The sequence below is a fragment of the Phoxinus phoxinus genome, assembly GCF_949152265.1.
Source record: "Phoxinus phoxinus genome assembly, chromosome: 14".
Classification (NCBI taxonomy): Eukaryota; Metazoa; Chordata; class Actinopteri; order Cypriniformes; family Leuciscidae; genus Phoxinus; species Phoxinus phoxinus.
In genome coordinates, this window is record NC_136889.1 from 32,014,458 (window position 1) to 32,086,546 (window position 72,089).

Genomic DNA, 72,089 nt, shown 5'->3' on the forward strand with positions numbered 1-72,089 from the left:
CACACTTTGTTCTTTCAGTTATTAAGTGCATCATATATAATCTCCTTCAGTATTATCAACAGCTATCACATTTCTCAGGAGTGAGTTACCCTCCTCCCTCCCCAGCTCCTCCTGTTCCCCTTGAATCAGAATAAAATCTTGAATTAATGATATCTGCAATACATTCATGTTGGTTCTGTTCTATCCAAAGTTGGTTCAAAATCCAAAGTGTATGCTAACTGTCAATTGTATTCGACGATAGTGGTCCTGACAGAACTATACTACGACAACGTGCACTATTGGCGGATGTGATTGACCAACGGTTAAATGGAGAGGTTTAAAGGGGTTTGAGTGACTAATAAACAACATTTAACATGATAAAAAAAAATATTTATGTAATGTTATCCATGTTATATTTATATCTGCAACAACAATGTGAATTTTTATAAAGATCCGTTTGGCCATCAACTTAATGCGTCATTATTGGAACACACCTGCCGATTATTGGAACGCATCCATCATTTGAACGCATCCATTATTGGAACATATTTCCAATTATCCAAAATTTTGGGATAATTTTATCCATTATTGGAACGCATCCATTATTGTAACACACCTAAACGCTTTTTTTAAACACAATGGGAAAAATTAATGGTAATTTTTTTTAACGCATCCATTATTGGAACGCACAGTGTGGAACGTGTCCATTATTGGGACGCATCCATTATTGGAACATCAAAAATAGTTGGATAATTTTATCCATTATTGGAATTTTTTTATAATTTTATCCATTATTGGAACACATCCATTATTGGAACACACCTAAATGCTTTTTTTAAACACAATGGGAAAAATGAATGGGAAAAATTGTTTGAACGCATCCATTATTAAAACGCACGGTGTGGAACGAATCCATTATTGGGACGCATCCATTATTGAAACGCACGGTGTGGAACGTATCCATTATTGGAACGCACGGTGTGGAACGTATCCATTATTGGGACGCATGGTGTGGAACGTATCCATTATTGGGACGCATGGTATGGAACGTATCCATTATTGGAACGCACCTGAACACAATTTATTAATTTTTTTTACCTATGGGGAAAATGAATGGGAAAAATAGTTCCGGAACAAGGCCATTGAAAAAGTGGGCAGGCACTAATGCACTTTATTTGCCGTTGGCAAGACTAGAATGATCAACTGTCTGGTTATCCATAATTTTAATGGTTTTCTCGGCATTGTCCACGTTCCTGATGAGGGTCTCGAGACGCCTCTTGATCTTCTTCTGGTCCTCCAGAGCGCAGCTGATCACGACGCTCTGAAACTTCTGGTCCACAGGCACGGGTGGCGCGTCGGTCACACACGCGGCGTGGAGAGCCTGAAGTCTTCTTCGAGACGCCTCCATGTCCTCCAGCAGTTTCCCAGCGATCTCATCGATCATGGCTATGGCGTTCTTCAAGGCCTCCTCCTGCTGGCCACTTCTGATGGTGTCCACAGACACATGCACTGTTAAAGCCCTGCCCATGAGTCTGCTGGCGGTCAGAGAGAGCTCTTCCCGTTCCCCTGAAACACACGGTCAAATCCGCTTTAAAGGGGTCCTATAATGCCCTATTCACAAGATGTAAAATAAGTCTCTGATGTCCCCAGAGTGTGTGTGTGAAGTTTTAGCTCAAAATACCCCACAGATATTTTTATATAGCATGTTAAAATTGTACATTTTTGAGGGTGAACGCACCGCTTTTGAGTCTGTCCCTTTAAATGCAAATGAGCTGCTGCTTTCGGCACAGGGGGCGGAGCTTCGACAGCTTGCACACACATGCACTTTTATGTTTAAACCGGAGTCAGAAAGATGGAGAGACTCAAGAAGAATTTATGTACATTATGTGGAGTTATCTTCTAGATTAGCATATTCTGTCTTGATAATCTATAAATCGTGTTCCGGGGGCGGGGTTTATGTAAATTTTAGGGTTGGTGATGTCACTAACCCGGGAGGAATGTCGTGTAGTTCCTACCAGCCGTTTGTTGTAGTCCTTAAAAAACTATTTCTTTAAAAGCAAATATCTCCCTTTGCTTTGAACTTTGAGCGCTGTAACTTTGCAGATGTTGTTTATGATCAAACAGCAACATTACACACTAACTAAAGTTAGAAAAGTGAAATGATAATCATCCACCCCTTTAATGCGTGATCCATTAGAAGCTAAAGCACTTTACCATCACAAATGTTCCTCATTTCCTGGCTGTTCTGTATGGACTGGATCATCTCGACCAAGCTCTCTCTCTCCTGCTCCATCGCAGTGGCTTCCTCGCGAAAAGCCTCCACCCTGAGACACACACACACACACACATTATACCACACACAACTCTCTCAAACACACAGCAACCCAGCAGCAAAAGTGGAAACCATGCACATATAAACATCATCTGTGGGGGTCGGTGCCTTTATATCCCCAGTAAATCAAGATCTCACTGCCTTAAAATGTCAAACCATTTCAATGTTAAAGCTGTCTTTGTCATAAATAACACCATATGACCTCTTAAGCATATTGAAGTTGATTTAAACATTTTTTTTTTTTTTACTTTATTATTTGTTTTTTTATAACACAAAAGTTATATTTTTGGGAAAATGTAAAGACCCTTTCACACTAAAAGTGAAATAATAATCCTCAGGCTGAAGGACATGTGTACAGTAGAGGAAAGCAAACATGCAAACCTTACTATCTATCTATAGTCATTTCTGCTTATTAAACTGAATCATCGAAGGTCAGAAGCAAGTACATTGGTCAATAAAGTGAAATGCATAAAAATGTATGTTTTATTTAACATATTTAGTTATTTGAGGTTTGCATAGTATTCTGATTCTGCATTTCACTGATTTTATTCATTTTGAGGAATATTGAATATTTTTTTGTGCAAGTGAGATGAGTAAATGCTCACATTTAGTCTAGAACTACAATAAACATGTTCTCACACACTCACACACACACACACACGTCTCAACATTGGGACAGGAGAGCTGTCAGTCAATAAATGGGAAAACAAAGTAACTTGCGTTACTTATTTGAAAAAGTAACTCAGATATTTTGTTGTAAATTTTAAAAGTAATGCGTTACTTTACTAGTTACTTAAAGTAATCTGATTACGTAACTCAAGTTACTTGTAATGCATTTCCCCAACACTTAGTATCCCATTTTCATGATAAATACAACACTTACTTAACGTGATTTTTCCCCAAATGTTCACATTGTTGGGTTGGGTTTATCAGTCATGATTGCCCCTAATGTATAGAGTTTTTACTTTAACAATTATAATAAAGGTTTTAAGCGTGTCCGAGTTATTGTCCACTCTCTTATTTTTTACTTCTAATTAAAGTTGGAAAAGTGAGATTATTTTAACTATTTTGACAAACTTTATATCAAATTTCACTGAGGTTAACCTCACCGCTTCCACTCTGTTAAACCAATAAATATTTTTAAAATTACAATTTCAAAACCATGATATTTTTTATTTGATAAATCTTCAATGTTAGCTTAGTTTTGCTCAGACGGGCTGATTTTAGGTCAGAATGTCCAAATCAGTTTATGTTTAAAGTTGAAGAAGTAGTGTATTTGGTTTATTTAACATATTGTTTCATATCAAAATCCAATTCAAACAAAAGTAATATTGTAAATGGATGTGAGAAATAGGAAATCATCCATTTTTTTATACCACTTGTCCACCCTGTTACTATTTTGTCCAATCTATCACTTTATCCACCCTGTTAAGCAGTTTTTTAAACAATAATTTAATAAAAATATAAATAATTCAGTGACAGTGAAAATGTATCGAGTAGGCTATTAATAATGTACGTTAAAAAATGAACAAGAAAATCCTTTTAGGCATTTGTATCTGAAAAGGAAAAAGGTTTATATTCTGATCATTTATTATCTGATATGCTTTTAAAGGGACAAAATAACATGTGTTTTTAAAGAAAATGTACAAATGCATTAGCATCATTGTTCATGTGTCCCTAACAGTGGACATTTTTGATCTACCATTTCATTGATTTTGTTTAATAAATGGTTAGATTTATTTACCTGAGCTTGACCAAAAAATAAAATAAAAATGTTTTACATCCCATATCATGATTACACAAAAGTGTAAATATAGTTCGATTTTCTAAATTGTATGATCTCCAAAAAGCACCAAAAGTTCAAAACCACCTTCACTTTATAGCGAGGTTTTATAATGTGTTCTTACCATACAGTTCTGGAATTTAAGTTTGGAGGACAGAATTCATAAACATTTTTTAATTATGGTTTTTGAACTCAATACATCATCACTGCTAGAAAAGAAAAAATCTGTTTGTTAAAGTTTGACTAGATCTGCAGCCCTTGTGACAACAGTCCTCACAGAAAATATCTGGGTCACACTTTAGAGGGGTCACTTAACATGCACGTATTTTAAAATAACTAACATTACAATGTAAAAACACGAGTGCATTGTGTCAAATATGTATTTAAATGTTAACACATAAAGGCATAGTTTAAAGACGGACTCAATATTGTTTTGCATTCCACAAAAACTATATTTTTCATACAATTACACGTTTAGACACGTGTTGAAAACAGAAATGCTTGTACGATAAAAAAAAGTTGCATTTGCAATGTTTGAAAAAAAAATGTTAATGTACAGTTGCGGCAATACACAACTCTATTATTTGAGCAAATCCTCATGGATAATTTTAGATCTCGTCTAAAGAGTCAATATCCACTAATCTCACCTCATTTCAATTTGATCCAGATTTTCCAGCAAGCGTCCGGACCGGTCCGCCATTGACATGGTTCGGGTGAACTTGCCTTTATCGTTCATTTTAGCATTAATTTTAGCTTGTGCCATATCTGCTGCTGTTTAACGGGTGCAGTGACCTATAGGTTATATATATATGCCAGAGAAACACACCCGACCCGAGCATATAGCGATGTCCGGTCAGCAAGTGAATCGTTCACTTAGACGGATTCAGTAGAATCGATTCGCACAGCGTTTGCAAATCACTGGTCAGCTGTAAAGTTACATTTAAGTCTTTTTTTCAAACAGGTAAAACATTAATCGGAAACAAAACATGCAAGTTAGAGAGTAACAGCGCCAAAATGTAACGATTTTGCAGATGACAAAGTGGCGCTCATTGATTTCTATAAATTAAAAGTAATGTAACATCTTTAAATTACGCTTAAACAGTAGTAAAATACAAAATCAAAATGTTAAAACAACAACTCAAATGAAAAGACCCACGCGAAAAACTTTGTGTGATGATGACTCAAAAGAATCGCTTAATTAAATTCGAAACCGTTTGTTGGAATGAATCACCCAAAAGAATCGATTCTCTGAACTGAATCGACTCCTCAGCGCTATCGACCACCTTCTAGCGGTTTCCAGCGCTCTTGAGTAACATCTCCAAACATGGGCTGGAACTGCCCTGGGTAATTCACTCCTTCAGACACGAGTGTAGGAGTTCACCTCTGGGATTGCAGAGGAGGGTGGGATCCGCTTTAGGGTCAAGATGACATCAGAGAAAAGACAATAACCAGAACACAATGAGATATTGCTCAGGCAGGAACAGGCAAACGCCATTTGAATTACTTTCCTTTATTTAAACTTAAAAGAAAAAATACAGAAAGAACAGAAAAACATGTTTAATGGCTACAGTGCATGGACAACATGGGAAAACAGGTCAGTTTCTCTTTCCTTATCAAAACTCCTGTAAGCTTCTTTTCAATGCTTCTTCCATCTCTGCAAAATGAGAAAATAGAAAAAAAAAAGAAAAAAAATCAGTTATTGTTACAATGCATCGATCAAATTGTATGCAGATTTATAATTCATCCAGCCAGTGATTACTCATACTAACATGATGACGGATGCAGTGACACAATGTTAAACATCTGTGGTTACACCCAAACCCAGCACCATATATGTGCTCCTGAGACCCTCATAAAATCCCATCTATTACAATAAATCTCACACTGAGACGGAGTTCCGTAAAAATGAAACATACCCACAATGATAATACTCTTCATGCATGCAAAGCTGGCAAAATAAACATCTGATTAATGCATGAACAGTGCATCTCAACACTACAGAAGTACAGGCGAAACTCGGAAAATTAGCGTGCAAAAGTAGGGCTGTAAACGATTAATCGCGAATAATCGAATCCAAAATAAAAGTTTGTGTTTACATAATATATGTGTGTGTATTGTGTATAATTATTTTGTATAAATACACACACATGCATGTCTATATTTAAGAAAATTGTGTTATTTATATATAAAATAGTTCTATTTATATATAATATAAATCATATAAAAATACATATGCAGTATATAAATGTATAAATATATAATATAAAAATTTATCAAATATATACATGCATGTGTGTGTATTTATAAATACAAAATAATTATACACAATACACACACATATATTATGTAAACACAAACTTTTATTTTGGATTCGATTAATCATGATTAATCGTTTACAGCTCTATGCAAAAGTTCATTTCAGTAATTCAAACTAAAAGGTGAAACTAATATATTATATAGACTCATTACATGCCAAGTGAGATATTTCAAGCCTTTATTTGTCATAGTTTTGATGATTAGAGTTTACAGCTTATGAAAACCCCAAATTTAAAATTAGAAAGGTTTTTATAATAATCATCAAAATGATAACAAATAAAGGCTTGAAATATCTCACTTTGCATGTAATGAGTCTATATAATATATTAGTTTCACCTTTTAAGTTGAATTACTGAAATAAATGAACTTTTGCACCATATTCTCATTTTTGGAGTTTCATCTGTACAGCACCGCCTCCACACGGTACATATCTTTAATCATCATGATGACCCACCAATATCCAACTCTTTAGATTTCATGGCCTCATCCGTACTCAAGGCCAAAGCCAGCTTCATGTCATGATCAAATGTATCTAAGGAGAAATAAACATTGGTCATGTTTTCCATGCAACAGTACTAAGATCAAATGAACATTGCAAATCTAAAATGAAATATTATGGACGAACCGAAAAACCAGAGAAGAGAAAGGTGAAGACCTACAGTACCTTCATCTTCAAAATCTTGAGACACGCACACTTCTTTTTTAACACCAAGAGCACTTGAGGTAACGGCATTCTTCACATCTTGAAACTCTTTCACTGAAAAACAAACATTGTGTTACTGTGATTGCACATAACATCTATCTTTCAATCATGAATAACAGTCAAATTTGTCCAGACTGGTATAACTAATCTATAATTCAATACTGTGCTGCAGGGATGATGTATTTTTGCCTGAATAAGGTCTGTGGTGAACACAAGCTCAAGATATTATTATATTATAAAACGCATCAGTGTGATTTGATAAAAAGCTTTTACTTGTCTTGAAAAAGGTTGCTATCAAGTGTCTCAATGGGACTGCAGAGGATGAGATTAACTCATCTACTCACACAGCTTTGTGATTATAACCACACTTTTGCACACTATTCCAACTAAACTTTCCGGATTTTTTTCATTTTTATTAAAAAGAGTAAAAGAGCTTAGTAATGGTGATGTTGAAGTCATGTGACAGCAGTGTTGTTCGTTTACAGCCTACGTTTAGTTTTTTCTTCTACATTCAAAAGTTGTGTTTGTGAAGATTATCACGAAGAACAAAACGTGCAAGGATCATAAGCTTTTGTTGTATTTCCTGCAATAATCCATAAGCCAATGGAAAATCCAATTGGGTTTTTGTCGAGGGGATCGGGTGATGCAAACCTACGGGTTGGACTAAAATACATCATCACTACAGCGCTCTATTGGCTTAGTTCAATTCAGAAGTAAAATTTCCTGATAATTTACTCACCCCCACGTCATCCAAGATGTTCATGTCATTCTTTCTTCAAAAGAAATTAAGGTTTTTGACCAGGATGTTTCTCCATATAGTGACTTCAATGGGGTCCAGATGTGAGTTTCAGTGCAGCTTCAAAGTCTCGACACGCTCCCAGCCGAGGAATAAGAGTCTTATCTAGACAAACCAGCGGCCATTTTATAAAAAAAATATATATTTATATACTTTACAGCCACAAATGCTCATCTTGCACTGGCTGTGATGCACCACACTTTACGTAATCATGTTGAAAGTTTACGTGTGTTCCGGTTAAAAAATGTCGGGTAGGGTGAAAATCTCATTGTCCAACATCGTTGGTTTACTTTTTATAAAAAATTTTTTTGTAAATGGCGTTTGACTTAGGCTGTTTACACGGAAAAGATCTGAAGAGAAAACGCAAAAGTGGCGTTGCGTTATGACTTTTTATTCTGCGCTTAGACGAGCGGTATGGGGGGGGGGAATCTGCGTGCATATGGTGACGCAAAAGTGTGTGAAATTCGATGTAGTGTGCACTCCAGGCGGCTAGGTGGCGATGTGAAGCACTGACACACAACAACACCAAGTCCACGCGCCTGCGTACAACCTTCCTTCTACTTCTCTCCCTAGCAGACTTCTGCGTTTTTACCCTTTAGACGGGAACGCGACGGTGGAGCGTTTTTAAGATTTCCACTCTGGAGGGTGGTTTCACTTCTTTGCGTTTCTAAGCCCCAAAAACGCGGTCGCAGTGCAAAACGAAAGGCATTTTCACCCGCGAGCGTTCTCGTGTAAACAGGGCCTTAGTCCTTGCACGATGGCTTTATAAACACTAGGTCTGTTCTTCCTCCTACATCACGCTTGACCTTACAACATGATTACGTAAAGTGTGGCGCATCACAGCCAAGTCAGCAATATTTCTGATGATTTATTGGCGTGAAGTTTCGTGCACAATGGCAAACAGGAGTGTAACATTCAGGGATTGAAATTAACACCCGCCAATCCGCCAAATACGGGTAAAACTGAACTTTGGTGGGTAACGCTGTCAAATCACGAGCCAATTTGGCGTGTTTTCTGTTTACTCACTTTGCTGGGAAAGTTCGTGTAGCCAAATCTGCGCGGATTTAGCGCAAATATGCAACTCGTGAGTCATCATGATATATTAAATACAGCGTACTGCGCAGAATCTGCGCATTTCTGGCTTACTTGAACACACACGTCACTAAGCAACAAACAACGGTGCGCTTGCTCACTTGCATTGAAGTAATAGCGAATATTAAAAAGCATTTGGTTAACAGAAAATACATTGTTATTTTCCAACATCCTACATGTTCTGTGTATTGTATTGATCTGTCCACCTAAAACAACTTTTTTGGTTAAAAAAAAAAGGCCTTTAAAATCGATTCCCTATTTTCATTTTCGAATCTTGGGTTGGTTGGTCCGATCGATTGTGCAATCGATTTTCGAGCGTAAAGTGACAGCCCTAGTCACTATATGGAGAAACATCCTGGATTGTTTTTCTCAAAAACCTTAATTTCTTTTCGAGTGAAGAAAGAAAGACATGAACATCTTGCATGGCGTGGGGATGAGTAAATTATCAGGACATTTGTGAACTAATCTTTTAAGGTGGAAAGGAAAAACCAAGCCAGTGACTTGATCCTCCATGAACCTCACCATTCCTCTGAGGGAAGATCTCCTCAGCGTCGATAACACTGCCGGTGGAGGCTGGTTTACCGTCTGTGGCGCTGGGTCGGGAACAAGCGCAAGGCTCTGACTGGCAGTGATGCTTATGGTAGTGTGAATGGAAACTGGGCACATCTTTGTGGCTCTGTGAGCAAATGGTGCACAGAACATCAAACCGTTTCTCACTGCCCTGGGTCTTGTGTTGTAGGAGGATGTGCGTCTTCATCTCCGCGTAGGCCGGCGTGTTTTTGTCGCACTGGCGGCAGCAGTATCTGCATTTATTCTCGACGGCCAACTGTTTCATGCACTTAGTGAAAAATTCTTTCCTTTCCTCTCTGCTTTTCTCAGAGCCCATGCAAGGACAGAGTTGGGAAGTACTCTCCACAGCGCTCGCCTGGGGATTATTCCCAGCCGTTTCCAAGCGGTAGTAATCGTGGCTATGCAGACTGTCGTAGTGCTCCTGAAACTCGTTCTCGGTGTCATACAACATGCTTTCGCAGAGTCCACAGAAGTAGCGGAGGACGATGTCGCCACCGTGCTCGTTGGCGCAATGGCGTCGCAAAGTGGACTCTTTAAAAAACTTCTGCGGACAGTGGCCACAAGCAAACCTTTGGAAACTATGGCTGCTCAAATCCCCGCAGTGTGTGCGCACCGACGCCTCCGAGTCGAAGAGATCCTCACACATTCGACAGAGCCAAGACTGGACTTTCGGAGGCGAGACGCGAGAGGAACTTGATGGCCGGAGGATTTTGGTTTCCGCACTCGTTGACGGTTTAGGGGACATACTAGACGAGACACGGTCGTCTGAAGCGTCTTCTCTTTCTTGGTAATAGTTGTGTCCTCTATGGCTCACACCAATATGAGCCATGATGTCTTCCATCCTTGGCATTTCCACTTTGCACTTTCTGCAGTGGAAAAGAAAGTTGGATAAGTGAGCGCCACCGTGGAACCGGCTCATATGCAAGCGCGCTATAGACGACTCTCCCATTAACTTTCCACACACTGCGCATTTGTGGAAGATCTGATTTGCCGCTTGGATGTGTTTTCTGGCAGTTTCCTCCTCTGTGAAGCGCAGACCGCATTCACAGAACCAGGCGAGCTGTAACCGTTTTCCTGGTTTGGCTTGGGAATCTAAGCTAGCCGGTCTTTTTCGCTTGGCTAAAGGCCCGGTTGAATCGTTTTCGGTGCCCTTCTGAGCGTTTCTGCTTTCACAGTAGTTGCTGTAGTAAAGAAGGGCTCTGGTCATGCTGCCGACTCTCTCCACCTCGTGTTGCATGAGCTCTTTGTGCTCCTCCATCTGAGCCACGCTGAGGAACGGTTTGAGGCACGAGGAGCATTGACCCGTCACCGCCATCTTCCTCATGATGTCAGCCACGCTTTGATCGGCAGTGGCAATAGCGCAGCCATGTCTGCATTGCACACTGGGAAACAAAACAAGAAGGATAGAGTTGTTAGTGCACAACAAAACCTGGATCTCAACGATGCAAAGGTGAACTTAAAGGGATACTTCACCTCTGGAAAGATGAATGTGTATTTAAAATGGGTCATTTATGTAGTAGAAATGTGAAATTATTTTTGAATTTGGAGCCTTCTAGACTGAGAAAAGCCAGAAAATGTATTTGTGGCTCATGTGGATGAAAGATAACAACTCCCAGAATGCACTTGCTTCGCTGCCCTACAAGGCCACGCCTACCGGTAAGAGATCGCAGTAAACAACATACAACAAGGCTAGGCTACTAGTGAGTTTCCGTGACGAGTCTGCCCGGGATTTCGAGACCGCCCAAAATGTCCGGGATTCGGCTTTTGCGTTCTAGTCGCCATTCATCATGTTTACTGCGGCGAGCGGGACGAGACTGACGGCCGCGGGAGAACGACGAGCAGGACGAGACTGACGGCCGCGGGAGAACGACGAGCAGGACGAGACTGACGGCCGCGGGAGAACGACGAGCAGGACGAGACTGACGGCCGCGGGAGAACGACGCGAGGCCGGTGGCGTGATTACTGATGAGCGACTCCTGTGAGACGCATCAGTCTCGTATCTCTCACTCACGGAGCGGGAATTGTCTTAGCAATGTTAAAACGCACATCAACCGATCACTTGTTTAGCGTTCATGTAAACACTACATTCAGATTCACCAATCGGAATGAATTCAGTTAGATTGAAACAAAAGGTGTGCATGTAAACAATGAATGGCGACTGCAGAAAGCAAAAGCCGAAACCCGGACATGTCTGGGAAAAAGAGGATGGTAACCGCTACTACTCAGCTTTCTCCACAGAATGAGAGCCTGTTAGCTTAGCTTCCAATAAAAGATGGCTGACACTATTTATACATTCTGTGAGTGAGATCCCTCCCTCTATGGGCGGGTTGAAGACATGCGGATCTAGCGCCTCCTACTGGCAGTAGTTTTTAGCCTCTGGCCAAAAAATCCTCAGATGACGCAAAATGACGATTTTTGCCTCATCTGAGGATTTTTTATAGACAAAAAAATGCATAAATCTCTCGTCTCAGGGGGATATGAGGGAGGGAAGCACGGTAAATTCGAAAAATACTACAGGTTTTCTACTGATACAAAGCTTAATGCTAAATCCTGAAATTTAAGGATTTGTTTACTTTCAGAGCTCAAATTTCCTGATAATTTACTCACGTCATCCAAGATGTTCATATCTTTCTTTCTTCAGACGAAAAGAAATTAAGGTTTTTGAGGAAAACATTCCAGGATTGTTCTCCATATAGTGACTTCAACGGGGTCATGTTGGAAAGGTCACGCGTGTTCCGGTTCAGAAATGTAGGAAAACTCCTCTCATGTTCTGCTCCAACTTCAAAATCATCCAACATCATTGGTTTACCTTTTTTTTTATGTTTTTGTAAATGGTGTTTGACTTAGTCTTTGCACGTTGGCTTTGTAAAGACTAGGTCGCGTTACTTTCGCCTACGTCACGCGTGACTAGGGCTTTTTCGATTTTTAAAATGTGGTCGATTCAAAATCGATTCTCAAACGCCAAAAATCTATTTTTTCCATATTTATTTATACCTATCACCCAAAAGCCAGTATTAGTTTTCCTACAGTGTTCATAGGCTTGTAGCCTCCATGTTATAGCGAATGCTGTGAGATTTTATGTTAGTTTTATCTTAAACATAAAATAACCTGATCCTGATTGGTCAAGGAATGCGACTGTTCTGACTTGTCTAAGTTTCAGCATACATTTTTCATCTTGCATCAAAATCCTGTCTATTTATTGTATGCGTTTGAAGTTGGGTTTAATGTACCCAAGAGTACCTAAAATAAAAAGAGTTTAATATACAGGTTTGTGGCTCTACTTCTTTTTATTAATTAACCACTCGTAAACTTATGTTCACCGTTTAAAAATAAATAAATATAGGATTTGTATTAAATCTATATTCATTGAGTCGAATCGGGAATCGAAATCGAATTTAGAATCAAAATTGAATCGAGAATTGAAATCGAATTCAGAGCTTGCGAATCGAAATCGAATCGGAACATCTGATTCGATACCCAGCCCTACGCGTGACCTTTCAACGTGATCACATAATGTGTGTAGCATCACAGCTAGTGCAAGATGAGCATTTGTGGTTAAAAGTATATAAATGTTTATGTTTTAAAAAAAGTGAGCGATGGTTTGTCTAGATAAGACTCTTATTCCTCGGCTGGGATCGTGTCGAGACTTTGAAGCTGCACTGAAACTCACATTTGGACCTTCAACCATTGGACCATTGAAGTCACTATATGGAGAAAAATCCTTATGTTTCTTTTCCTCAAAAACCTTCATTTCTTTTCGACTGAAGAAAGAAAGACATGAATATCTTGCATGATGTGGGGATGAGTAAATTATCAGGACATTTTCATTCTAAAGTTACTAAATAGGAGCACTTTTAATCCAAGAAAACACCAATGTAAACTCACTTGAAGTGTGCTCTGGCCTCCATATGCGAGGCGAGCACCTTAGAGCAGACCGTGCACTTGACGTTGAAGCTGATATCCTTACATAGAGCGATTAAGCGGTTCTTGGCGTACCGGGGAACTGGCACGGGCACGGCAGACGGTTTTGCTTCTGGAAGACAAAACATGAAATGCAAGGTTAAATAAAATGTTCAAAATAAATTAATTAATTAATGATAAAACTTGATCAGAAAGCTGAATGCTGATATTTCTGAACAAACAGGAATTGATCAAAGATACAGGACAAACATGTCAAGATGTATTTTTTTAGCGGTCTGGTCCAGACCATTGTTTACAGTCCTGGAAAGATCATGATGCATGTGTAGTGTTGACTTGATTGTTGAAGAGCACACACCACAGAGAGCGATGGACTGGGTGAAGTGGTTTTTTGCAGACATGTGCAGAAGGCATTCGTCCCTGGTGTTGAAGAGGAGGTAACAGGCAGGACATGCAAAGCACACGATCAGCTGATAGGTCTGTGAACGGCTGTGGCCATTAGCGTCAGACGAGGACACCTACAGATGACATCAAGCACAAGAGACAAAGCAAGCTTAATGCCACTTCATATTTCCATTATAAAGACAATTAAGTAAAAATATTAAACTGGTAATATTGTACAACATATTTGTGACCCTGGACCACACACCAGTCACATGGGTCAATATTCTGAAATTGAGCTGTATACATCATATGAAAGCTGAATAACTAATCTTTCCATTGATGTGTGGTTTGTTAGGACAGGACAATATTTGGTCGAGATACAACTATTGTAAATCTGGAATCTGAGGATGCAAAAAAATGTAAACATTGAGAAAATCTCCTTTAAAGTTGTGCATTTATGTTCACGATTGTGCTGCATTCACTCACAAAAATACATGTTTTATATATTTACGGTAGGAAATTTACTAAATATCTTCATGGAACATGATCTTAATATCCTCATGATTTTTGGCATAAAAGAAAAATCTATAATTTTGACCCGTACAATGTGTAGTTGGCTATTGCCACAGATATACCCGTGCGACTCCAGACGGGGTTTGTGATCCAGGGTCACATGTGGATGTTTAAAGCCGCTGTTAGTGGTCAGTTAGGGGTCAGATGTTAGTGTGTGTGTGTGCGTATGTGTGTGTGTGTGTGCACATCAGAGGTTAGTTGTCACAACGAGAGAGAAAACATTAAGCTGCTAAATCTCCAACCTCCGGAGAATCCCCTGTTTATAACAAACGCTGAACAGAGGAGAGTCTGCTGGAGAAAAGAGAACGAGACAGAGCTCGTAATAAAACAAGAATCAACATCGGCTCGGCTTTTCAGAGATGGGAAGGACTGAGGGATCTGAGATGTTGTAAAAGCGATGTGGAGATGATTGCATTTTTATAACTCAACAGGAGAGTAAGGCCATATGAAGCTCTCTAACAGTTCATTATGAAGCATTATCTATTGTGAAGATCATTTCAATATGGTTGTTGATAATTCAAATATCCATACAGAATGTCAGTTTTCAGAAATCACACAGAACAAAATTAAACGGTTATGATGTTATCATTGAATAAATGGCGTTAACAATGTTTTAAAAAATGCACTAACATGTTAACTTTGGAAAAAAATGTACTAGGGCAAAAAACATTTAAATGACCACTTTAAAGGCACACCGCGGACTTTGTGACCTAAAGATTTGAAGCATACGAGTTATTTTAAATGATTCCTCAGGCCAATATACAGCGCTTGACACTAGCAATGCTCCGAGCGGGGCTGCCCTCTTGAAATACCGCCTATGTAAGTTTGGAGAAGACACACCGTCTTTGGACAGGTCATGTGACCTGGAGAACGAATCACTTTACGACCGTCACGTGACCACAAGCTCTGATATACTCAAGGAGCTAACGCTTTTGCTTTAGAGGCAAGGAAAAAGTTTAAAACTGCTTCTGAGGAGGCAAAAAAGAGAAAACGCGAGAGGGATCGTGGATCTCTTCTTGACTTTTGCGACAGTGCTGCGCCGCTTGTGGCCTCTAAGGGCGCTCGACGTGAAAGTTACAGGTCTAGCGCCCCTAGTGGCCATAAGTTCTGCGGTGTGCCTTTAACAACAATAAAATCATGAAAACTGAAAACATTAATAAAAAATTAAACCTTCGACTCCAGGTGTTCCATCCATGACTCTTTAGAGCTGAAGTGGCGTCCACAGGCCACACACGCGAAGACTGAAGACGGGCTGCCTTTCAGGGTGATCGTGGGGTCGCAGGGGGAATGATCAAAGCTGCCAACAAAAGAGAAAAAACAAAATAATAATTTACATTTATGCATTTGGCAGACGCTTGTTTTATCCAAAGCGACTTGCATTGCATTTCACCGTACACATTTACAATCTTATCAGTTCTTGCTTTCCCTGGGAATTGAACCCATGACCTTGGCGTTGCAAGCACCAACGCTCTACTGGTTGAGCTACAGGAAAGCTGAGTGGAAGTTGTAAATGTGTAATTTTTTTTCAAATTCAACTGTAAATAAGAAATCTGGGCAATCTTGCAACCGTTTCAGATGTCCCTCCAGCAAAGGCACGTTGTCGTAGACTCTGCCGCAGTTGATGACCGGGCAGGTTTGCGGAGAAACCCTCGCTGGACCAGGAGCCGATCTGCGTCTCCACAGTGAGCAGGAGTTAATGCTGCCAGGCTGTAGTCCTGTGCAAACCACACAACATGAGCACCAGAACACACACACACACTCATATTAGTTGAGCCCCTTTCACACAGTGTGTTGATCCTGGGAAATTGCCGTAAAAATTGCTAGAGTGCCTTCTGTGTGAACGCAAACACGTCCCGGGATTGATGCCGGGATGGGGACCTACCGTATTTTCCGGACTACAAGTGGCACGTTTTTTCATAGTTTGGCTGGTCCTGTGACTTATAGTCATGTGCGACTTATATATCAAAATGAATTCATACTGACTGAGATGAAGCAAGAGAAAACATTACCGTCTACAGCCGCAAGAGGGCGCTCTAGTTAGCGGAGTCGTTCAGAAGCGACACCGAGGAAGAACTCAATATATTCAGTGTTGAGGAGTGAGATCGGGAGCTTGGTGAACTTGCTGACCGGTAACTTGTTGGACTCGCTGGCGTATGTTAATTTAGCCTATTCAGCCTCCCAGGTATATGTTCTTTATGCTATTGTGCAGCTGAATAACTGTTAATGTGTTACGCTAACACACCGGACACTATTCAGCTGTTGTTCTGTGTGCTGTTGTGGAGCTGAATAACTTGCCTTTCCAGAATAAATGTCTGTTCTTGGTCTTGGATTTTGTGAAATAAATATCTAAATAAATGCAACTTATAGTGCAGTGCGACTTATATACGTTTTTATCCTCTTCATGACGCATTTTTTGACTGATGCGACTTATACTCCAGAGCGACTTAAAGTCCGGAAAATACGGGTAGTAACATTGGATAGGATCAGTCCCAGAACGCGCCCTGTGTGAACAAAAGCCAGGACCAATCCCGCAAGGAGTGTGTCGTAGTGATGACGCACGGGCCTTTCTACGACCTACGCTACAGCACACGGGGAACGAGCCACTCGGCAAACCCAGCGGCGCTACTGGGGAGCATGGACTCGTCTGCGTGTGGAAGTGACGAAGAGTTATCAGCAGATCTGACATCTGACAGGAGTTGTCTCATCCTGACGTCACGTTTCTCTACGGGATGTGTGTGAACGCACTCACAGATTCCGATCACTGGCAGTGTGAATGAACCAAAATCACAAACGATCACATCATCCGTGTATTCTCCGGGAGTCTCCGTGTGAAAGGGGCTTTGGGGTTACCGAACACTACAGACCTGGCATTTGTAGCCAAATGTCCACACAACGCTTGGCATTATCTCTGTCATTATTGCTCCGGCTGACCGCCAGCTCGTGCCGTCCATGTGCTTGCTGGGAAATAATCTTCTCCTACAGTACAAATCACAAAATCCTGCTGTAAGAATGTCATTCATCGTCTGGGTTTCAGAGGTGCTTTTCCCAATATACAATCTCCATTGGCATTACAAGCCATAAAACACATAGATGTATAATTTTACTTTGATACAAACATGCAATTTGGTTTTGGTAAACATTTCACCCTTTTCAACCTGGTTTTGATTTATAAATCTATCATTCATATAAGTCACTTTTTCGAAATCACTCAGAACAGAATTTAAAGGTTTTAATGGCATTACTGAATAAGTGCATTAAAAAGTAAAATAAAATGAACACCATTAAACATTTAAATCACATATGGCAACACGTTAACCTCGAACATTGAATATTCAGGGGGGAATTACACAATCCTCTTAAATTAAATATTTTTCACAATTCACTGTCTTCACAGGAATTATAATAAAAATATAATATAAATATAATTATTCAAAGCTTGTTTTCCAAGTAACAAACCAAACCAAACCTGCTCTGAGAAGAATCACATTATAAACTTTGAAAAAAAAATTCAAGGTGAAAAATGTTCCCATGAAACATTGCAAATTAAATAATCATATTTTTTTTTATAGTAAAATATAAAATTATATTTACATATACATAAATATACATATATGCACACACATGTATATATATACACACATATATATAACCACACATATATATACACACATATATGCACACATATACACATATATATATATATAATTGTACATTCAAATCTTTCAATTTCACTGCATTCTTTTCTAAAGAGTTTTATAATTTAACACATTTAATAAATTAAAACGTATACCTGTTGATAAATACAAACAATATCCCTACATATTATTATAAAATATTCATTTATATATGAATATGCAAATAAGTACTTTGAGATAGTAGAAAGCTGTGGCTTCTACAGAAGCATATGCTCACTCAATCTCAAGTGATAGTATATACAACTGCATTTTTTGTAATCCCTGAGGAAAGAGAAGAGGCAAACCTTGAACGCTTTGCACTTGTCAGCCCTCTCCTGTTTCTCCACCGCGACCTGTCGTGCCAGCCGGTCCAGCGTGGACACAGCATGAGCGCGCTGACGGTCAACCTGATCCTCAATCTGACCACAACACACACACACACACAGTCAAACCAAAAATTAATCAGACACCATTTTTGATATTGTTTTACTAGTGTGTGCAGGACAGTATAGTTCATTTATGTAAGTGAGGAGAGCAAAATACAGTAAACTGTGACATATTATTCCCAGAAATTCTTCATACAGTGACTACCAGTACAATTAAGGACCAAGATTATTCAGACACTTTGAGCTGATCATGTTTTGCTGAAGTGTTTTGTCTTTAATTGCTAATGCTCTTTTTACACACACACTGAACACAATGAAGCATTGCTTGGTCACTGGTTGAGCTAAACTGGTATTATCTAATTGTGTAGTTAAATTTAACTGACAGATATTCAACATAATTCATGTGTGAGACAGTCTAACAGAAGGATGGACAAAACCTGTCAAATATCATATTATATTACCATTTTCTAAACTATAGCGAATAAACTGTGATAATGTGAGAAATGTTGAAGGCGTCTGAATAGATTTTGGTTTGGCTGTATATTCAACAAGGATGCATTACACAGTAAATACATTATTTTAATCAATTCCATTTCAAATAAATACTGTTCTTTGGAATCTCCCATTCATCAAAGTTCACTGTATTCACTGAAATACAGCATATTAATAATCTGAAATTAACATGTTAGAATGATAGACAATAGAATTTTTCATAATTCTTCATAATAGAAGTAGAAGGATCACGTGACACTGAAGACTGGAGTAATCTATATTTTCCTAGACATCCACACTACTGCGTTTTAGTTTAGAAACGGAGAATTAAAACGAATACGATCTCCGTCCACACCAGTGTTTTAGCTGCGTATTAGAATTGGGTCCCACTTTATATTAAGTGGCTTTAAGTACTATGTACTTATATTGAAAAATAAGTACAATGTACTTATTGTGTTCAAGTTTTATTGTAAAACACTTTTGCTGCTATTGCGTCTTCACTAAAACGTAGTCTGGACGGGAGGTGCAAACGTAGCAAAAGGTCTCCGTTTCTAAACGAAACCGCAGTAGTGTGGATGGGGCCTCACACTCACACACTCAAAATGGATTCAGCACAGGTTTGACGTCGGATGCCCTTCCTGACGCACACTCACACACACTCCTATGGCCAATTTGGCATGTCCAATCCACCTAACCTGTATGTCTTTGGTGTCTTTAGTGTGGGAGAACCCGGAGCACCTGGAGGAAACCCACGCTGACACGGGGAGAACATGCTAACTCCACACAGAGGCTCGAAACCCACCGTCCCGCCCCTGAAGACTGGAGTAATGAAGCTGAGAACTCAGCTTTTGATCACAGGAATAAATTACACTTTACAATATAAAAAAAACAGCCATTTAAACAGTCATTTATTATAGTCGGCTTTTGTCTTACAGACACATTAAAATGTACAAATTCACGTTATTTCATGTTTACATGCAATAGAGATTCCCCAATTTTTTTGTCAGCTGAACATCTTTGACCTAATATATTTATTTAAAAGTACACCCTGAGATATTAAAGTCCCCCTGTGGTGAAATTCCAGCTTTTAATGTAGTTTATGTGTCTATGTGGTGTTTTTAATCTGCTTTAAGACATGTGTAGATTCATAAGTGGACAGCATTGCTGAGTATTTTCTGCTTAAAACTGCAGTGAACCAAAGACCGTCTCAAAAACACGGTTTGAAATCGCTGGTGTTTCTGACGTCACAAACTACCTTGTAACCAATCAGATCAACGTGTGATCGTCAACCAGTGGATCTCTGAGTGAGTGAGTGAGTGAGTGAGTGGAGGCGGGGCTCATTTGCATATTCATGGTTGAGTTTTAAGTGATAACATTATTAACTACAGGGGGACTTTAATACTTAAGTTTTTGAAAACACTAATTTTGTAGCCTATAATAATTCATACAAATTTGTATTCTAGGCTACATTTTGAAATGCAATTTCATTTCTTATTGCATTCAAGCTTTAAATGCATGAAAAAAACATTCAAGGTGAAAAAAAAACATTTAAATATGTATTTTTGGTGATCCAAGATGAGTTTTAAGGGATAAAATAATTGAATGCAGGTAATTAAGTCAGGTCATTAATAAAATTAAGTCCATGATAATAATAAATAATAAAATAAGTTATCTGATATCGATTAATGGTCAAATGACATGATGCAGGTAAACAAATAATTTTTTTTAAACTATTTTTACTAGGCTAAGCATTTTATTTTTGTTTTTAATTTTAAAATTACTTATTTTTATTTAAAATTTTCATGATTTAATTACTTAAAAGCTTTTCATTAAACTCACAAAACCCAGACGTAACGTAATATTTAATGCACTTAATTTTTTTAATAACAAAAAAGCTGAATACATTTTCTTTCTACGTGGTACAAAATCATCCTATTCAAATCAATGTGATAAATGAGTTCGGTCAAAAGTAATCTAAAAGTAGGTCTGATTACATTAAACTTTAAATGTGTAAAGTAATGGATTACATCTACATAGTCTTTTCAGACTTCTACCTTCTGGAAGGCGTAACGAAAACTGCCAGATTTCAGAATATCTTTTTTCCAGTAGCTCTAATTTCTACACTCATATTTATTTTTTCTCTCGTGTAGTACCGCAATTAACTGCACTGTTATTATGTTTAATATTTTTTGCTGCGGTGTTGTTGTCTGCTACGCACTGACTGTATTTGGTGTCTGCAACTATTATAATACATTGCATATACGTGTGGGACGCCTTATACCAGTGACAAATTCCTTGTGTGTTTTGCATACTTGGCCAATAAAGTTAACTCGGATTGATTCAGATGTCACTCAGTATCTCAGAATCAGTAACCAACTACAATTTAACTACAATAAAAAGTAATCTACCCAGCCCTGTATAGGCAGAGGAGATCAATCTTGGATCTGAACTCTACAGGTTGGTTGATCTCCACGAACAGGATTGGCCAGCCCTGATTTACTCTGCCTCATGTCATCTCGAACCTCACATGAGTTTTTTTCTTATTCTATGGAAGGCAAAACAGTATATTTGCATATGTTGAGGGCGGGGCAACCTGTCACTCACACGAGATCCAACAATAGCAAACCACAATCATCCAACCAATTCCCCACAGACAAAATGAAGCCCCGTCCACATTTGTTCTTGTTTCAAAAGTTCTTGTACGTCACAATATAGAGAATATACAGAAGAAAAGATGATCGCAACTTCCATTTCATGCCAGCTTTAAAGTCCCCATGAAATCAAAAATTAAGTTTTTTTGGCTTTTAGTATGAATATGTTAGTCTTACTGTTATTTATAAGCTAGTGTGCTCCAAAACAATGACAAAAAAATTACATTTTGAAGATATAAACTTTCAAACGTCTCTCTCTTCTGCCAATATGGATCAATGATTTCGATTTCTTGTCAATCAAATGCTCTCTCGAATCTGAAGCTCCGCCCCCTACATTATAAACAGACGCTGAAGCTGCGGCTGAAATCAGCCACTTGTTCAAATATTTACTATTTTCTACATGATGAATATCACATAGTGCACTATATAGGGAATAGGGAATGATTTAGACAGTGTGTATATGCTTTCCATTGGTGCAAATGAAGTCTGGTTTCACGTTAGAGTCACGTGAACCACCGCAGCTCCGGTCCAGAGACACAACACCCAGAGCGGATCATATGAGCGAGTCGACGCAGACCAGAACATGTATCAGACCCGTTTGAGTTCTGCACAGAATGCTGTATTATGAAGAGATATGGAGATTAGGAGGAAACGTCTCCGGTTAGTATTGTAACCTCGGTTCCCTGAGGCCTCATCTACACTACTGCGTTTTAGTTTAGAAACGGAGAATTAAAACGAATACAATCTCTGTCCACACCAGCGTTTTAGCTGCGTATTATAATTGATCTCCGTCCACATTAAAACGACTGAAAACGCGGATCACGTGACACTCACCAACACTGGGCGTGTGTGTGCCGGTGTACACAGCCGCATGTAGGCGGTTATAAGATTGTAAAATGCAGAATTTACTTGCACAACAGCTGCTAGCAAAGACATCAACGTCAGTAACGCTTGTAAATTTGTTATCCATGTTGCAGTCACTAACGTTGCGTAGTCCAGGCTGCTTTTGTATGTTTTCTTCCCGGGGACGGGTCATGTGATGGGTGTCTGACGAATCAGGGAAGGATACGCCATGACTGATGACACCCAATCATAGAGCCGAGCGTGAGCTTCTGCGTCATCGTTTCTAAAGTCCTCCGTTTTGACCGTCTTCACTAGGGGTGTAACGGTACGCAAAAATCACGGTTCGGTACGTACCTCGGTTTTAAAGTCACGGTTCGGTTCATTTTCGGTACAGTAAGGGATAGAAATGCAAAACATTAAACTGCTGGTTGTTTACTATAAACTTTTTTTTAACAATTTGTTTACACTTTTTTATAAAATATAACGTAAGGCTAATAAATAAAAAACATATAAAATAAAAAAAGAATAAGAAATAAAATACTGCTGCAAAGTTCTCCACTAAATAAAATACTCTCAAACCAATATTGGCCGTGATGCTAGCTAGCGAGAGGCTGGGCTAAAGCGAGCGTGCCGTGTATGTGGTGATCTTTATTTATGCGATATTTATGTCCGAGCCCGACCGGAGAGTTAAAATCCAATTTTTTTTTCTCATACTAATGACACGTGTACGTTTGTTTGTGTGGAAAGCCCGCTTTTAACAGAAAGGCATTCGGAAATGCCCACAGATGAGCGCATCAGCGCTCTTAACACAGGCGCGTGTGCACGTGCTTCGTTGTCACAGCAACAAACAAATTTCCGCACACAGGAAGACAGATGTTATAGTAATATTTTACATGTATTTGAATCACAAAAACTATTAATCAGATTTAATCAGTGCAACGCGGAGACTTCCGACACTTAATATGTTCGTGTGGAAACTGGGAATTGACGTATGTTCCGCACACAAAACTAGCCTAATTTACGTGAAAGATTGCATTCGGTGCACATCTGCACCGTACCGAAAGTCCTGTACCGAAACGGTCCGGTACGAATACATGTACCGTTACACCCCTAGTCTTCACTAAAACGCCCTCCGGAGATTCAAAACCCAAAACGGGGTCGGCAGTGTTTCTAAACTTCTCCGTTTTAGGTCTTCGTTTTTGCCGTTGTAGTCTGGACGGGAGGTGCAAACGTAGCAAAAGGTCTAAACGAAAATGCAGTAGTGTGGATGGGGCCTGAGAGGCAGGAACTCAACATTACGTCAGCTGTGACGTATATGGGAACTCCTCCCTTCTCCACTTTCGCTGAAATCTTATGGGCTAACGCCAGCTGGGGACAGTTGGCCATTTGTCGCGAAGCATGCAAATGCTGACAGGTTCGCGGGCAGTATAAAACGCATGGGCGCGACAATTGCGTCAGAATCACGACTGAACGCTAGCAGAGCTGATCAAACAGCGACCACGGCGGCTAACGTAATGTCTCGTTCCCGCCTCTCAAGGAAACCAAGGTTACGATAGCAACCGGAGACGTTCGCTTTCAAGGCGGTAACTCAACATTACGTTTACTGTGACGTATATGGGAAATGTATTGAATCCCGCCATGAGAGCAGTGAAGATAAGCCCTGATAACGGGGTCAAACCACACCCACACGTAAGAGACAGAGTTCTTAGCCAATAGCCGCGTCGCTAGGAGTATTCGTATCTCATAAGCGAAACTAGACCAATGAGACGTCTGCTCGGACCCTATCAAAATTTGCATATCCCAACGCAATGAAAGCGAAGGCTGCACTGATCAGGGCAGACACAACACAATAAGCACTCAAGCATGAGAGTTAAACAGTGGCGATGGTGTTTGCGGTGACAGCTGCATCAATCTTAATAGCCATAACACAGAGTTAGCAGCTAATGGTAACTACTGCATAGCTGGTTATAACAGTTCACAATACATGAGTAAAACTCACCAAAAGCACTAGTGATGCTACAGACGGTATATCCAGCTTGTAAAACCTGGCGAATGTGTTCTGAGAAGACCAGCCAGCAGCAAGACATAAATCCTGGATAGACATACCTCGAGACCAGGCCCATGAGGAAGCAATCGCCCAAGTAGAATGAGCTCTGATGTTAAGGGGACAATCTTTCCCCTGGTATTCGTAAGCCAATGCAATAGCGTCCACAATCCAGTGAGAAAGTCTCTGTTTTGAAACAGCACTTCCCTTATTATATCCACCAAAGCACACGAACAGCTGGTCCGACTGACGAAAGGTGGCTGAACGATCCACGTACATCCGCAAAGCCCTGACCGGGCAAACAGCGCTCTGAGCGTGAGCGTCACGCGAGGCTGACGGGTCAAGAGATAAGGCGGGCAGGGAAACAACCTGTGCTCTGAACGGTGTATAGGGTATATGTCGAACGTCGCATGACGAAACCGGAAACCTGGTCTCATCGCATCCGCTTGTCATAGAAAGCTGTTAACAGCCGTATGAACTGACGCCGATATCTATGGAATTTTAAGGTAATCAGCTAACCTACCTATCTCACTTTGTTATTGGCGTTTTATTCTATTTAAATATCTTAACGTTAGTGTGAAGATTTTTTTTTTTTTTTACTTTTAAATATCGATCTTCACATGCGAGGGACATTGGTTATGATCATCTTTGCTCGCTCCTTTTAAGTTATCTTGAGTAAAACAGTAAAAAAATGCATGAAGCACATACAAAAGACCTGAGCCGGAAGCGATGCGTTCGGTTTTCCGGTTTCGTAATGCGACGTTCGACATATACCCTATTGAGTGACTTTGGAACGTAGCCTGGTCTCGGCCCGAGAGTGACATTGCAGTCGCCAGGTCCGAAACAGATGCAATCGTCGTTCACCGAGAACAAGAACGAATTGCCGAGGCGAGAGCATGGAGTAAGGCCGTCTTCAGGGAGAGCTCCTTAACCGCAATCGAAGCTAGGAGCTCGAACGGTGGTAGAGATAGAGCCCTCAAAACTAAAGCTAGATCCCACAGTGGCACAGAGGGAAGGAAGAAAGCGCTGCGTCCACACACTTCGAAAAGGTGCGGGGGCCAGGCTGAACGGAAGCACTGAATACTGATATGCCGTGCCTTCGAAAGCAAATCTCAGGAAGCGACTGTGGCACGTCGCTATTTTAACATGAAAGTACGCGTCCTTTAAATCCACTGAAGCGAACCAGTCCCTGTGACGGATCTGTTCCAGTGTTGTCATTCTGAACACGTGCTTGTGAAGAGCTCGGTTGATGGGTCTCAGGTCCAGAATCACAAGCACTGGGGCGGCTCGTGGTGGGCTTTGTGTGGTGTTGGCACTCTCACGCCCTCAAGAGGCCATTATAGTTATGGGTTGTGACTCTGCACTGCTCTGGGGCAGGGCGAGTGACACAGTTCTGGGTGCAAGAGGAAGAAAAGGTTCTTTTTGTGAATGGATACATGTTTTTATTGTGGAACTCACTCAAACAGAAACAGCATTTAAACACACATTGCAATTGTCATCTGTAGGAACATAGGGAACATGACGCTTGGGGGCGGGACTTCCACCATGCTCTCTTCCTCTTGACCGCTCCATCAGGAAGATGGCTTGGTAGCCGAGGATGGCACACGGACTCTCTCGCGGCACTGGCTCCTCCTCTAACCCTGATGTTTCTTCCCAGGCCCCTGCTTGTTTCGGCCGAAACGAGCGTCCGGTTTGGGGCGGGGTGCCACGGCGGGCTGTCAAGCTGGCCTTTGAGTGTGCCGAGGCGCCAAGAAAAAGCGGGATCTCGAAGATGACTGGAGTGAGCGACGGGGCATCACGTGGCTCATCGCCTTGGCGCGCTTTTGCGTCTCGGAAAAGCACTCCGTGACCGACTGCAAGACGTCACCAAAGAGGCCGGAGGGAGTGACTGGAGCGTTTAAGAGCATCTTGAGGTCCGAGTCCTTCAGGTCAGCTAGGGTAAGCCATAGGTGCCTGTTAAGGACGACCATGAACCCCATGGAACGGCCGATGGCCTGGGCAGAGCGCTTGGTAGCCATCAGCGCGAGGTCTGTTGCCGCACGCAGATCCCTGATGACGTCCGCATCAGCTGCGCCACCGTACAGGGATTGTAGCAGTTTTGGTTGGAACACCTGTAGTATTCCCATGGTGATTCCCATGGCGTGAAGAGCTGATGTTGCCTCACCCGCAGATGCAAAGGCCTTATCCGTCTGGTGGGCCGTGAACCTGCACACCTTGGAAGGCAGGCTGCGGTCCGAACCCAACGCAGACGAAGACGGGCACAGGTGCGCGGCAACGGTCTCCTCGACGGGGGGCATGCGCACATATCTGTGGGGTGTAGCCCATGACTTCACCACGTGCTCCATGTACGTCTGGGTAAGAACGGGGTTCTTCTCCTCGACGCAGCCTGGCGACGGCTCGACTGGAGGTGCCACGAGTTCCCGAGGACCCTGACGAGCTCCTCCTGGAGGTCTGCAGGGCCCTCTTGGTCGGGCGGTTCGATTCAGACTAGGGCTGAACGATACATCGAATTTTCATCGTCATCGCGATATGAACTCCCGCGATGAACACATCGCAACAGACAGCCTGACACAATGAATAATGCCTGGTTCAGATTAGCACTACACGTTTTTGACTCATAAAATCTTGTCGTGGACAAGAAACATGTCAGACTACACGTTGCTTTCCGACCAGTCATCGCGTGCCGTCACACACACACATTCACTCGCACGCACAGACACACAAACACACACACTCACTGTCCCTCGCTCACTCACTCGCTCGCTCACTCACGCACACACGCTCACTGGCGCGCACACACACACTCACTGTTGCACTCACTCACGTCTCGCCTCGCTCACATATTCAACCCGTGGAGGACCGTTAAAGAATTAAACATGCTATAGTCTTTCTGTCGTGAAGCATCGCAGACGCGACGTAGGTTGTCGCCCACTATACGAGATGAAACGATCGAATCTTGCGTCCCGACGCCCGTTGTCGTTATTACGAATCTCCACGACACCCATACGTCAAACGGATCGTGCCAAAATCGCGCTAAAATCGTGTATTCTGAACCAGGCAGGTAATAAACGTTTGACATATCACGCAAAGAACCTATTAAAGCACTAAGACATGGGAAGAGTATAGTTAACAATCACATTTATCGCAAGTCATATCGTCATCGCAATATTAAACAATGTTATCGCACATCGCAGCTTTTCCTCATATCGTGCAGCCCTAACGCCCAGTCCTTTTCCGATGCTGAGAGCGACATGGAGTCGTCTTCCCCGCCAGCTCCGAAGGAAACAAAGTTCGCGACCACGTGGGGCGGGGATGACTTCTAGCGTGAAGAAATAGATTCTGACGCAATTGTCGCGCCCATGCATTTTATACTGCCCGCGAACCTGTCAGTATTTGCATGCTTCGCGACAATTGGCCAGCTGTCCCCAGCTGGCGTTAGCCCATAAGATTTCAGCAAAAGTGGAGAAGGGAGGAGTTCCCATATACGTCACAGCTGACGTAATGTTGAGTTACCGCCTTGAAAGGGAACAGCAGCTTTAACAAACTCAACAACTCTAAACTGTGATATAAACTAAACTGTCTAAGCGGTTTTAAAAAAGGGGAGGAGTTGTTCGATATGCCCCACCCTGTCTTCCTGTTTCAGTGGTAATTCAGACTGATCTCATGAAATGGCGTATGTATGACACGCCAATTCGTATTCCATTCGGCGTGCTATCAAGACGCATAATCGCTTTTTGGCGTGTTTTTCAATCACATCTGGGGATATGGTTCGTTTCGGCGTAGACATGCATGCGGAATCACATGCGGGGATAATGGCAGATGTTGTGCCGAATTTTGACTCCCCGCCAAATTATTACCCCCCTCGTTGAAGTCAGTACCTGATTCCCTAATCCTAACCGCACGTCTAATCCAAACCCCTCACCCACAACTAATCCTAAACCTACCCATACTAGGGCGTAGACATACACACGGCGTAGACATACACGCGGATAGCTCAAAATGCGTACAGATAACAGATAACTTGGCAGTGGCGTGTATGTTTACGCAAAGTCATGATGTCATGTTGGGTAATTATGTCAACACATTGAACAATGATACACGTTTCAAAGCACTTCAGTGGGCCTTTAAGTTACAAAAGCACCACAACGCTACAATACAAATCAGAAAATAATGACTTGAATCTCAGCCGGTCCCTCACACAAAGCTATCGTATGGCTCAGAAGACTGGCTGTATAAAACATGATGGAAAAGAGCAGCCTGGACATTCTGCCAAATGTGTTTTTGTGTTGTGGAATATGGCGGTGCTCAAATGATGAACAACTTTTCTACACCTTTAAAGGGATAGTTCACTTTGAAATTAAATGTTGGTATGTTTTAGCTTACCTCAAGGGCATCCAAGATGTGGGTGTCTTTGTCTCCGCAGTATTTTCAATTTTGATATTTTTAGGTTAAACCGTTCTTGTCTGACAGTCATATCATGCAGGTCTATGGTCACTGTCTCAAAGAGCATGCACAGAGTCCAAATTAAACAATTCCCCATCGTCCAAATTCAACAATTCCCCATCGTAAGTACACATTGATGGCCTAAGACACGACACGAGCGGTTTGTGTGAGAAAACGAACGGTATTTATATCGTTTTTACCTCTTGTAACACAGCCACGACCAAGTGATCTGAGGGCGTGAGCACATCCTGGTGTGTGACGTGTGCGAAGACTGGTGCATAGATATATATATACACTAGATGTCGCCTCGGCTATGGCAGTTCATTGGAACGAATGTCTTTAATGCGAAATCTAGTGTATATATGTCTATGCACCAGTCTGCGCACACGTCACACTGAAGGAAGCGCCCGCGCCCTCAGATCACTTGGACCTGGCTGTGTATAAGAGGTAAAAACGATAAAAAATACCGCTCGTTTCGTGTCTTAGGCCATCAATGTGTACTTACGATGGGGAATTGTTTAATTTGGACGATGGGGAATTGTTTTAATTTGGACTCTGTGCATGCTCTTTGAGACAGTGACCATAGACCTGCATTATATGACTGTCAGACAAGAACGGTTTGACCTAAAAATATCAAAATTGAAACTACTGCGGAAAAAAAGACACCTACATCTTGGATGCACTTGAGGTAAGCTAAAACATACCAAATTTTAATTTCAAAGTGAACTATCCCTTTAACTCTTATCAGGGGCGTAGCCATCATTTCAAAAGTGAGGGGGACAGAATGTCAAGCATTATACCAGTTTTTTTTCTTTCTTTTTTTCCCCAGACCTTACAGGTTATTGGTTAATTGGCTTAATATGCTATTCATGTTTAAAGCAATAAAACAAAGAAAAAAAGGAATACAGATGTTCTGTAATCTATATTGCACATGGTATTGTTTATTTTACTATATTGTTTACATATTTTAAATAGTTTTTTTTTTTATGTTTTCACATAATGAATGTGTATTGAAAAATTCTTAACTTATTCCAGTCATTTGTTTTCCCTCACCTCTGAAACTTTCTGCTTCATTCCCTCTCAACTCTAAAGTAACTTCTGGCTCTGTCTATTGACAATAAAGAAGTGTTTGAAATCTGCAGATACAGGAAATTGTGACATACATAAGAAATTATGTACACTGCTGAACAATAACCAATAATATGAATCCTAAATTATGTTTCCTATATTTTGCTAATGGTAATTTTAGGATTGGTCTATATTAAGGGTGTCACGATTTCGATTTAAAATCGAAATCGATCGAAATTAAGTCACAATCTCGATCATCGAATTAAAAAATGGAATCGTCGATGCTGCCACGCCCCCATGTCACGTTCGGTCGGCTTGTCAAGCAGAAATCTATGCGTCTATGACAACTCGAGGTATCACACACACCGGACGAGAAGCGTCGCGTCTTTGACAACTCAAGGTATCGCACACACCGGACGAGAAGCGTCGCGGCGCGTCTATGACAACTCGAGGTATCGCACACACCGGACGAGAAGCGCCGCGGCGCGTCTATGACAACTCGAGGTATCGTACACACCGGACGAGAAGCGCCGCGGCGCGTCTATGACAACTCGAGGTATCGTACACACCGGACGAGAAGCGCCGCGGCGCGTCTATGACAACTCGAGGTATCGCACAAACCGGACGCGCACTTTCATGTGGCCTGCAATATTATGTTTAAGGACATTATGGAATTAAGATCATGTCTATGTTATGAGGCTACTGTACAACGTTGCTTAGTCTGCACTTTATCTCTATCTCAGAGAGCGTCCGTTAACTGAATGTATCCTGAAAATCCGATAACATCAGCAATTTTCATTCAACCAGCTGATTTCTGTAAATGAATGTAAAACATGTATATTGCAGCAAAGTCATAACGACGATTTGAGACAAATAAATGTATATAAAATGTATTAATTTATAATAAATGTAATATACAATGTGAATGGCGCTCTCTGGCGCGGCAGGATTCATTTTGAACAAGGTCCTGAGCCGTTGCTGGGCGCCGCGGACAGACGGCGAATGGCGCCGCCGGTGTGTGTGTGTGTGTGTGTGTGTACACTCAGAGAATAAAGTGTTAGAATTTTAAAGACGTGGCTCTGCGCGACGCATAGATTTATCTGTTAAACTGTTTGTTTTGCTGTGAACTTGAATGTCATCTTCTGTGAAGAAGACTGCAGTTATAAAAGAGAAACTAGATCGCAGGTTATTTTGCTTTAGTTTCCAATTGACTGAAGAAGTATTGTTACATTATGTTCTTAATAAATGTTTTAAATTTGACAATGTAGTGTGGTACATTGCGAACAAAGGTCAGATATTATGCATAAAAGTTTGGTCTAAAAATGGCATAGCAACCTGTGCTGAAAAAAAAATAAAAAAAGAGTAAAAAACGAAAATCGAATCGAACTGTGACCTTAGAATCGAAAATGTAATCGAATCGAGGATTTGGAGAATCGTGACACCCCTAGTCTATATATGGTACTTCAAACACCTGTTGTAGATTTTATACAATAAAAAAATGCAATAGCAGGTGTTTTTAAAAGTCAGTCTATCACTTTTCACCTGTGGAGTTTCTTTTTGTTGTGTGTCATCCTCTTTCTGACCTGACAACCCTAGGCTCCCTGTTTCTTGATCAATCTTGACAACACAGAAGAAAGAAAATAAAAACATTAAATTAGTGCAATAATATTAATGAACCCTATAAATTAAGACCTAAATTAGAACATTAATGCATACAATTGCATACTGCATTTTTATTGAATGGTAACACTTTACAATAAGGTTTCATTAGTTAACAATATATCTGTCTGTCTGTCTGTCTGTCTGTCTGTCTGTCTGTCTGTCTATCTATCTATCTATCTATCTATCTATCTGTTTCACTTAACCAAAACTGTCTTTCATATTGAAAACATTCAAACTTAATGCTTTTAAAACTTCTTCAAACTTTCTGGTTAGGCTTTTTAATGAAAACTTAAAGTTTGTCTACAAACTTTTTTAATCTAATTGTAAAGTGTTACCTTGTTATATGGTAAACATCATGTACACATGTTACAACGCTGCATGATTCAAGCAAATAAGTTAGATAATGGCTGTTAGCCTAATGCATGAAAATCCAAATTCAGCATTAACAATCACAATCTTTATTATAGTTTGAAGGGCTTTGATAACATATCTGTGAAAATAAAAGACATTACGAATAAAAAAGATCAAAATAAGCTGCACGTTTGTGCAGTAAAGTTAGTGAAAATCTTAAATTTCTTGAAGATTCTTCAATCTTCAATTCATCAAGAAAATTAGGCGAAGTTATTCATCAATGACAATGAGCAACCCAATTCGGATACCACATGGTAACTTACGGTGCTGGACTTTTTCGCGAAAAAAGAGTGTATCGTTTTTTGCCGTTTCATTTCGACCTCGACGATAGAATCAGTGCGGGTGCGAGCATGGGCGTGTGGTGATGCATGAGCGCGAGTGACTGATTACCATGGCAACGTGAAAGTCACGTGTAGATAGACGATCTTTTCTCTTTGAATTTTAAATCTGTATGTATAACTACACATTGTCTTGCGAAAACCTCAACATGTCGTGAACACTTCCCCTACGAAAAAGTGCGGGGGACAAATTTACACTTTATAAAAAGTGGGGGGGACACGTCCCCTGCGTCCCCCGCGTAATCTACGCCTATGCTGACAGTCATATCATGCCGGTCTATGGTCACTGTCTCAAAGAGCATGCACAGAGTCCAAAATAAACAATTCCCCATCGTCCAAATTCAACAATTCCCCATCGCAAGTACACATTGATGGCCTAAGACACGACACGAGCGGTTTGTGTGAGAAAACGAACGGTATTTATATCGTTTTTACCTCTTGTAACACAGCCACGACCAAGTGATCTGAGGGCGTGAGCACATCCTGGTGTGTGACGTGTGCGAAGACTGGTGCATAGATATATATATACACTAGATGTCGCCTCGGCTATGGCAGTTCATTGGAACGAATGTCTTTAATGCGAAATCTAGTGTATATATGTCTATGCACCAGTCTGCGCACACGTCACACTGAAGGAAGCGCCCGCGCCCTCAGATCACTTGGACCTGGCTGTGTATAAGAGGTAAAAACGATAAAAAATACCGCTCGTTTCGTGTCTTAGGCCATCAATGTGTACTTACGATGGGGAATTGTTTAATTTGGACGATGGGGAATTGTTTTAATTTGGACTCTGTGCATGCTCTTTGAGACAGTGACCATAGACCTGCATTATATGACTGTCAGACAAGAACGGTTTGACCTAAAAATATCAAAATTGAAACTACTGCGGAAAAAAAGACACCTACATCTTGGATGCCCTTGAGGTAAGCTAAAACATACCAAATTTTAATTTCAAAGTGAACTATCCCTTTAACTCTTATTTTCTAGACGGTGTGTGAAGAAACTCACTGTGTCTGCGGCTGAAATGCCTCCTTCATCCTCTCCGTCACTCAGCAGATCTATGCACTCCAGCACTGGCCTGAGAGGGCCCTCCTGAAACACCATGGCATGCTTAAATCAGTGTGCTTTACTATACACACACTCAAGTGACAAGACCCAGATCCACACAACTGTCCTAATAACTCAAATTAGAAATCAAGGCAGTGACACTTACAGACACAAACTCCACATCATCCTCCACATCTTCAATGACTGTAGAGGCAGACATCACATCTGTGCTCGATGGAGCATTACAGCAATCACTGCGAATCAAAACACAGCCATTTAAAATGCCTTATCAGTGCTGCATGCATACATTATTGCGTACGTCTTAATATTGTAACTAGTACTGACTTCATTTACGTCATTAAAAGTGTATATAACGTTAGTGTTGGAAAACGAGTTATCAATCCTGCAAACAGCTTGCATCATGAATCTCAACTAACGTTACTCGTCGACAGGAGAAAGTCTCACCAAACAATAAGTTCTGCAGCGATAATACTTGCAAATAATTCACTGTAAAGACATATTTACCGTTTCTAATGCTGGCTCTTCTCAAAGTTAGCAAAACATTAGCAAAACTCAGCAGAGCAGATAGGAAATGTGCGTTATGACGTCACAGGAAGAAACGTCTTCAAAATAAAAGTCATCCAACGTCCATGTGAACGCGTGTTATTTATTGTTTATATTTTAATAATAATGAAAAATTTAACATTTAAACTATTGTGCCATTTTTTCCAAGTTCTTCTGTGGTGAAAAAAATGTATGTTGTGTATGTCTGTTTTTAATGTGCTTTAAGACAAATGTGTAAATTCATAATCATAAGTCAACAGCATTGCTGAGAATTTTCTCCTTAAAACTGCAGTGAACCAAAGACAGTCTCAAAAATACACAAAGTACATATACAGTTACCAAAATGCTATGCTGTAATGTTTGAATCATCACTGTATTTCTTACAGTAATGTTTTCAGGGCCGAAATTAACCAATAAGAGAGGCTGCTTTTGGCCCCAGGGAATCCGGGGGCCCCAACAGACACCCATAGCCTATATCAATCATATATAACATATAGGTCTATTAGTTTTCTAAAAATTTTGTTTCAGGATATCACCATTAAAATTGTAACAATTTTACATCGCGAATGCGCTGCCCCTTTTTTGGCCCCCAATAAAGATTTTTTATTTGTGAAATTATTATTCATTATTGCATTTTATACTGAGAAAAAAAACTTAACGATTACATTAGATAAATATTTGACAGTTTATTTACAAATGTAGAAAAAAAGGTTGAGTGTTTTTAGAAAGAAAGCAAAATAAGTAGTCAAGTCTCCTTTATTCATACAGTCTATTTATTCCAATAAAGATGGTTTCAAATCAGCTTTACAAGGATAAACAGGAAAATGACGATTGAATGATGCAAACATAATTCAGTTATGCTGTTAATGGCTCTAAAATGACATTTTTGCATTGTTCAGCTGATTCAGTTCAGTTCAATAACTAAGATCTTTAAATATGAAATGAGTTCAATTCAGCAATATCTGCAGAAAACAGTGATATCATCGTTCAGCTCAGTTCTCATCCAATAGTGTCAGTGCAGCCAAATCAATAATATTGCTGATTATTATGTTACAAAGGGAAAGGGGTGTATACTTGTTGCCGGACCCCTAGAATTGCAAATCACTGACACTGAGTCCAAATCACTGCCACCTATAGGCATATTCCTGTAATGCACGCTGCCAGTAAATCTGATTCTGATGGCTTTGATAAATCACCTGTCTGCTGAAGAGAGTAAGTCTAGAAATAAAAATGGATCAAGATGTCCTAGTAATGAACGTGTTAATTAATTCCACATGCAGCTTCATGAAAGAATTCACCACAAAGCTATTTTTTTTGTATTACATACTGTATATTTATTGAATGTTTACATTGTTGCAAACATCAGCAAACATCCTTGACAAGCTACTTTATTTGTTTATTTTTTTACAAGTGAATGAACGATTTACTTGTCAAGACCAAGGACAAGTACAAGACCAGGGTTAACGTTAATGCCAAGCCCTGGTTTATACCTTTTTATAATTTTATTATACAAAGAATAATAAATAAATAAAATAAGGAAAAATAAATAAATAAATACATACATGCATAAACACCAAAGCTAATTTATGTTTGTCAAATAAAGATTACAAGAGTTTTTTTGTTTTTTTTTACAGTGATAGAAGAACCATTGTGGGTTCCTCAAAGAACCTTTCAGTCAACAGTTCTTAAAGGGGTCATGACATGCCAAATCAAATTTGCTTGATCTTTTTGACATTGTACCATTAAAAAATCCTGAAAAAACACGAGTTTAAAACATCCTCCTCATTATAAACAAAGCATTTATTTAATCAAGCTCCAAAATCGACTGGTTTTTTTATTTATTTATTTTTTTTATTCAACAATTGCACAGTTTACAGGAACGTTCATCCCCATTATAACAATAACATATTGTGCAGTTTCCAAAATTGCAGGTGTTTTAACATAAACAAAAACATAAACAAAAGACTCACATCATCACATTTGGGAAGTACGGATTTACAAAAAAATATCAAATTGTTTACACAGATTCACAGTTTTTGTTGCCTTTTGATTAAGAGAAAACTTAATCGTGTTAACATATTGCTTGACCTCAATGTTAAAAGCGATAAAAGATGTTTTGGAATGCGTAAACTTACATTTATGAATGTAAAATTTTGCCAAGAGAATAATGAGATTAATAATGAAAGTTTCATTAGGCCTAGTCTTAGTTCTGTTGAGGTCATAAAGGCCAAAAAGAACATCCTTCCAAAACAACTTGAAATCTTTCTCAATTTTCTCTGCAATAAAATTACAAATGTCAAACCAGAAACTTTGGACAAAAGGGCAGTCCCAAAACAAATGGGTAACTGTTTCAATACTCATAGAGCAGAAAGTGCACATTACATCAATGTCTTTTTTAAATTTTTTAACAATATGATCATTAGACGGGTAAAACTTATGAATTATTTTAAATGATATTTCTCTAATTTTATTGGTCAGCAAATATCGGTTGGGTAAGAGCCAGACCTTCTTCCAGTCAATGTTTTGCACAAATTTATTCCAGTATGGAACCACATATGGGACTGTGATAATATCTGTTTTGAACAGGGATCCCAAAATCGACTGGTCATTTGGATATATGAGAGTTTGTGACGTCACACAGGCAAACACATTTGCATATGTCCGCCTCCAGAGCAAGACATATAGCTAGTTATACATCATCAAACTGTATAGGTGTTCAGATTTGCCTATACACTTATGCTGTGTTCGAAATCCATACCCTCATTCCCTAGTATTCCCTACATTACTCCACTAATAGGCTAGTCCACTTGAAGGAGAGAAGGAAAACGAGTGTGTGAATTCGGACACTGAGTGCACCGGAAGGTCTGCCGCTTTTGCATAGTTTGTACTTGGTGTTTAATAACTAATTGAAACATTGCAAACTTGCAGCTCCAGTGGTAATGAAAGATTTATCCTGAAATCATGCAAACTTGCATGTAAAATGTAAAAATGAATTTATACCTATATTACACTACTAGACCAGCGTGGTTTGGAAAATGGATGGAATTCACACACTCGTTTTCCTTCTCTCCTTCCAGTGGACTATATTAGTGGAGTAATGTAGGGAATACTAGGGAATGAGGGTATGGATTTCGAACACAGCATAAGTGTATAGGCAAATCTGAACACCTATACAGTTTGATGATGTATAACTAGCTATATGTCTTGCTCTGGAGGCGGACATATGCAAATGTGTTTGCCTGTGTGACGTCACAAACTCTCATATATCCAAATGACTGTTGAGTGCACATCACTTGGGTTTATGCCCACACTCTTAAACAATGAAGGGTCTTTATTGGCATGAGGTTCCATATAGAATCTTTAACTCCCATGGAACCGTTCCACAAAAAAGGTTGTTATAGTGGAATTCGAAATTTTGGATTTTTAAATCGGCTAGTAGATTTTCAGTTGAGGATTTTTTGTTTATAGTGACTTTTTAAAATGTTCTTCAAACTAAGAAAAATCGCTCTTTTTAAGGTGTCATGACATGACATTTAAAAAAAAAGATGTACCCCTTATAAAGCGCCCCCCTTTTTTCATGAAAATGCACATTCACATTCCGAAGAACAAAGAATGCTTTGGAATATAGATGTAAGATTGGTCTTGTGTTCTTGTTTGGCAGATTTTTTATAGAAGTGAAATAAATTAAGACAGTTACACAGAAAAAAAGTTATAGAAGTTTGAGTTTATGAAAATGTACAATGTTAAAAATTAAATGATTCATATTTGATATAAAATATATATTTTCAAAACCTGGTGGACTCTAAAAAATCAAAGGCAAAAATCTGAACAAGTTGTGTTTCAAATGTTAGCTAGAAGACCCATCACGTGGACGGGAAGATGCATGCAGATGCTCGTCGCAGAGGCGCTGTGTGAGCTTTGCTGAGCTCAGATGCTGATGCTGATGATGCCCTGCATGAGCTGTAAAAACAGCGGCTCCTGCTGAGTCATGGCTTGTTGTGGTCCATTACTGAAGTACAGACACCATGAGATAGATTATATGTCGGGGACCTACAAGTAGGGCATCACAGCATGAAATAGCCTTTCATAGTAGCCTATTTACATAAGGAGAGGACGCTATACGTGTAGGAGTGGCTGTCCTACATCGCAATGATTGCTGCGGCTTTTTTGGTCTTATTGAGACCCTTAAGTATTCAGTGTGTATTATTGCTGTTATTGCTTTTGCTAGCAACTGTCGCCACGATTCTGTTTCTCTGTTGCTGGCATCGGAAGCTCCGTAATGAGAAAATTCCCATAAAATCTGTGCTTACGAGGCGTTCAAGGAGTCGTGGTGAGTAGACGCGTCGCATTATATGTCCACCCTATATATACGTGTTTCTATAGCATGCCATCGCGATAACATGCATGCTGCATGCACAACCTCAGTATTTATTAGACATTTACATCCATTCTTCGCTTCGTATGGGTTTAAAAAGAGACTGTCGTCGATGCGCGCGAGCGCGGCATGCGAGTGCGCGAGCCTTCATTTTTCATCGTTTGTTGTTGTTGTTGATGTGTACTTAATAAAGTGTGCTTTATTTCAAGACCAGACAAAGTTATTTGAAGAGCATCTCTAAGACACAATGTGACTGAATGCATGTGGGGTTTGTTTCAATCATTCCCATTTGTTCTAGAAGCTGGTTTCCGGCCGCATCATTTTCGCTCTGAGGTAAATCTCTTTCTCTTGCTCCATCTGTCAAGGTCATAGAGAGCAGAAAAGTAGAGCAAATCGTTCAAAATATAATGAGATTGTCATGAAATGTTCCCTTTTGTTTGATAGATGTCTAGTCACTTTCATCTTGATGGAGAAATAGTATCCTAAGCAACTGCGTGAAATGCGCATTGCGCATGTGTGACCGATAAATAAAATGCTACTTTTTATATAGGCCTAAACATTTCATGTTACAAGAAGTAAAAAAATAAAAATTTTACAGAAATTTTTACATTTTAGGATATGAAAATAAAATGCAATAAATATTTATAATTTCATATTTTTTTGTGATATGCAGTTATTTGTTTTTCCTGAACCTTTTTATTATAGGCCTATATATATTTTAATTCGGCTAAATGCTTAAAGAAAAGAAAGAAAAAAAACAGAAAAAAAAACATTAACATCATTGTCATAACATAATACAACCATACTCAGAGTCGATATGCAGTGATATTATGGTCATTGTTTGACAGGTATGTCGTCACAGTCCACGCCATGCGAGGAGAAGCGCGCGCGCGCGTGTGCCTGAGGAGAAGCCGCTGGTCGAGAGCGAGCCTGACTCGAGCGCGTGCGTGAGGAAGAGGAGGGTGAAGAAGAGAGTCCAGCCCGAGTTTTACCACTCCGTGCAACTCACGCCCACACGCAAACCAGTAGGTATACGCTGACTCACAAGACCTGTTAATAGAGACCACTGAAAGAGAGAGTGACATTACCCAACATAACATTATTAGTAGCCTAATAGGTTCAAAAGTATATTTTATAATAGGTCTATTGTTACTTTTCATTTAAAAGTAATAATTTTGGAATATAGATGTAAGATTGGTCTTGTTTTTAAGAAGACACATGGCAGATATTTATAGAAGTGAAATAAATTAAGACAGTTAAACAGAAAAAAAGTTATAGAAGTTTGAGTTTATGTAAATGTACAACGTTAAAAATTGAATTATTAATATTTTATATAAAATAGATATTTTCAAAACCTGGGTGACTCTAAAACTGCAAAAAAATCAAAGGCAAAAAATCTGAATAAGTTGTGTTTAAAATTTTAGATTGATATCTCAAAAAATCAGCTTTCAGTGAGATTTAGTGTGCGCGCAGTACCACACTTCTCCACTAGTGGACATTACTGCCCATATAAGGGCGCCTCCATCTCCATATGTTGTTTGAGTGATCTCTGATCTGAACCATTATTATTACAATTGTCATACAATTTATGAAGTAGACATCCTATTCAGAAGTAGTGTTGGAAGTTTGGCAGATTTTGAAATGAATTCAACCTCTGAGAAACACAAGAAGATCACGTCTGTGCATTATAGAGCTGGTAAGTCCCGCCCCCTCCGTAAAAGCCCGCTGGACCTCAAAGTTGAAAAACCGTCAATGCAAGTGAATGGGAGAAAATAATTATTTTCTGGTCCCGTTTGAATTGTGCCATGAATGTGAACATATGTTGTCTGTGAATTTTTTATATAATCTTTCATGTTACAAGTTTGACAGTATATGGTATGATTCGTCAGCTAGCAGTTGTGGAAAAGACATAACGAGAAAGACTACATGTCGCCTATGTGACGTCACCCCATAAAGAGCCGTGAGCTAGTGGTGTTGACGTTTCAAACGCGCCGAAAGCAGCGAAGAGTTGTAGTCCACAAAGTGCTCTCACACAAAGTCTACCCGTATCAAACTTCTACCCGCTAAATTGTAGCATTCTTCACACGAAAGATTATATAAAAAATTCACAGTCAACATATGTTCACATTCATGGCACAATTCAAACGGGACCAGAAAATAATTATTTTCTCCCATTCACTTGCCTTGACGGTTTTTCAACTTTGAGGTCCAGCTGGGTTTACGGAGGGGGCGGGACTTACCAGCTCTATAGCTCACTGCCACATCACTAATGCTGAATCTATTATTATTTTCTTTATATTTAAATAATAAACATTTTCAGACCTTTCTTTCTAACAGAATTGAATGGATGCTATCTTTTGAACTCTTGGCATGAAAACAAACTGAGGTTTCTACCATTCTTTCATCATTTTTCATGTTCATCACTATTTCAAAATAAAGGTCTTAGGAGTATGAAAATATTATTGTTGCAAATTGATAAATTACGGCTCCTCTGTAATGTATTTTAAAAATCACCAAAAATTAAAACTAGAGATTGTAAGCTTTCAAATGATATATAGTTTGTCAAGATTGGTTTAGGTTTAGTATAGGATATTACTGTTTTAAATATGTAATGGCCGGTGCCAATATAAAGGGTTAAAACATCCTGCAAGTTTCATAGCTTAAAACGTCCTCCTTATTATAAACAAATCATTTATTTAATCAAGCGCCAACAAACGTCTCGTTTGGATATTACGGGATCTGTGACATCACTGAATAGTTTTACATCATCACATCACATGGCCATATCCAGCTATGAGGTCACAGAGGTCCAGACCTCGATATTTTTCCGAGGTGTATATCATCTGTGAAATAATTGCCTAATAATATAGTATTAACTCTACTTTAGTGCTGCAAGGATATTGCAGGGCACCAAGATCTTCTCATCTGAGCTCTGCCCTCATTGGTCTGTCACCGCTCGTCAAGGTCAACATATTTGAGATGACCAATCAAATCAAAGTAGGCGGGCTTTATGTTCACAGAAGCTTCAGTAAACGGTCATAAAGTGCGAGATATCAACAATAATCTAAACATGTCATATTTAACAGCTGTGTTAGGACAGAGATGTTACTGTAAACGACTGCCAAAAATAATCAGGAAAACTATAATAAACTTTTGTCTCATTTCGCAATTTTGAATTAAAATTTTATGTAATTTACGTGATTCATGCAATGTATAATCAGTCATAATTAGTAATTGTCAAGAAACATTAAGGAAGCTGTTTTCATCAGGCATAAGATTAGTAATGAATGTGTATATTATGAATTAATTTAATAACCTTATTTACCTAGCGTTAGTTGGCTTTAGTAAATTATGTTGTCTAAGAAAATGATTAATAAGACTAAATATCAGTTGACCTTATGTTTACTTTCTTCACTGACACATGAGAATGAAAAGACTAAAAGTCAAAGGGGAAGAGACAGAAGATAAGGAGACGGAGAGAGAAAGAAAGAGTGATGAGATGAAGAGAGAGAGCAGGAATTGATGAATAATACTGACCTCGCTTGGGTTTAAAGCTATTTCTTAAACATTTGTGGCCTTCAAACGTCTTAAAATGCACAGATGTAGATCAGAGAAATCAAAACTTTTACATTTTTAAGCTTGAGTCTGCCGACAAGAGGACAAATGAAGAAAAATCCATGTTATGACCCCTTTAATACACAACCTTGCTTTCATTATGCATGATTTATTTGTGATTTAAAAACAAAAAAAAGTTTATTCATAGTAAAAAAAAAATGCTGTGGCTATCTGCATATCTGCTCCAACTTTCATTTTCGGCTGAAGTAACAAAGCCTTAGTCACATGGGTCAATTTTATGATATTGAGATGTATACATCATATGAAAGCTGAATAAATCATCTTTCCATTGATATGTGGTTTGTCAGGATAGGACAATATTCGGCTGAGAAACAACTATTGTAAATCTGGAATCTGAGGATGCAAAAAAATCTAAACATTGAGAAAATCTCCTTTAAAGTTGTGCATTTATGTTCACGATTGTGCTGCATTCACTCACAAACATACATGTTTTATATTTTTACGGTAGGAAACTTACTAAATATCTTCATGGAACATGATCTTAATATCCTCATGATTTTTGGCATAAAAGAAAAATTGATATTTTTGACCCATTCAATGTATAGTTGGCTATTGCCACAGATATATTGCCCGTGCGACTCCAGACTGGGTTTGTGGTCCAGGGTCACATTTGTAGAAATTAAAGGAACATAAATTGAATGTAAATAAAACCAGCAGAGATGTGTGTGTTCAGCTTGAGACCTGCACTCGTATGAAAGGCAGGAAGGCGATCAAAGGCTCTTTGTAAGGGATATTTATACTTGGAAAAACAGGATGTAGATGAGAGTGATTTTGCATATGCAAATTCAGGCTCGTCATTTCGAACACTTCTCGAAATAGGCTAATCCTTTTAAACATAATGTACTTGCTATTGAACAGTGCACATCTCAACTCTGCAGCGCTCTGTTAGTTTGATCAATAACGCATGCAGTGGAGAGAGAGGCATTGAGCATTATAAACATATTCCCTGAAATATTATACTGTAAAGCTGCTTATACTGATCTGTGTGACCTCACAACACAACTTGACCTTTGTTTCACGAGTAAAACATCAGAACGCTCAACATTACAAAGTGTTGCGAGTTGCATCACACTGTACGTACTTATATACTGCATAACTGTACACTTTACAGTACAAAGACAGAAACCACATTTCAAATCTGGGATTTTTTCCATTTTATCCCAGAAATATGAATGTTTTAGGAGTTTGAAAACAGTTAAATATGTAGTAAAATGTCTAGCTTTCTTCTTGTACATTAAATCAGATTTTCTTGCTTCCACTGAAGCAATGCAAGCCTCATTTGCATTATACACATGTGAGTGTGTTAAAAGGTACGCAAGCTGTCACTGGGGCTGTACCCTTTTTAAAAGGTCTTCTTCAACAAGTTTACATGCATCCGAGTAAAAAAAAACACTTTAATTTTCTCATAATACACATTGCAGCGTCACCTCATTTCTCAAAGTGTCTGAAAACGGTTCGTTCGAAGATTCAGTCTCTCTTTCTGAGAGCCTGCTCTGCTCTGATTGGTTGGATGGCTCAGTCTGTTGTGATTGGTTGGATGGCTCAGTCTGTTGTGATTGGTTGGATGGCTCAGTCTGTTGTGATTGGTCGACCGCTTATAGTGCGTGTCAGAAACGAAAAGCCTGTTATCATTTGTGAATTTCAGTTCCGGATCTTCCTCAGCGCTTGATACACCGGTAATATGAATATAACGATTTTTCCGTATCAATCCCGGCAGCGTCTTCTCGACATGAACAACACGACCCAAACTCTTCCAGTCTCAGATACACCACAGCGTCGAGGGCGGAGCTAAGTAGACGTTATTCGCGGGCAGCCAATGAAGAGCATAGGCTGACATTATGCAAATTAGTTACGTGTTACGCAGGTATGAAGTGAGTTACTGACGACTAATCTCGCCAGTTCTGAATCACTTCTTTCTTCTAGGACACAGTAACTTTATTTGTCGGTCACTTTGATCTTTTAAACTTCTGCAGAGCTTTTGCTGTCAGGGTTTGGGTAGGTGGAAGTAGCAAAGACTTAAGTGCAGAGAAAAATGGGCTTTTAATAATAATACAAAATAAAACAAATACAAACAAAAACTACCCCGAGGGGGAAAACAAGACAGACTTGACCTGGACTGGACTAGACTAGACTGGACTGGACCGGGCAACAGGATCTAGGCAGGACACAAGGGACATTCATTCAAAACATTCGACGACGAAACAGCACAAGACTTCTTCTTCTTCTTCTTCTTCTTCTTCTTCTTCTGTTTTCTTTTAATGGCGGTTGGCAAACAACTTTTAAGTGTGCATTACCGCCACCTTCTGATATGGAGTGTGGATCACAATAGCCTTTACTCACTACTCTTTACAGTTTTTCTCAGTCGCTTTGGTGCATTTCTCACATCACTATTTACATTTGCACAACAGTTAGTTCAACCTCCACAACATTTAGTCATTTGTGCACATCATAGTAGCAGTTTCTCATTCCTTCCAACAAATTGCAAATGCTTTTGGACATGCATCAATTGCTTTCATACAACTCTCTGCTGTCTTCAAACATTATCATTTGCTTATGTCATGTCAGTCAAAATTAACTATACTTGTGAATGCTGAATAGTCATTCCATATAAAACTAATAGTCCTCCTTTCATTGCTTGAGTCATTACATACAAAAATGTTGAACTAGTTGTTAAAATCTGTCAAGCAAATTTTACAAAAAACATTTAATCTTTTTTTTTTCCTGAAAATGTCTCCTAAATTGAAGGGGAAGGGGAAGGGGAAGGGGAAGGGGAAGGGGAAGGGGAAGGGGAAGGGGAAGAAGAGGCCAAGTACATAGGCGGATCCCTGATGAAATCAGGGCTACAATTGTGGATCATGTTGTCAATCGCGGCCTCACAACGGCTGAGACTGGTCGAAGGGTGCAGCCAAATGTTGGGAGAACCACTGTAAATTCAATTATTCAAACATTTCGTCGGGAGAACATGTGTGTATAAATGGCATATCCCCAGTCTTGCTCCATACAACACACAACATCTGCTGACTTTGTTAGACACTCTTTACAGGGACATAATCCCTGAGAACTGGAGACCATCTGAGCAAGCATGTTGTTGTTTTGGATTGCATTGCAAGAGATATTCGCTGTGATGATGAAATTATGTGGCCAGACAGAGTGGAACATCTGGATGTGCATGAATGATTACAGTACTATGTATGTTGTATGTTCAGTTCCAATATGTACTGCAATATTATTTCCAGTTGTGCACAGCTCTACCCAAAGGGAGTTTATGTTTGTTTTAAATAAGGGTGTATTTTTTCTTTTGCACAATGCTGTGAACAAATTAGAATTGCAAAGAGCATATGCAGTAAAAATGTGAAACATTTAGTGTCTTGTACTCAGTTACCTCACTAAATACAGTATTGTGTAACTTTACTGTATTTTTTAAATGGCTGTGCAAATAGTATATAGTGCCGTCTTGAGCATTTTCAGGTAGTGTCAACAATATTTGACTTTTTTGCATTGGAAAACATTTACAGAATAAACTGTCATAATGAAAACATGACAAAGCCATTTGACTATCTTGTTCATAAGCAATGGTGTCAAGACTTTTCATCTTGATGACACTGACACTTTCATTGACATGAATACTTGCTTTTGAGGAATGAGCGATCCATTTTGAGCAAGTGACACGCTTTTGCAGGTTATCAACTAGGTTTTGCAGTTTGTACTAATTGTTTTGAGAACTGCATTAACTGTTGTGCAAATGTAAATAGTGATGTGAGAAATGCACCAAAGCGACTGAGAAAAACTGTAAATAAAAAAATAAATACATAAATAAAACCAATAAATAACTACATAAATATCTAATAACATTATTAATATTAATACATTATCATTCACATCATTATTAAATACAACTTTCTAAGACAACTAAACTCATATCCTTCTAATAAGCCCCGTTTTATTCAAAAACACAAATATTGCTCTATACCCTACATGCCCTGAATTCATTTGTAATATTTCCTTCATTTCAAATCTAGTTTTTTCTTTACTTAACCAGTCTTTCAGCCTCATCCTTTCCTCCTTATACCTATGACAATTAATAATGACATGTTCTGCTGTTTTATTAATATTACAGACCTCACACATCCCAGTTTCATGTTTCCCTATTATTTTAAGTTTACTATTTAATCCAGTATGCCCAAATCTCATTCTCGAAATAATGTCCTCCTCCTTTTTATTCCTATTATTTTCTCTCAAGCCTCCTACCCTCTTCTGGATGCTGTAGTACATTCTCACTTGTGTTTCCATATTCCACTCCTCTTGCCACTTCCTTCTCATTTCTGCTTTGATTATACTTTTAACTTCCGCCTCACTATATCTTACTACCATATCTACCATCGGTATCTCTGTTTTTTTTGGTTGCATCTTTTGCATATTTGTCTGCCAATTCATTTCCGTCTACTCCTACATGGGCTGGAATCCATATGAATTTGACTACTACTCATACTCTATTCATTCTGAACAGTTTGGGCTATTTCCAACATAATATCCTGTCTTGCTTCTGATTGCATGTTCTTAATACTGCGCACTGCTTGAATCTGACCCTATTAACGCTTTCATTGGCTTACTATTTTCTACCCACTCAAGGGCTAAGAGAATGGCCAACATTTCTCCTGTAAACACGGACTATTTATCATTTACTCTCTTATTTAACATAACATTAACAGCACAAGACTGCAAACACAGGGAGAATAAACAAAGGAGGTAATGAGGGAGGACAGGTGGGGCAAATAAATCAATAATCGGGGAACGAGATGGGTCTAGACAATCGACAGGAGAACACATGGCACAAGGAAACATGACAAGCCATGTGCTCACACCAAACATGACAAAAACACAAGCACATGGCCAGTAAAGCAAACCACCAGCCATGTGCTCACACTAAGGCCCCGTTTACACGATGGGAAAACGCAGGTATTTCTCTGCGTTTTGGCCTGTAATTTACACGAAAACGCCGTTTTTATCCCAGAAAACGATTATTTCTAAAAACTCCGGCCAAAGTGGAGATTTCTGAAAACGCCGGTTATATGTTGTCGTGTTAACTGGGAGAAACGGGGTTTTAGGTTCTCTCTTGTCGATTCTGAGGCTTCTGATTGGCTTGCATGGCTTTATCCTTCTCCCTACACTGCCGCCCATAGGTTTAGCATAGTTATAAAGGCGCTCGACGGCGTATTTATGCGGGTTGTGTGCACGATGTTATTATTGAAAACGGAGGGGGGAGAAAAATTCGTTTCTCTAAATACCCGGCTATGTGTAAATGTGGCCTTAACCAGACATGAACACACAGCCAATGAGAACACTCATAAGCCATGTGTTCACATAACATGACAACATGAAGCACACAGCTAGTGTAAAACACAGGCTGTGCTACACAAAAAAAAAAAAAAAAAAAGACAAAACATGAAACAAGGCGCACAGACAAGACAGAACAGGAGTGTCAGGGCTCTGTCACAAAACATTCTCAAACACATATATTATGAAAAGTAATATAAAAAAAGTACTTTAAATCTTTTTTAAAACCAACTGCAGTTTGTTTGTGGTTTGTTCTGTATAGAGTACAGTACAGTAAGTTTGATTCAGTGTGTTATTCAGGCATGCACGCTGAAAAGTATGTGTATTAGTTACTTTCAAATGTAGTGAAAGTATCTGACTTTATGCTATTCTTATGTGTAAATCTGTGAGTTTGGAAGCAACAAGGACTCACTGGACCACGATCTTTAATGTCGCTATATTCTTTTAACCTAGTGATAGACACAAACCAAATTTGTGTATAAATTATAGCCTATACTGTGTTTTTTTAAATTAAATCCAGAACATTGTATATGTGTGGACACAATTTATAGATATAAGTGGCCATGCATATTACTGAAGTCTTTCAGTGCTTCTTTAGTGAAAAACCAGCATTTTTTTGAACATGTCAATATCAAATTGTTTGAAGTGTTACCGTTTGTATTGTGTTTCCTTGTCCACACTGGAGCACATGCTGTCGGGCCAGAAGCTCACTGACTGCACCTGTTCACTCACACTCATACTATCACATGGTTTACATTCTTACAGTTGAAGATTGAGGGGACCAGGGAGAGTTGTCGGACCTTTTACTTCTGTGAATATTTACACATGTTGTGCTTTCATGTTTTATGCAGAATTTCCATAGACATAATGGCTTTTATACTGTACAAACGGTATATTCTCTCCCCTTACACTAACCCTAACCCATAAACCTACTCATCACACAAAACTTTCTGCATTTTTACATTTTCAATAGACATCACTTAGTCTGATTTATAAGCTGTTTTCCTCACAGGGACCAAAAATGTGCCCACACACACACACACACAGCGCACATTTTGTCTAGAACTACAATAAACATCATGTGTACACGCACGCACGCATGCACACATGCACGCACACACACACACACACACACACACACACACACACACACACACACACACACAGAGAGAGAAAATGCTATTTCAAAGTTCAAGTTTATTTCAATGTGTTACTTGTAATTATTTTAAAAAAAAATTTAAATGTATGTTACTATTTTTACTATTATAAATATTTTTTTTGTGAATATTATTTCTACACCAATTTTTCCCAATGTAGGTTATTTGATGCCTTTTAACTAAATTTAAACACTTATGAAGAACATGATTTCACAAAGATCAAAAATGGAGAAGGTTACATGCAAAAAGATTATAGCTTTAGCTGGATAAACAGAGAAAGTTATGACAATATATTAATAGATTGCAGCAAAAATAAATGTATTACGTAATGGGATATTTCACTGAAAAATTAAATTGTTGGCTTGACAGCCTGTAACTGTAACTGGTTGTTTAGCCCATAATAGAGCAGAGTCACAGTCTTCACAATTTCTCCTTTTGTGTTCCACGGAGGAAAATGTAAACATGTAAATTATGTAGTAAATAATGACAGAATTAAATTTTTTGTGTGTATAGGGTAGTCTATTTGTTGAAAGACAACTAAATAAAGTTATTAATTTTTGATCAACCCCAACATTACTTTTTTGTTCACATTGAACGATGCACTGGTGAGAGCAGCATGCGTGCGCGCGCGTCCCGTGATGGCGCTGTAACACCAGACTCGCTTCTGTCTGTGTGTGTCAGTGGATGGTGACGCGGTGTGTATGAGTGTGTGTGCTGCTCTCCCTCAGCGCAATCTGCTCTCTCTCTCTCTCCGTGTGTGTATCTGTCTCGGGTATTTCGCACTGTTTCATGCTTTGGATCAACCCGGGCGACGCGAGACGGAATACCGTCACAAGGGTGTGGTTCAACCCAAAATGACATCGCCGTATGTAACTGGCAAGTGGAAGTAGGATTTCTGCCCATCATTTAGAGATGTACACAGCGGTGAGTGTTGTTGTCCTGCTGGGGGAGCCACATGCGATTCATCCTGTGCTGGGTTTTTCTTTTATTGTCGATCTGTGATGATTTGAGTCTTTACGCGGAGAGCCGATGTGTCCTGTAATCTCCGTGTATTGTGATCGCAGTAATGGTGAGATTACGCGCACAGCGTTGGTTTGGTTTCCTCATCTCGCGATTTATTGCTGGTCTATTGTCTCTCCACACAGAGCTCCGGGTCTGGGAACGCGTCCCTGCGCTGCTCCATGTCTTCATCCGCGGATTTCTCGGATGATGAAGAGTACAGCGCGAAGTCCGGCTCGGTGTCACCGGCACCGGGAGACACGTTACCGTGGAATTTACCGAGACACGAGCGGTCGAAGCGGAAGATCCAGGGAGGATCCGTGCTGGACCCCGCGGAGAGAGCTGTGCTCAGGATCGCGGGTAGGAAACAAAACATCCCATTCACATCCATTCACAATCATGAGGCCTGTGTCATTTTACTGTTTGATCAATGATGCAAGAGCCTGGGTGAATAATTACAAACGATGACAAAATTGGGTTTTAAGGTTAAGTAGGCTATTAAAAGGCACTGGAACTTTAGCTGGTTATGGGTGGTGGTCGGGATCATATCCACAGGTCATCATCATCATCATAAGAAAAAATAATAAGTGCAATTCTTCTGATGGATTGTGAAACTGAAACCCAAATATCCCCCACTCTCACTGTCTGTCATAAACACCCATTCAAAATGAGGAGGCCTGTTGTCATTTTACAGTTTGATCAATGATCTACAGATGCAGGAGCTGGGAGAATAATAACTAATGATGATAAATTCACTTTGTTTGGGGTTTAATGTTAAGGATTAAAAAGGCACTGGAAATTTAGCTGGTTATGGGTGGTGGTCGGGATCAAATCCACAGGTTATCATCATCATCATAAGGAAATATAATAAGTGGAACGTGATGGACTCTGGAAGTGTTTTGGTAGCTGGAAGCCAGTGTTGTTTTTAAAAGCTCGAGGCTGAAAGATGAATCAGCGATCTGTAATGTGTGTGTTTTCCAGCTCTGGAATGAGAGGACATGCTCTCCTATAGTCTCTATAGCAAACTATTCAACATGACATTGGGATCAAGGCAATGCACACCTAAAACGAAACTTTCCAAAAGAGGTTTTTCGCAGTGTCTATGAACCATTTTAAAGAAAAGTTCTTAAAAAGACCAGAAGAACATTTTAATAATCTAATTTAAGAACCGTTTGTGGAATTAAAAGATTCCATAAGATTCATCATGGAACCATCAATGCCAATAAAGAAATGCCTTTATTTTTAACAGTGATACATAATAATAAAAATATCTATCTATCTATCTATCTATCTATCTATCTATCTATCTATCTATCTATCTATCTATCTGTCTGTCTGTCTGTCTGTCTGTCTGTCTGTCTGTCTGTCTGTCTGTCTGTCTGTCTGTCTGTCTGTCTATCTATCTGTCTGTCTATCTATCTGTCTATCAATCTATGTCTGTCTGTCTGTCTGTCTGTCTGTCTGTCTATCTATATATGTCTGTCTGTCTGTCTGTCTATCTATCTATGTCTGTCTATCTGTCTGTCTGTCTGTCTGTCTGTCTGTCTGTCTGTCTGTCTGTCTGTCTGTCTGTCTATCTATCTATCTATCTATCTATCTATCTATCTATCTATCTATCTATCTATCTATCTATCTATCTATCTATCTGTCTGTCTGTCTGTCTGTCTGTCTGTCTATATCTGTCTGTCAAATAACATGCATGTGAGATTAGAAACAAAGCTGAATGGTCTGAAGTGTTGTGATTGTGAAAGTCCACATTGGTCTGCATCTGCTGAAGAGATGTTGTAAATGACAGTAGTTGAGTCGCATCATGTTCCCAGTGTAAACGCGAGAACAGGAATCATGAATCTTCTGGTTCTAGGACCTTGGAGAGCACGTGCACGCGCACAGACACATGGCAGCCAGTGAACACGGGCGTGCGCGTCTAAAATAGAGGATGACTGTGCATGAGCATGATGACACATTATCCCGTGCATGTAGTCGCATATTTATGATATAATATTTATATATATAGCATTCCGGATGAATGCTGAATATACGTGCACAGTGTCAAAAATAGTAGAATTTGTAAAATGAGCATGCAAAATCTCATATCATAAAGATTTGTGTTATTGCCGGCGGGGAGTGATGATACAGTGACTGATATAACAGCACAGCTCGTCCTCTACCGGGCGCACGCGGAGATTTACGGTTGAAGTGGAGAGGGAGGACGCCCCGCTCATTGGCCGGGTTGTGGCTGTGGGCGGGCGGCAGGGGCGTCGCCGGTCCTCGCGCTCATCGCTCGGTCACTCGGGCAGGGCTTCAGTTCGGTAAATGACCAGTCTCGACCGCTCCGGTAATGGCCCGTTACGGACCGGCTCCGTACATGCTCGCCGACGAGTTGGAGTATCTCCAGGCGTACGAGGATGTGCTTGAGAAGTATAAAGGTAAAGAATCGATTCAGTTTGGTGAAAGAAACGGGTGGGACTTTGCCTAATAACCCTGTCGTTCCCGAGGGGCAGCGCGAGAGTTAACGGTGTCAGGACATCAGCGTTAGACATGTTACATTTACTGATATACAGAGGGTCACTGGTTACAAAGCATGTCGAATTGCACTAAAGGAAAAAAACAAAACAAAAAAAAACATTGCATTAACAGTGCTTGCATTTAATCTATTGTATTTTCAGGGGTTACTTTTTTAGGGTCTGAAATTCAATATTTCACACACATTTTCATTATTAAAAATTAAATAATCCTACACTTCCAAAATATTCAGTCCGTTTGAAAATATAACCTATAATATTCGACACAAATTCAAATTTGGCAAAAATTTTAATTACTGCAATTCAGCATGCTTTTTTTGTTTCAAATACATGTCATTATTTTTCTTCTAAGTGCACATACAGAAACCTTTTACTTAGTAAATAAACAAATTTGATAGAATATATAACACAATACATTTCTGTCTGTCTTTCTATCTGAATATTGAAGAAGTATCGCTCTGTTTATGTGTTCAGAAGGATTATATTAGATTTATGAGTAACACTAGTTAAATAATTACTAACTAACAATGAGCAATGCATTTGTTACACTATTTATTCATCTTTATCATTAAATAAAATAAATTTAATTTATATTTAAATAATGTATTAGTAAATGTTGAAATTTAGATTAATAAATGTATTAGAAGTATTGTTCATTGTTAGTTCATGTTAACAAATGTAAATTGCTCCTGATTTTTGTAACTGAAGCCCATTGTGAAATTGTGATTATTGATCAGTGTGTTGTCTCTGATTGCGTCTCCCCCTCATGCATTCACAATGGCATGTGGATCATTAGTCTTGCTTAGGGATGGGGTTATTTCTCAGCATCATCCTGCAGTCGAGCTCGGTCTCAAACACAAGCTGTAAGGAAATATGATGATCGGTGAGTGTTCAGGTGAAGCTGATCGTGTGGTTGTGGAGCTCAAGCAGAGCAGAAGAGTCTATCAGCTGTTGAGTATCATAAGCTCACAGTCAGCTGTGGTGGAGGAGCTCAACAGTGTGTGTGTGTGTGTGTGTGTGAGGCTGCTGCAGTCATATGATTCAGGGTCATTGATTCTGTGATTTTTGCTTTCTGCAGGCAATATTCTTGACAAATAAGTTTTTATCTTTATCATTTATTATCTTTATCTTTGGTTTTTCTGTATTTGAGCTGTTTTTGTTGGTTGAAAACCCTCAAACGTTCCTGATTTTCTGGAATCGGTCTCATATAGGCGATGTCTTGTTGTTTAGTCTGTCAGGAGTGTTTGACTCGAGGTCAGAGGTTATCAGAGATAGTTTATTGGTCACCGTTAACAAGACAACTAGTGCTGGGTAAGCAGAGGCAGAACATATTGAGATATAACAAATGATATATCTTTTAACGCTATTCATTATGCATTTATTTGCAAATGTGATTAGATTACTTTAAAATAGTGATTTTTTTTGAATGATTCCACAGAGAGTTACACAAAAAATCCCAGAATAATTTCATTTATCAATGCTTTATAAACGTAACGCAATAAAACCTACTTTAGTAAAACGTTTAAACTCTTTAACACTTTTTTGTATTGGAGATAAATCGCTGAATAGGATTTTTGAATTAATTGCAGTTTGAACTGATCCGCAGAAATGAATCATAATAACAAGTAGGCTATCATAAGTTATTAGTTTAATACGTTTAAAACCTCTTAATTCTCTCATTGCGAGACACAACACAATGATTTATTGTGTGAATATTGAATATATGGTGTATCATGTGCTTTAGTTCATGCTATAGCTGCAACCGGGTTGTGGTGTTTTCTGAAAGGAAACTTTTATAAACAAATCTGTTTGCTTTCAGGAAGATTAACAAGGAATCGACATGAAGTCTCAACACATAATAGCCTCGCTTGTTTTCTGTAACACTTTCTTGGTGATGTCAGCTGTGATTTTAATGACAAAAAATGTCAAACCAGTCGCAAGAAACGATAAACCTGAGATATATACATTAAAGGAAAGCACATTTAATTTTAATTAAACACTTTATTCTGTGTTAAGGCATTAATGACACATATTTCCCTCACGTTAAATCCAGGATTAGCTCTACAATGACTTGTAAAGCATGTGAGCGAGGCTTCACACACTGGAAACTGTGATGCTCTGAATATCCTTCCTCTAAAATCATCACCAGAAAATTCCATATTTGAAAAAAAGTGAAGTGAGTTCATTACAGCTTCATTTTTTAATGAAGCACAAATGCATAAAATGTGAATACAAAGCAATATCATTCAACAATGTTGTATTTTCCCCTTCGCTCCGCTTGTCAGGAGTCTATTCATTGTGCTTGGCGTTCTCTAGAGAGTGGGAAACATTGACAATGATAAAATTGATGGAAACATTCCTGGAAGTGACGTCGCAGAGTTATACAGTAACACTGATGGAGCTGTTCTCAGAACAAAAGATGTTCACATGCACTGTCCGGCCCGGTTTCTCTCGCACTAATGTCTCTCTTCAGCCCTACTGTGTGAATGCTGGATGTATATTGTGCAGCACTGAGTGGGCAGCACGGGGTCAGGGTTGCAGAAGCTGCATTGATTTAAGCATACAATTAAAAGTAGTCTACAATTTAAACTACAGTCAATGTACACTTCATATGTGGGGAGAGAGAGGGCAACAACATCTATCAATATATATATATATAAACAATCATTAAAAAACTGTTATGTTATTAGAAAGAAATCAGCACTGATATTTGGCAAATAATAATAATAAATCAATCATTTGATTTTCTTAAGGAAAAACAAATATCTCTCACAAGTAATGCTGTAAAGTTTAAACTACACAGGAAAGTTATTATTATTGACAACAAAGCCCAAATTATTATATTCAACTGCTATTTATTTTCAGATATAATTAAAACTGAAATGTTTGTATAGAAATGAGTTGGCTTGCACATAATTTATTCAAACATACATGTATCATTAACTGTAAATAGACTCATCTCTGGTGTTTTTACAGCTAACTAATGAACTGTGAACACTGGAGAACCTTTAAATGCAACGTTAAAGGGTAACTAAACCCTAAAACAACTTTTTTTTAGTTAATGATCTATAAGACTGGGGCTTTATTAATGCTGTTCATTGATTCAAGTAATTTTTTTGACATTTGGGTATAGTGTTTTAATTCTACAAAATATGGTGTAAAAACGTCTGAGTGCTGCCCTCTTCTGTCACGGAACACACACAGGAGAGAGAGATCCAATTGCAGTATTTATTTAAAGGGTAATCCGTACTCACAATCAGTCCAGGCAAGGGTCGAAATCAAAAGGCAGTCCAAAGAACACAAGACAGACATGAACAACAGGAACGGAAGTGTGGGGACAATATACAAGGACTCCGTGACAAACACTGAAACTGACAGGGTATATATACACAAGTGCAAACAAGGTGACGAGAAACAGCTGAAGGAAATGAACAATCAGTGACAGACAGGATTATGGGAAATGTAGTGAAAATGCCTAGACACCGTGAAAACTGAGACCTCTAGTGTTAAACCCAGGGAACCACCAGACACTGTGACATTTTCAGGCTGAACGGTGGCTACTGCAGTTGAATTTTCCTATTGGCAGTTGTGGTTCCCTGTGATGTAAGAGGGTACCAGCTAACCCCGCCCTTGCCTACAGAGAGACACGTCTCAGGTGCACGCCCCCCCTCCACTGGGCTCTGCCCACTTTTCCAGGATTTTTCAAATATTGCCATTGGGTGGAGTCAGGCTCTGACCAGGGGTTTAGTTACCCTTTAAGTGACATTGTTCACAAGCTGTTTTATCGACGTCGTTCTGCGGTTGAAACACTGATTGAGAGATTACATTTGAAATGATTCATTTCAGTAAAGCCCCTTTCACACAGCGCGCTGATCCCGGGAAATCACTGCGAAATTGCCAGAGTGCCTTCTGGCAATTTCGGCAAAAAACATGTTTGATGGTAAAACCAGGACCTGACAACCCTGAACTACGGGTGATTCAAATAGTGCCTGCTTTTATAAAGATATTTGTGAACTGTTAATGCGTTATTGTCACGTTAACTTGCCCTAAATTCAACACGAGAGATTTTCTTCACACACAGCATGAGTTGCAGTCTCGTTTTCTGCCTCCCTTGTGATTGACAGGATATAATCAGCCCTGATCATCAAACAGCCGATGGCCCATAGTGGAAATAATTGCTTTTATTACCCGACACATCTATGCATCTCTATTTATTCTCATAATGCATGTTATGTTTTAATTGTTGCAGTAATAATGATTCATTTATTGAATACATTTGTTATATAAAATGCAGAAATGAATAACTTATCAGACACTTAAACATGTAACTTATGCAATGGTTGATTTGTAGGTTAGTGTCGTGTTACTTTATGGAATTTATTTGGTTTTTGGTTTCGAGATAAGTAGCACTGGAAATGTGTGCTACAATACCTGGATAATTGGGTATTAAAGGTTTTTCTTGGAGTGGTGTTCCTGCAAACCAGAGGCGTTTCATCCAAGATGAGATTAAATCGTTTTCCTTTCAAAACGTCTTAATCTTGTACTTTTGATCCGGACCCAAATGCACACGTTTAAATAATAGGCCTGTAAATGTGAGACTTGAACGTGGATCCTTCTTCAGGCTCATGCACCATCGCTCAGGCCTGGAAATGTACTAACAGGTCACGAGCATACATTGCATAAGCCTTTGTCTTTTTAAACATTGTGTGTCTAAGAAAGCTCAAGATGTACTCAGGAGTGGGTGCGTCTCGCAGTTTTTTCTTTTGAGCCGAGCCTCCTTTCTACTCAGATAAGAAGCTCTTTTTAAGCATTTCTGTACAGTGTACACAGAACCAACACGGTTTACATCCGCAAGTCTTTTGTGATTTATGTGATTGAGTTATGTGTGTGAATTTGCAGAGAAGAAAAGCAAGCAGGGGATTTGAAATATTAGCCCTTTCTGGTGATTACATGTTTTGTCTGTGTAAGCCATAGTACTGTGATGATCAGAGTATTGCAGGAAACCTGGGATTCCCAGAAAACTAATTTGCATAAAAGGGCCAGTAGTATTTGTACTCATTAGCTGTAGTATCCCGTCACACTGTAGTAAAATACAGGGCAACGATATATTTAGTTCATACGCTCAGACACGTTGCATTTAACCAGGTCAGATGGATTTAATTCATGTGCCATCAAATATATCGCTGCTTTCATGCAGAACTTTCTAGACTTGCTGTAGGGAAGTTTTGTGGTGGTCATGTTGCAGAAATGATGTGTTAAAAAATACATCTCTGAGACACAACAGTGTCCAAAAACCTAAAAAAAGACATCTAAATCCAGTGTTGCATGCCGTCCCGTCTATGAAGGTGTCTTCATCTGCTTGATTTATGAAGGACATATTGATATATTCCTGGCTCTTATGTTTGATATCCCATAGTCTTTGTTGTTGGAAGAATAAAATGTCTGCTTTAAAGTTTTTTTTTTTTTCTTATTTCATTCTGTACTCTGATACCTAAGTTCAGGAATCGGATACGTGTTATAAAATTAAAATTTATACTTATCGATTACTGTCTGCGCATTTAATGTGATTTTGAACCATTCAAGTGCAAGTAGAGGCGAAAGAGAACTGAATTCGACACTCGCGTGCTGTTTTCTGTGCTGCACACACACCTGAAGCACACACACCTGAAGCACACACACCTGAAGCGCACACAAGATTAGATTAATTTATTTTAAACAGGGACAATGCACAAATTAACATTAACCTTGTATAAAAACAAGGAGAGATGCATTGTGCCAGGTTGTAGCACAAGTGCTATTTTCCGCCCGTAGTCCCTTGGCAGGTCAGTAACACATTAAAATATACAATTTTACAACCACAGTCACACTTAATTTACAATTAAAACTATCATGTGCTCAATTGTTCCCCCTTCCTAAAACCAACCCCACCCCAACAAAGCTATGCAATCAAAATCCCTACCTAGCAAAAGCTCATGTACTTGCACATATCTTTCATGTAGTGCGCACTGAATTGACCCTTCACAGGGAGTTTGATTGACAGGTGATCTGACCAATCATACTTCGTCATCCGCCATTTTGTCCGTCAAAGCAGTCAGGAGAGTTAGTAGATTAACATGGGAGGATTTGAACTTGAGAAGCGGAGTGTACTGACGTCTTTCCACGGTTAAAACAACATTCCTTCTGATGTTCATTCATGTTTATTTGATGCTATAAATGAACTAGAAGGAAGAGATGATCGGTTCACGATCGGCTTTAACTGAGGCGACACAGCGATATGGAAGTAAAATAATGCCAAATGTTTTTGAAACAAAAAGCCTGTTGAATTGCACTACTTGAAAAAAATATGCATTGCATTAACCATGCTTGCATTTTAATGCATTGTATTTTAGGACTTGCATTTTTTTATTGGCTCAAATTCAACATGGTTGAATATTTAAGCTGTGAATATTTCAATTCAAAACATTTCAAACACATTTTCATGATTAAAAATTCAATAATCCATATTCACCTTTCATATTTCAATTCCAAAATATTCAAACGGTTTAAAATACAACCTTTAATATTCAACAGGGAATTTTCAGTCCATTTTATTTCGCTTTAAAAATTCGCTTCCTCAAATTCAGTGGTTCAAATTCGACAGTAAATTCAACATTGACATCCAGGAACTGCAGGAAAAGCAGTAGATTACCGAGCATAATCTCCACCTGCTGTTATTCGGCCTCACCAGCAGGGGGCGCAAGCGCGTGTTGTTGACGAAGACAAAAGCAACAGTTCATTCATAAAAACCCGTTTATAGAAATGAAAGTGTATTTGTGATTATTACGAGTGCTGTTTTTACAGCTGAGATTATAATGTTATTCCCCCAATGCTGATGTACAGATCAAATGTTACATTTGAAGTAGACATATATTTCTCTTGGTTGTTTAGTTGCCTTAACATTATATCACTGCGATGCGCTGCAGTAGCCTAGTGTTTCCCTCAATACTTCAGGGTTGCTGGACATATAAAACGCTCAACGTAGCGTGGACTAGTAGATATAAAAGACCAAACTCGCACTTTAGGCTGTAAGTAGGCCGGTTACGGGCAGCAGACGGACTCAGAATCATATGAATTTAACGCGCAAAGTTTCACGCAGTTTGTTTGTGTGTGTGTTTTGCTAATACAATATTATATCATAAATCAGATGTGTACAGTAACATTACGATGTCCAGCTATCAAAAATATAGTGGCCTAGGTCTACATTGGGTTTCATTTGTCGTTTAATGAGATCTAATATGTTGTCAGTGCCGAGAATTTTCCTATGGAATTTTCACATGAATAGATCCGACTTAAATTTCAAATGTACTTTAATGGTCGAGTGGTAGAACTTTAGCCATGAGGGTCAGAAGTTCTGGGTTCGAATCTGCACTCGTATAGTTTTTTTTCCTCATCAAAACCGATTATGTTTATCAGTGGTTGTATATCAAGCTGGGACACTTTGTGTGCAGTTTGTTTTGTGATTTCACCGGAACGAGAGTCTCCGCAACTGATTGAAGCGCGTCTGAGTGAAGAGTGTTCGCGAGCCACATACTCTATCCGCACCACTGATCGCAGTGGCAATGAGCACTTGATTTCATACACATTTCAGCGCTAGATCGCCTCTTGTTTAACAAACGAACTAAATGAATGCTCTGCTGGTTAACTGGAGTTGTTTTATTTCGGCTGTTTGTACATCCGTGCTGCGAGGTGGGGACAATATCTACCCTGGCAGAAAGTGGTGGGACATATCCCACCCGCATTATGCATATGGATACTTGCATAAAGTTGGCTTGACATTGGACTTTCGCACATTTAGGGACCGTCTCTAAAATTACATTCAACATTACACACGTTTCTAACTTCAATAGCAAACTTCAACTTATCAAAAATATAAAAGGTGTGCATGTGTATCATGCCTGACCTACCAGTTTTCTGTAAGTCATTCTCTCCCAATGCTATTGAAGTTAGAAACGTGTGTACCAATGTCGTGTGTAACTTTAGAGACGGTCCCTAAATGTGTGAATGTCTAATGTCAAGCCAACTTTATGCCATATATCACAGGGAAACTTGGCGTGAAACCTTGCGCGTTAAGTTCATCTTTAGTCTGCTGCCCGTAGCCATATAGTACCTATACAGCCTTCTCAATAAAGTGCGAGTTTGCTCTTTTATATTAATATTAGTCCATTAAGCTATACGTTAAGCGTTTTATATGTCCAGCAACCCTGAAGTATTGAGGGAAACACTAGGCTACTGCAGCGCATCGCAGTGATATAATGTTAAGGCAACTAAACAACCAAGAGAAATATATGTCTACTTCAAATGTAACATTTGATCTGTACATCAGCATTGGGGGAATAACATTATAATATCAGCTGTAAAAACAGCACTCGTAATAATCACAAATACACTTTCATTTCTATAAACGGGTTTTTATGAATGAACTGTTGCTTTTGTCTTCGTCAACAACACGCGCTTGCGCCCCCTGCTGGTGAGGCCGAATAACAGCAGGTGGAGATTATGCTCGGTAATCTACTGCTTTTCCTGCAGTTCCTGGATGTCAATGTTGAATTTACTGTCGAATTTGAACCACTGAATTTGAGGAAGCGAATTTTTAAAGCGAAATAAAATGGACTGAAAATTCCCTGTTGAATATTAAAGGTTGTATTTTTAAACCGTTTGAATATTTTGGAATTGAAATATGAAAGGTGAATATGGATTATTGAATTTTTAATCATGAAAATGTGTTTGAAATGTTTTGAATTGAAATATTCACAGCTTAAATATTCAACCATGTTGAATTTGAGGCAATAAAAAAATGCAAGTCCTAAAATACAAGGCATTAAAATGCAAGCATGGTTAATGCAATGCATATTTTTTTCAAGTAGTGCAATTCAACAGGCTTTTTGTTTCAAAAACATTTGGCATTATTTTACTTCCATACAGCGATCTGTCACACACATTAAAGAGACACAAAACGGTATTTATTGTTTACATTTCTTTTTAAAAATGGATAAGAATCGGAATCGATTCAAATAATACCCAACCCTAATTGTAGTCAGTTAAATATTTGCTTGGTTATCTTTAAATCCCACCTAAATAGTTTTTGCATCATTCATTAGACGTGATGTTATGAAGCCTTGAAGCCGGTCTGAAACTAGACTTTGCTGTGACTGACCCTTGGTACGAGGTCAGCATCTTTTGATGTCCTAAGCAAATCAGACGAGCAGTTCTCCAGTTCTGGACTTGTGAACCGCTGACTGTCAAAAGACTGATTTGAAACGCTCGACATATTCAGAAATTTTGTGCATCATACATTTCTCATGTAAAGCACACTGGAAACTCTGCTCGCTGTCGATTCCAGGGGAATTTTATGTTAGCGTGTTGCTAAATTAACAGCATAATGCGCCAATAAAGCATTAACATATACTGCACTTGCAAATATTGGGTAAAAAATGCACAATAATGGTTAAAATGAAAATCAAAGTTATATGGAAGCTTGTTTCCACCATGTGACTCTTTATCTCACAATGAGAAATTGAAGAGATAAAGATTTTTATCAAAATAAAAAATGGCCATGCTAGTGTTTATATTTATATTCATATACAGTACAGTACAGTATAACATTGATATGTGATCACCTGGATTTAGAGCTATATTGTATTAATATAAAGCGTTCACAGGCAAATGTGCTTTATGTATTTCCCCGACGTGAAAATCCGGCTCATATAAATGTCAGGAAACATGATTCCTGCTGCATGTCAATATCCATGATCACGGGATCTTTGGGAAGTTGTAAGGAACACTATATCGAGTCCAGCCTTAAGATTAAACTAATAATCATTTGTGTTATTCACGTTTCCCTGTTAAATCCAGTCACGCAGCCGCTCGTCTGCCACTCAGTCCGGCTGAGGGAGTGTGTTCCCGCGGGAAAGTCACGTCAATGCAAACCGTCTATATTTTAATGGCGTCCCGGATCACGTCTGAGGATTATATGTTTGTTCGGAGCATTTTGTTTTGTAATCGAGGCACAGTGTAATGGAGAGTCTCAAAGAAACTTTTGTTGAAAGATGAGGCATAGGATCTGACAGCAGCTGCATCACAAACCGTGTAAACCAGTAAATTATTTCATAATGCTTTGTAATATTAATAATAATAATATATTTTATTTGTAAAGCACTTTTCATAGTTAAAAACAATCCCAAAGTCCTACAGAGTATAAACAAAGTTTAAAAACCGGGATTTTGTCTCGATTTTGTCCTATATTTTGTCTGTAAATCACTTTTTTTTTAAATCATATATATATGTTTTTTTGTGTGCAAAATGCTTTATTAACATTATAAGTGAACCTGAAGAAACATTAAAATAAAAAATAAAAATTAATGTCACGACCCCTTTATATCACTGTTTGTATCAGTTGCTTCAGGCTTCGTTTACACACGGCCGGCTATTTTCATAAATGGACATTTCACCCTCTCCGTTTTCAAATATTACATCTTGCACACCTGTCAGTTTTCAGAAAAGTGTTCGTTTACCCGAACCCGTGTTTATATGCCGTCAAGAGCATGCCAAACCTGTAGGTGGCAGTGTAACGAGAAGCTCAAGCCCACGTCAGCCAATCAGAATCCAGAAAATAGCAACACCAGCAACAATGCAAACATACGACAAGGGTTCGCAGTCGCACCAACATATATGCGACTGCTCCTCTGAACGCATCCATGATCACCACAGCCAAATGAAAATGTACACATAGGTCGCACTTTTGACGCAGGTGCAAGTTCTGTCGCGTACTGTGACGTCGGCTGGCTAACACTCAGTTCTTCTCAGTTTACATGCAAACGTGCAGACGAAGTTTTCCAAGATCTCCACTCTGAGTTTTCAGAGGAGAGTTCTCTGTTTGCGTGTAAACGAAGGGAAATGTCTCCGTTTTTCTAAATAAGCATGTACGTGTAAACGGGCCTCATAGCCATGGTTCCGTTATTTGTGTGTGAGAGTCTGAGGAAAGTGTTTCTTTCCGCTTGGCAAGTGTAAACTTTCGAAGTAACACCCATAAATAGCTGGAGTGTGTAATATCACACCTGTGATGAGGCTCCGGGTCACAGACACTGGGACAGGGTCTAGCCAGCTGAACACTGGCACAGCAAATGCCAACGGGTCCACTGTCACATGACCCGTCACATGACCCGTCACATGACCCGTCACATGACCCGTCACATGACCCGTCACATGACCCGTCACATGACCCGTCACATGACCCACCTTCCATGACATGCCATCTTTGAATGACACGGTCAAACCTTGTGGAGCATTTCGAGCAATGTGTGTGTGTGTGTTTCTAAGGCACTATCTCAGATGATCAGGTCTTTGTTTTTCAGATTCAAAGAGGTTTCTGTAAGATTTTGTTTTAGAGACCATTATTTTTAGCTCCAGTGTGACTGAGCATATTACCTTGAAGATTTTATTAGAATATTAGAAGTTTTTATCCATGACATATGAAAAAAAAGAAAAAGGAAAAAAGATCAGATTATTTATTTGATCTCTGGAAAGAAAAAGGTTTGCATTTGTGTTCTTTGTTGAGTTGAGTATCATATTTGATAGCACAGGGGCCCATTTTTGATGTATCATATAATATGATATAATAAGAATATGGAACTCTATTCAGAGGCCCAAACATGCAGATGCTAATATTAAGATGAAATTATTATCACTTATACTGTAAATCAATGAGATCTTTATAACAGTAGGGGAGAGTGGGGTGATTTGTGCCAGGGGGGAAGTAGATCCACCCCTTGTTTTTGGAAAACCATAGAATAAATTGGTCTTTTGACCACATAATTTTGAAAAGCAATCAATTTTACTCATCCTCCAAAGAAGAGAGACACATGGCATGAGTGTAAACACATTTTAGCTCAAAAAACAGTTTTTTCCTTTCAAAGTAAAATTTCTATGATTAAGGTTTTTGGATTGTAGTGTCTGAACAAGTATAGACACGTTTGAAAACATTTCACACATGTTTTAGTGCTTTAGCATGCTATACAATGAGTCTATACAGTTAGCATGAAGTTAGCTCTTAACTGCTGGATCATGCTAGTTTTTCAAACTTGTGGGTCTGGGGTGATTTGTGCCAAAGGGCCTGGGTTAAGTTGTGCCAGATCCAGACCACCTATACCTACATACTGACAGGGGATAATCTGGAGAAGTGAGGAGATGGGCATGCCTCATCATCAGTGTTTGACTAAGGCCTACCGGCCATTTATTTAATTTAGCTAACACTGATTTCAGTTTTGAGCTTGCACTATGTTATTAAAGAGAAGTTTTATTAAGTTTTTAAGTGGCCTAAGTCACAATAGGATGTTTAGAAATTAGTCACTTTATTCTTATATGTTACATAATTGACAGACAGCATTCTATGTCAATAGGCATCTATTGCCAAAGCCCTTTTGCCTGAAATGATTCACAAATATCATATATTGTGTTGCTTTGGTGCTCTAAATGGTTGCTAGGGCGTGGCTTGGTAGCTTTACAATGATCCTGAGAGACTGATTGGTCGTCTGAGTAAAATGAGCCCGCCCTCTTGTCTCTGTGACACTGTGATCCAGAGTTATGTTCAATACAAAATCCCTATGCAATTTACCATATAGGAAAAACGCATGCTATGGTATTCTAACAGTTTAATAGGGTGACACTATCTAAATAAACCTTAAATGAGTAGTTTTGAATTGAATTTGTCTTGCTTTTATATAGCATTACAGTTCATAACATTAAAATGTTCTTTTTTACTTCAGAAATCACTGGCACAATTTACCCCAACGTATTCCCCCAAAGGCACAACTTACCCCGCACCAGGGGCAAGTTGTGCCACGGGACCACTTTTTTCCCAAAAGCTATATTTCTGAAACAATTTATTTCAGATCCAAAGTTATTGTTCTCAGGGATGCAGCACATCCTGAAATATATGTACATCTTTAAGTTGAAGGCATTACTGTCATGGCCTCACTTTAAAGTCACTTTGAGTAGAAACTGGCACAACTCACCCCACTCTCCCCCTATAGCAGATCAACTTAGATAAAATACCTTTAAATATGTAAGTTGTCACTTTATCACTGCCAATATATTACTGCCAGTAGTTTTAAATCGTATAATGCAATATAATGATTGAGAGATGAACAAATAAACCTTCTTCAAAAGGCTGACAATCATTTGATCCTCACATTTTTCTAAAAATTGTTGTATTGATAATCAAGTAAACCTAAGTTTCTTCAGTCTAGAAGGTGTTCATCTTGAAATATTGCTAACAATATAAAAGTTATTCTTATGTTTACGTAACATTACATAACATCATTGGCCGTGTTTCCATTACAGATTTGCGCAAAACTTTTGCGATTTTTTTCTAAATATCGATACAAAACTATTGCGAAATGACGGCGTTTCCATTAACCGATGTTATGCGACTAAAACGTAATTTTTTCCTCTCGCGATAAGTCATTAAAAAAATCATGGCAATGGACGTTGGTAGGTTTATATATCTCAGCCACCGCACTAGACATTATTATTATTAACGGAAGGAGACGTGTGTGTGTGTGTTATCCAAGCATTAATGGCAAGGAAAGACTCTTATACTGTGAGCGACACATATTAGCGGCACATTTCTCACTCATTTCTGCTTCGAGGTCTTGATTATGGCATTTCTTTGAGGTTTATAGTCCAGTATTCCTGTAATTCTTTTGTCTTTTATGAATTTAATAAACAACTCTGTCTCGTATTCTGTCCGAAAACACCGCGCCTTCTAAGTCAGGTGACTGTAAATGCGCAAAAACTGTTTCCATTACAGTTTTGCGAAATATTCCTTTTTCGAATTCCCTGAAAAACCTCCTCATGCGAGCGTAAAAACTTTTTTGTGATAAATGGGATTTTTTGCGAAATTTACGTGTTTTACTTTGAGCGTATTTTCAATTCGCAATTTCAATTTGCGCAATTTGAAGGGTAATGGAAACGCGGCTAATGTTACGTTGTTAAAATCAGACGTGAAGCACGAGCTGAAGGTGGACATTTGTACAATTATACTTTTATTTGCTAAAAACTGTCAATCAGATTACAGAAGGCATGTAGAAGCAACAGGTTTTTCAGCAAAATGTTGATCACGTTGATTATTAAAGGTAGGGTAGGTCAGAATTGTCTAAAAAAAACTTTTATTCAAATTTGTTTAAACTGTCTTTATATACCAATGCATAATTAAAATGCAAGTACTCTGAAATAGCGAGTATAAAAAACCGAGTCGCTCTAGTGTATTTAATCTTCAATAAACACAGCTCATTAATTCCATTCACTCCCACCTAAAAATGGGTGCGTGACTGCGCGCACGTGGGCAGAGCCAGTAATAGCGGCGGTAGTCATGGTGACGGAGAGTGACAGTCGCGCAAGCCAATCCTGTGATTCGTCCCGAATGGAAATAATGAGCTGTGTTTAATGAAGATTAAACGGTCTAGAGTCACTCGATTTTTATACTCTTTTTATCAGAGTACTTACATTTTAATTATGCATTGATATATATAGAAAGTTTAATCAAATTTGGTAAAAAGTTTTTATATAAATCCTACCTACCCTACCTTTAAGAGGCCTTAGAAATATGATACAGCCGGCTTTATACGGGGCAATGTTGCAGTGAATTACTAACTGAGCTTTTTCACGTTCTGAAGAAAATGTCAGTGGTGTTTGCCTGATCAAAAGTCGTTCGTTCTGTTTGGTTGCCAGGGCATTGTTATGCGGTTGCTAGGGCATTGCTATGCGGTTGCTAGGGTGTTCTAGCGGTCCCAGTCTCTATTATATCCTGCGCTGGTGAATGTGGGTCGCTCATTCATTGTAAATCTGTGGGCTTTTTTTCCCTTCTGCAGGCAAAAGTTCAACTTCAATCGCTTAGAAAAGTGCAAACAAGCTGGACAATTCAATATCAGAATCACAATATGGCCCAGTGCCATCATTACACCTCAAGAGACTGATTAGATAACACCTGGGGCTAACCATACACTGTTTTCAGCTGTCTGCTATATTTATGCCTTGATATCTGAGCAGTAGCAATATTAAAGTCACATTGTCAAATTGAATATGCAGGGTTAGGGGTTTGTTCTCTAACCTCAAATATGAGAAATATTAATGTGCTCTGGCCTTAGGAAACACCGCTAATGATCTTCATATAAATGGATTCCTTTTGACTTTCTAAAACAGTATCCTCAGTGTTTTCTTGTTTATCTGACAGTCTCTAAGCGTCCATTTACTTCACATGGCCTTTGGTAAAACTCATGTCATAGTCCTTATATGATCTCAGTGCACAAACATGATGAAAAGAGACTTTAATGGGGATCAGCTGTGTGTAGATGAAGGTCTTGGACATTTGTTTCTTCTAGCTATTTCATTTATTGACTGGTTTCTAATTCTTTGGATAAAAAGGCATTTGTGTCTATATCTGGATAACCTCACACTATTTGCCAAAATATGCCGTTTAAAGTGCACATTATTATATCCCATAGTGCACAATCTCTTCCTTGATGCATCATTTGACCAGACTGGCAAATATTACGAGATTATAGTATATTGTAAGGCTGCAGGATTTATAAAAAACAAAAAACAAAAAAAAAAACAACAACCTGAAATAGGAATATGACTTCTGGTCATTATCAAATTGCAAAGGCTGTGATTTAATGAAATAAATATATGCGCTGTGTGTTTCAGAGCGAAGCGCAGCTCTGTGCTTTATGGACAAAAAATCATATTCCTTAATGTTTCATTAAATTATATTATATTCAGGGGTGCACATAACTTTTTCAGTGAGTTACTCAGGTGAGGACCAGGAGATGGTGTTTGGTACTCACCCCATATGTAGCGTGGCCACAGCTGTCAATCATGACGTCACATTTCCATTTTTATAGCATAAAATAACTAACTAAAACCAAACTTATAAAATAAAAATAAACGAACACTTAAATTTACATCAGCGTGAAAAGAACGACCTAAAATGATAGAAAAAAAAATTTATTTGAAGTGTTATTTGATTGTTCAGATATATGTATTTGTATAAATTAAATATAATTAATCCTTATTAAAGATATTAAAGAGCAGTGAATTTTCTCTTTTTATTTTGTTGTTTGATCAATATTAAGTGTACAGAAGGCATTAGGTTTATTACGCACTGTCACTTTAAGAGTGTGCAGATCCAATTGCACTGATGCACGGTACGTTCTGTAAAGACATAACCGACTGTGTTTACGTGAATACTCTCCAAAACTGACATTTAGACATAATGTTGTGTGTATTTGTCCATTCAGACGCGAAAGAGAGCTCGATTCAGTCCTTGCGCGCAGCGTCTATGTGCGGGGCTGCACGCTTTGGGTCGTGTGTGTGTGTGTTCGCACAGAAAAACATACCGAATAAAGCTGTCTTTCGCGTCGTCACTCTTATTCAGATCTATCCATATGTCTGCTCTTCTCTTTCTCCCAGACGTTTACATTTTTTTACGATTTGAGACATGCATGAAGCGCATGCCGACTCGGTAGATCAGCACGTTACAATTCAAATGTGCGCATCTTCCACAAACGCAAATCAGTTCTGACTGGATCACTTCCCCAATCGTCCCTCCCTTACATTTCCGTCTAGTTTTTATTCGTCATAGTGGTCGTCATTTAAAACAAGGTTTTTATTTAGTTATCGTCTCGTTTTCATCTGTGAAAAAATTTAATTAACACTGCCTAGGTTGCATTTTGGCGACAGTACGCAAAGGCGCGTAGTAACACAAGTGGCATTACGCATTCCTGATTTTTGTCGCGCATGCGTACCTGCGTACCAGTTATGTGCACCCCTGATTATATTTGTTGTTATTTGTTACAGTTATGTTCAGTTTGTTTTCATTAGTCACATGTCTTCTTTTGTTTGGTGTTTCTCCTCTGGCCTGTGTGTTATTGTCGTGTGGATTATTGAAAACTACATTTGAACTTCATATGTCTATCTTCAATCTGTTCCTGCACACCCTGCTGACATTATTAGTATCATTTATTTATTCTATTGTACAGTAGTCATATTTCTGTAATAATTTCTTCAAGTTAAACCAAACTTTTATTTTGGCGGGTTTTAGTGAAGACCTTTTGAGTTTAACAGTGTGTATTTGATCATGTTTTTTCTCAAATAAAATGATCCATCCATCTATTCATTCATCCATCCATCCATCCAATAAATCCATCCATCCATCCATCCAATAAATCCATCCATCCATCCATCCAATAAATCCATCCAATAAATCCATCCAATAAATCCATCCATCCATCCATCCATCCATCCATCCATCCATCCATCCATCCAATAAATCCATCCAATAAATCCATCCATCCATCCATCCAATAAATCCATCCAATAAATCCATCCATCCATCCATTAATCCATCCATCCATCCATCCATCCAATAAATCCATCCATCCATCCATCCATCCATCCATCCATCCATCCATCCAATAAATCCATCCAATAAATCCATCCATCCATCCATCCAATAAATCCATCCAATAAATCCATCCATCCATCCATCCATCCATCCATCCAATAAATCCATCCATCCATCCATCCATCCATCCATCCAATAAATCCATCCAATAAATCCATCCATCCATCCATCCATCCAATAAATCCATCCAATAAATCCATCCACCCATCCATCCATCCATCCATCCATCCATCCATCCATCCATCCATCCAATAAATCCATCCATCCATCCATCCATCCATCCATCCATCCATCCATCCATCCATCCAATAAATCCATTCATTCATCTATTCATTCATCTATTCATTCATCCTTCCATCCAATAAATCCATCCATCCATCCATCCATCCATCCATCCATCCATCCATCCATCCATCCATCCATCCATTCATTCATTCATTCATTCATTCATTCATCCTTCCATCCATCCATCCAATAAATCCATCCATCCATCCATCTATCCATCCAATAAATCCATTCATTCATCTATTCATTCATCCTTCCATCCAATAAATCCATCCATCCATCCATCCATCCATCCATTCATCTATTCATTCATCCTTCCATCCAATAAATCAATCCATCCATCCATCCATCCATTCATCTATTCATTCATCTTTCCATCCAATAAATCCATCCATCCATCTATTCATTAATCCTTCCATCCAATCAATCCATCCATCCATCCATCCATCCATCCATCCATCCATCCATCCATCCATCCATCCATCCATCCATCCATCCATCCATTCATTCATTCATCTTTCCATCCAATAAATCTATCCATCCATCTATTCATTCATCCTTCCATCCAATAAATCCATCCATCCATCCATCCATCCATCTATCCATCCAATAAATCCATCCATCCATCTATTCATTCATCCTTCCATCCAATAAATCCATCCATCCATTGACCATTGGGTCACAGTGCTGAAGCCTTTATATAGGTCAAATCATGATTTACGTAATAATTGTGACATAACCATCTGTGTGTGCGGTTGGTTAGTGTGAATAGAATAATGGGATGTCCTGGGATGATGAGTTTAACACTAGCATGCCCACAGCAAGCCCACCGCACACATGCCTCAGTCAGGGAGTTTCTCAGTCCGTGGAGCGACGGCACATTTTCTGTCCGCCCAGAGAGAAGTTATGCAACCGGTGAGGAGATTGAGAGATCGGTGGGTCACAAGGGTATGATGACGTCACTGACATCATTTACATAAAGCTGAAGTGTCACTTTCTCTTATCTGAGACACAACTATAAGTAAGCCACGCTGCGGCTCTTTCTAAAGCTTTGTTTGTCTGAGCATCTCAACCAACAACAACAAGTTCTGGCCGCTGACCGAATGGAAAGCTTTGTTGTTTGATAATGGTAAAATATGAAATTTAAAGTCATACTAAAATCAGAGAGAAACTGAACAGACTGATCAAATCTGTTGCGTTCAGCAGAAAAAGAAACAGATTTGTATTTTCAAGGCCACATTATAAAGGTCAGTAAAAGTGCTGATATCTTATCCTTTTAAGCATCCATTTATTATTAATTATAAGCATCAATTTATTAAGGTGCCTCCCTCCATTTTATCCCTTATAAACTGATGCACTGATCAAATGCTGGTCCAGAGATCAGATGCAGTCTTCATTGCGTATTCTGGAGATAATATGCTTTAGAAAATCAGTCCTTATATTTAGTTACAGTGTGGTGTATTGTATTCAGCAATATAAAAATAGGAAAATGTTATTTATATAAAATATAAAAAAAAAATTTATATTTATTGACTTCTCAATCTAAAATAGGGAGGTAAAAAAAAGAGCAGCTCCGTTTCCCGTTCCTTCAAGCGTTTCCCAAGTCTGATGTCATTTCCCAGAGGACCGGCCGGCAGCTGTGCATGATGTCATCGACGGATCTGCAGACGCTGTTCCCGGCAAAACAGCAGACTTTACCAGATCTAATGCAAACGGCCACTGACAAACAAACAAACAAACAAACAAACAAACAAACAAACAATCCAAGAACAAAATTCATTCAAACATCGGAAGTTTTTGTTATGAATCCTTATGAATGAATTATCTGGATTAACTTCATTTCAATTTTAGTTTGTAACATATTTTTTTCTGTTTCTTCATACTCACCGACACTAAAAACAAAGACTAGTGGAGGTTCTGTCTTAGAAAGCAAACGTCTGGTCTCAAGAATGCATTGGCTATTGATCACAGCCGGCTCCTGATGACTATCCCAGCGGTTTCTGCTTATGATGGAACACAGTTGCAACAGGACAGAAACTGGTTGAGCTGTGATTGGGATGATAACGCCTCACTGGCTGTGTGTGTGTGTGTGTGTGTGTGTGTGTGTGTGTGTGTGTGTGTGTGTGTGTGTGTGTGTGTGTGTGTGTGTGTGTGTGACTGTGCTCAGCATGCGAGCCGCTCCCTGCTCCACACAGCTCAGCTCTGTCTGAGT

General features: G+C 39.0%; 3 protein-coding genes across 10 annotated transcripts in view; 1 reads left to right on the plus strand and 2 right to left on the minus strand.

Moving 5' to 3' along the window:
* Positions 1 to 1,012: 1,012 nt before the first annotated feature.
* Positions 1,013 to 4,974, minus strand: bag2 (BCL2 associated athanogene 2). The gene is made up of 3 exons (XM_079634724.1): positions 4,742 to 4,974; positions 2,194 to 2,303; positions 1,013 to 1,545 (listed from the first exon to the last, which is right to left on the minus strand). Exons 1-3 carry the CDS (start codon positions 4,855 to 4,857, stop codon positions 1,151 to 1,153), a joined length of 621 nt encoding a protein of 206 aa, XP_079490850.1. The 5' UTR covers positions 4,858 to 4,974; the 3' UTR covers positions 1,013 to 1,150.
* A 549-nt stretch (positions 4,975 to 5,523) lies between these two features.
* znf451 (zinc finger protein 451) lies at positions 5,524 to 34,157 on the minus strand. Of its 4 annotated transcripts, XM_079634687.1 has the most exons (15): positions 34,031 to 34,148; positions 33,672 to 33,759; positions 33,467 to 33,550; positions 31,590 to 31,664; positions 18,426 to 18,539; positions 17,311 to 17,422; positions 16,014 to 16,161; positions 15,617 to 15,743; positions 13,848 to 14,007; positions 13,457 to 13,604; positions 9,524 to 10,953; positions 7,075 to 7,167; positions 6,865 to 6,942; positions 6,011 to 6,042; positions 5,553 to 5,748 (listed from the first exon to the last, which is right to left on the minus strand). In XM_079634687.1, the coding sequence occupies exons 2-14, from the start codon at positions 33,723 to 33,725 to the stop codon at positions 6,029 to 6,031; spliced, it is 2,637 nt and encodes an 878-aa protein (XP_079490813.1). In that variant the 5' UTR covers positions 33,726 to 33,759; positions 34,031 to 34,148; the 3' UTR covers positions 5,553 to 5,748; positions 6,011 to 6,028. The 4 variants fall into 4 exon arrangements, with proteins under 4 accessions (XP_079490815.1, XP_079490813.1, XP_079490812.1 ...); XM_079634689.1 differs by lacking the exon at positions 31,590 to 31,664 and having other exon boundaries at positions 5,524 to 5,748; positions 34,031 to 34,157; XM_079634686.1 differs by lacking the exon at positions 6,011 to 6,042 and having other exon boundaries at positions 5,566 to 5,748.
* A 3,832-nt stretch (positions 34,158 to 37,989) lies between these two features.
* dst (dystonin) overlaps positions 37,990 to 72,089 on the plus strand; it is a 223,074-nt gene continuing 188,974 nt past the window's right edge. For 2 of the 5 annotated variants that reach the window (XM_079634663.1, XM_079634664.1), the window contains exons 1-2: positions 49,209 to 49,495; positions 49,717 to 49,930. In XM_079634663.1, coding sequence (XP_079490789.1) covers positions 49,484 to 49,495; positions 49,717 to 49,930 — 226 coding nt within the window. In that variant the 5' untranslated portion in view covers positions 49,209 to 49,483. Of the gene's footprint in view, positions 38,400 to 38,745; positions 38,778 to 39,292; positions 39,470 to 49,208; positions 49,496 to 49,716; positions 49,931 to 51,856; positions 51,997 to 72,089 lie in introns of those variants that run through there. The other 3 variants (XM_079634661.1, XM_079634666.1, XM_079634665.1) reach the window with 3 other exon arrangements.

Bases quoted from the DNA above. Each gene is read 5' to 3' on its own strand.
- bag2 (XM_079634724.1), bottom strand. From the start codon at position 4,857: ATGGCACAAGCTAAAATTAATGCTAAAATGAACGATAAAGGCAAGTTC. The intron at 2,304-4,741 runs GTGAGATTAGTG...TGTGTGTCTCAG, and splicing joins CTGGATCAAATTGAAATGAG to GGTGGAGGCTTTTCGCGAGG. The intron at 1,546-2,193 runs GTAAAGTGCTTT...CGTGTGTTTCAG, and splicing joins AATGAGGAACATTTGTGATG to GGGAACGGGAAGAGCTCTCT.
- znf451 (XM_079634686.1), bottom strand. From the start codon at position 33,725: ATGTCTGCCTCTACAGTCATTGAAGATGTGGAGGATGATGTGGAGTTT. The intron at 16,162-17,310 runs GTCTGTAGTGTT...TGGTTTGCACAG, and splicing joins CATTTGGCTACAAATGCCAG to GACTACAGCCTGGCAGCATT. The intron at 13,605-13,847 runs GTGTGTGCTCTT...TTTGTCTTCCAG, and splicing joins CCAGTCCATCGCTCTCTGTG to AAGCAAAACCGTCTGCCGTG.